Consider the following 72,089-nt stretch of genomic DNA (forward strand, 5'->3'; position numbering starts at 1 on the left):
ACTAGTTCAACGATTATGATGAATTACATAAAATGTTCTTGGAAAGATTCTAATAGGATAAGATAGTGGATAAATATCCTAATAAAGGTTAAAAACGTTGAAGAGAAAGGGATGCTATTTCAAGACTTAGCTCAAAAATTTTTGAATTTAAAGAAGTGATTATCAAATATAGCCAAGCCTTCTTAGGAAATGGCTATGCCTTGTTTCCTTAATTGATAGCAATAAGTAAGATTTTGAGGGCCAAGAAGGTTTCCTCCTAGTAGCCTTAGAATAGGACACAAGCAATATGATATCCAAGGAGGACCATGTCATTATTGAGGAATAAAGGCCATTATAATGGACCAAGTTGTGAATTATAGGTGAAACATTGAGCTAAGAGGGGCATATTCATGATAAGAAACCGTAATGAGATAGGGATTGAAGGAGTATAGCAGTAGCAAACTATGCCACCTCCCATGGCAATTGTTTTGGTAGAACTATCCTCGAAGGAGCAAAAGCATGTGATGTGCATGTGACCTATTTCTTTACAACAAAAACACACCAAATGTCCTTTTTGGAATAACATCTATTGTCTTCTCTTTCCATATTCATCCCCCCTCATCCATTTTGGTACATTTATTCTCCTAAGCATCTTCCTAAGGTCTTCCTCTCACTGTTGCTATCCTCATGTGCATTCGTCTTTATATGCCCTCTCCCTCTTCTAGTGGTAGTCAAGGATCTTGTCTAGTCAACATGTAATAATAGTAGCCATTGACCTCAATTTTTAGTGCTCCAACCTCTTCTCTTGCTCTATGCTTCTTGGGGTTTTCCAAACACTCTCTCTTCTTTAGTTTTTCCATCTTTTTATCCTTCTCGATAGCTATAGTCACGACTTCTTTCGAAGGTGTTGGGTTCCTTGATATTCAATTTCATATGCACTTCTCCCTATACCTTATTTATAAGATGCTTGAGTTCAAGCATAGTAGGGATCCTCTCTCTATTTTCTAATGAAGCATTCCACCTATCCCAATATCTAGTAAAATCCAATGCAATTCAACAAATTGTCCCTCTTTTTGTTGGCATAATTCAATCTTTCTCCACAAGTCTCATGAGGTCTTAATTCGTCTAAACTTGCCAAGGAAAGCTTGCTTTGTTGCATGTATTCCAATGGAGTAAGAGGCCTTTGTTGGTTCAAAAAGTTTTCATAATTCTCTAACCACTTTCTACCTTAGTCAAGAAGTTGGTGCTTGGGAAATATGCAACTTAGGAGGGGGTCACTTACATGATGCATTTGGCATTAAAGCTCTAGCTTCTCTTTGCATAAAAAAATTGCAACTTAGTAGTGGTGTCACTTATACAATGTATTGGGCACTGAAGCTCTAGCTTCTCTTAGAATTGTTGTAAATCCTCACCCTTTGATTCATTAAGTTTTAGAAATGAGTTAGCCATCTTAGCAACTCAAGAGCTAGCTATCCTTAGCACTAAAGTCACTTTCAGTGCTCTTAAGCGGGGACACTAGAAAAGATGGCACATGCACGACAAATAGAGAAAAACCTCTCCACCACACATAATCCAAACACAAAGGAGGATTGATAAGTATTTCTTAGTTAGTACTCGGCTCAACTAGTTCATGCTTAGACATTGAACCGTGATCCTCTTTCAAAACAATGATCCTAAACTCAAAATAATGATTCCAAACTCAAAAAAATGATCTTCTTTCAACTCCTCTTAGCCTTTGTGGTCTTCTTTCTATGGTAGAGCTCCAATAGGTACCTCTCTTCTCTCTCAAATTCCTCCCCAACATTGATAAGACTTAAATAACAACCACATAGAGCCACAAGGACTCGCTCTCAAACTCATGTTAAGTAAATGATCAATGCTCCTCCTTTTAGGCAATGACTCTCTCTCTCTCTCTCTCTCTCTCTCTCTCTCTCTCTCTCTCTCTCTCTCTCTCTCTCTCTCTCTCTCTCTCTCTCTCTCTCTCTCTCTCTCTCTCTCTCTCTCTCTCTCTCTCTCTCTCTCATTTCTTCTCTCTCTCTCTTCTCTCTCTCCAACCGCAAAGTCTTGAAGGGTATCCCTCTATCCTTTTGATTGGTGTGTGTACGCTTTCTTGTAATTAACTTCCACAAGTCACAATAATTGACAACCTTAGTCCAAACTCACTCTTTTTTAATCACGAACAAGAAATTTACCTTGTAGTAAGGTCTATAGGTGCATTACACTAACAACTCACTAAGAACAAAAACTCATGAAAATAATAGCACAAAGTCCAATTACTAAAATAAAATCATCAAAATTAGTATTTATACTTTCAATGACTCAAATTATCAAAGCAATCACTCAAATCGTCACGAATAAATACTTATACTATCACTCAAATTTTCACTTAAAAAATACTTATGCATTCAATTTACTTGTCTAGACAAGTAAAAGGATGTAAACCCAATCAACAATTCAATAGCAACTTGAAGCTACACCCTTCCTAATTTCCAGGCTCACACGTCACCCAACCTAATCAAAAGAAATGCCAAGATTATACCCCCAAGATTCAAATGGTCGTACAACTTCTTCTTGCATTGAAAACATTGTAGCTACAAACAACAAGATAGAAAATCAAAGCATTTTATCTCAAGCCATACACAATCATGGGTATTACAAAAAAGGCTCACTATAGAGGACATACTTTTCTCATATGCTAGTAAGAGGTATCATGACTCTCAACTTCTTTTTTTAATAAAAAATAAGTTGAAATATGACATCCAATTATGCATGAAAGAGTCAAAGAAAGAGAACACAAGAAGTACAATCAACCTCATCAAGTTATCTCATCAACATGTTGTCAGTCATAATGGATTGCTTTAATAGACTTGACTAAAACAATCATGAGATCAATGTAAGGGGAGTAAGCACAAAGCTTTCCCAAAGCTTTGTAGAAAGCTTCAAATATCTCACAATACAAAGCCTTTGTGAAACTATCTGCAAGGTTGTCCTATATTGGCGCATCGATCAAGTTAATCTCTCTTGTAGAGCGTCTCTCCTTGGCAAAATGATAATGCACCTCAATGTGCTTATTACGTGCATGGAACATTGGATTCGATGCAATTGTCAATGCATCAACTTATTTCTCCATTTTTTGTTTTTCATCCTCTAAAGCAACACATATTGGCTTCCAAGGTTAAGTGTATCATGAAAATCGAAGCCAAAGTAGAGTTTACTCTAACCCTTGCCATAGATGTACCTAGGTGGATGACCTCTCAATAGGAGACCTCTAATCTTGAGGAAATTGGCAACATAGAGTGAGCATCATTGAGATAGATACAAAATCATTGGCTCAACTTGGTCATCTCCTACAAAAGTTCCCAAATAAGGAGAAGGAGCACAACTTCCTGCATGTTGACCCCTAAAGATCAATGGGGATTTCAAGTTATTTATTAAGGTTATTTCTCTTGGATAAATGGGGATTATTCAAGGTTATGGCTCTTGAATTGTCTTTACCCAAGGTTCACACACACACACACACACACACACACACACACACACACACACACACACACACACACTCTCTCTCTCTCTCTCTCTCTCTCTCTCTCTCTCTCTCTCTCTCTCTCTCTCTCTCTCTCTCTCTCTCTCTCTCTCTCTCTCTCTCTCTCTCTCTCTCTCTCTATTTGGGCAATGGTAAAGTGGATGTTAAGGGGATTTGATTCCAACATGTCTCTCAGTATGTGTGTGTGTGTGTGTGTGTGTGTGTGTGTGTGTGTGTGTGTGTGTGTGTGCGTGTGCGTGTGCGTGTGCGTGTGCGTGTGCGTGTGCGTGTGCGTGTGCGTGTGCGTGTGCGTGTGCGTGTGCGTGTGCGTGTGCGTGTGCGTGTGCGTGCGCGTGCACGCGTGCACGCGTGTGCGCATGCACATGCACGTGCGTGCATGCGTGTGCATGTGTGCGTGCCATTTTGACATTGATTCATGATTGTGAGACAAATGAATGTAGATTTGAATATTCAAAATTAAGAAGGTTGATGTCAAGTCTCAATAAACTTTCTTGACATTTTATTACCTATGTATGTACCAAAAGGTGGAATTTTTGTATAAGGGTTTTATGCATATATTGGACTTGAGGATGATGGTGATACCATTCTAGAAGAAGTGGTTGGTCTCTAGGATGCCCATCAAGATACTATAAAAAGCAAATAAGGATGATATGAGGCAAAGTTTGTGCATTCTTAGAATTGAACTAACCATTAGGAAGCACAAATTCCTTGCATTCAATGACTTCTCCTTTGAGACAAAGGTCCTTGACTTGGATGGTGAGTACATCTCTCTCCTTCAATGAAATGGTTTACAAGTTGAGAAAAGTGGGGGGATATTTTTTTCATGTTATATTCCTAGACAGTAGGAAAATAACTTTTATTATGTGATTCTTATATCCCTATTGTGTTTATCCTCCTTGCAAGATATACATGTTTTCTTAAGCCATTTCTAATTGTGTTTATGTGTGTGGTTAACATACAAGTCACAATACATGGTTAGCACTTTGAGAAGTATGCATCTTTCTTGAAAGTTTGCCAATGTCTAATGTACCCCTTACATGGATTAGCTTATCTCTATCATGTGCCCATTGGTACTTATATATCCCTTTTGGTCCCTATCTATTTTTTAAAGCATGACTAGTGTGTGTATATTTTTGAATTGGTCCCTATCGATCTCTTTTTAGGATGATATTGTGCACTTTTGAATTGGTACTCATGTCATATTCTTTTGTTGAGATATGTTGGTTTCTCATGGATGTACAAGTCATGTTCTTGCAAATATTTGCACATGATAAAAGAAGCACACATGAATATGTCTCAACTTTGAGTCATTATCTCCTAGCCTACCAAAAGCTTTTTTAATTGTTATGAAGTTACTGATAAATTATGCTAAAGAGAAGATGAACATCACAACATATTGATCATGTATATATTGCTATGTTTAAGCATGATTATCTTGTGCATGCAATTACTTACTTACATTTTGATGGTTATAACGATTTGAATGGTAGTTTATAGAGCGTCACATGTATTGTTTTGCTCACATATAAAATGTACATTCAATATATGCTCCATTATGTTGTAGCTTTAAGTGACTTAAAAGATTACATCATTTTGTGTGGCACGTGCTATTTGTAGTGGGTAAGGCAGACTATTTGATCGATTTTTATGAGCAAAGAAAAGCAACCCTACAATAGCATGGTTGCCTCCCTTTCCTCACAAAAACACAAAATGGACAAGGCATATCCTCGTTAGCTTTACAATGATGCCAATAGCATGAAGTGTAGTTAGCGGGCTTGGCTAACAACACCAACTAGGCTACTAATATATGTTGTATGACAACCATGTAGTCTCGTGAATTGCACTATCATATAAATCTTTTTTTATATTTTCCTTGGTTTTGCCAACCCATCTAATTGGTCATGCTTTTTTGTTTGTAGCAACTCCACTCAAAATGACATGTAATCAACATGATGGTTTCGACCGAGAGGATGGTGTATATGTAGCTTACACACTAGATGTTAATAATGCTAGTATCTATTTTCCATTAAGTAATAATAATCAATAAGTAATTTGTGTTATTGCCAAGCAAAAAGAGAGGATGAAGGAATTGTATGTAGTCAAGGAGAAATAAGTGCCAACACAAGCCTAGCTTGTGAGAATACTTAGGATTACCTCATATTTTTTATGATGATGTGTGGGGGGGGGGGGGGGGGGGGTACTAGTGTTTTTATGTAATAAGTGATAAGTCAGTGGCCATGTGTTTTGTGAAATGATTTAATTATTTATATTTTGTCATTTATATCAACATCATTCTCAACAACGTTAAGCAAGAAGTACTCAATCAGTTCAAGGAAGCCCAAACACTCTTTCATGTCTTTTCCTATTCTTGCAATTTTTTCTTTTGACTTAGCAACAATGCCTATCTAATTGCAAGGCATCTAACCAAGCCTAACTATGGAAGACTACTTTTTATTAGAAGGACAAAAGTAATTGTTAATCATCCAGGATTTTTTTAATGTTGGTGCCACATTTAACATGCTCATTGCTTTCAAGTGCTAACTTCTACATCTTACAAAACCAACATTCATTTTCATTATCAAAATACCATTCAAGAAAGTGTTTAAGTCAAATTTCCATCCAATTAGTCTATCTTCAACCTAAAGAACTTGTATATAGATCCCCATGTTGTACAAAGAGAAGCATTATTGGTGTGTTTCCATTACCTCTACTACTTTATATATTGAGCTTCCTAGCTTCTCTATAACAATATGGTTTGTTTTTTCTAAAAGAGAAATGCACAATCATGCATCTATGAACACAATACAATACAATATCATCATTATATCCATAGAGATATACACACATTGTATATGCCCATGCACATATAATTGCATGTATAACTCAATGTTAAATCCTTTCATGCCTTTGATGCTAACTTAACTTGATGATTTAGCTAAAATAAATAAATATATATGGTGGGAACAATCCCAAGATGCCTTCAAGGCAAGTCCCACAAATCCAAGACTTGAACCTTTGACTCAAACTTGAAATCTTTGAAACACTTCCATTCCCCCCCCCTCCCCTCCCCCCCCCCCCCCCCCCCCCGCCACACACACACACACACACACACACATATTAATATGGTAGGAACAATCCCAAGAGGCCTTCAAGGCATGTCCCACAAATCCAAAACTTGAACCTTGGTGGATTCAAACTTGAAATCTTTGAAACACTTCCATGAAACATTCTACCCCGAGAGAGAGAGAGAGAGAGAGAGAGAGAGAGAGAGAGAGAGAGAGAGAGAGAGAGAGAGAGAGAGAGAGAGAGAGAGAGAGAGAGAGAGAGAGAGAGAGAGAGAGAGAGAGAGAGAGAGAGAGAGAGAGAGAGAGAGAGAGAGAGAGAGAGAGAGAGAGAGAGAGAGAGAGAGAGAGAGAGAGAGAGAGAGAGAGAGAGAACATGGTAGGAACAATCCCAAGATGCCTTCAAGGCATATCCTACAAATCTAACACTTGAATCCTAGTGGACTCCTTTGTAGGCACTTTTCTTTGGCAAAGAGAGGTGGTCTAGGGATCAAATATGTGATTTTCCCAAAGTAGTGAATGATCTCATAGGTCTTCTTGGTTTTTTGGGCAAGAGGTTCAACTTGTTTAAGTTCCAAGATACAATTTTCAACAATGCCATTCATGCAAGCCTCATTTCACCATGATCTCAAATACTTCACTTTACATGTTTCACTTTTTCTTAGAACTTCCAAGCTCCTATGCTACTCAATCATTTTGAAAACATGCTAAAGATTTATATGCCCAAGTGCAGACATGCTAATATCACTCCTCATATATTTATCCTTTCTAATATCTTTTAGTGCAAATGGCAATTACTTTGTTGACTTCACTCATTGTTCATTTTCTCATGCCTTGTATATGTATTGTGATTCATGTAATGATGACATGAGCTTACCATTGAATAGTTCTTTCTTGGTGGTGACTCGTCTTATGCTTTTCACTCATAAAAGTTACTCCACAAACATGGGAGATTGTGACATGAAAAAGGTCATCTCAAGGTTTCTATGTGTCATCAAGTAGTGGCCACACCAATATATTGTTAGATTCACTTAGATGCTACCTTTCCTTATTTGATGCCTTGTCCCAGATGCAAAAGAAGTTTCTTCTTACTTTTTGCCTTCTTCAATGTAACACATATCATTCAATGAAAAAAATGAATGCTTTGGAAAGAATCAATCTAGAATATTATGATAGATGATTCCATGATAGCATCTTCAATCTATTACAAGTATTTAGAAGATTTGATCAAAATGGTATTTTCATTGTTTATTTGTGCTTTTTATGAGCTAACTACGCTTTTTCATAATGCATGTTCCATATTATGGAGTTGCAGTATGTTCACATTCTTCAAGATATATACACTTGGCTCACACTAAGCTTGAGATACTTTAAGCCAAAAGTACATCACAAAATGGGTTGAGTCCAGAGAGACATGGTATGCTAACTCACATGTTGAAGATGTCACACACACACACACACACACACACACACACACACACAAAATGGGTTGAGTCCATGACATTAAAGTAGGCATGAGCCCATGGTGGCTATGATGTGAAGTTCCCATTGGAAAAACTCTATTCATTCTTGAAAGAGAAAGTATTTTATAGCCCCAAAAGTACATACTTCTCTTTCTTGCTTTACTTCTTATTTGGATGACATTTCAAAAGCGTGCAATGTAGCATAATGCTTACATATAGAGTTTCCACAAAGGGAAATAAGAAACTCTACTAAATCAAATAGAGCTATTTTAGTTTTATGTACTGTGTGGATGAAGTTTCTTCTCACAAATCAACTATAGCTATTCTAGTTGATGTACTACACTCGACTATGACTCTAGGGCTAACCTTGTTAGGAATGCTTCAAATCTTTTAAATTTATGCTTTAAGCACACTTTTATGAAGAGTAATAGGGTGACCCCACATTGCACACATTTTTTGGTCATAGTTTTACAAATATGACTAGGTAGAAGAGAGTTTTGGAAAGTTTTTTCATTGATGTGTTAGTATCACAAATGTAATCAAAGGGACCTCATTTTAGCATGCTCAAATAATCTCAAAAAAAGTCTTGTAAATATGATGGCGCTTCCTAGCTATGGATTAAGAATAATAATGGATCAAATCGGCTTTGTTCATGTGACCGAATTGGCCCCCTTACACGGAGGCAATCTCCTTTATTGACACATTGTTATATTCTCAATGACATTTTTCCATACAGTTATGCAACTATGGATATTTATGATCCTCAACTAGCAGTTCCATGATATTGTAGAGATGAGTTTATATCATTCATGCTAACTAGGCAATGCTTAATTGGCTATAAAGTCAAGGAGAAAGTGAAAAGGTTGATTTGTCCTTTAGCTACACTGAAAAGCTACAAATACTTATTCAAGTAGTCTTTTCTTGGAAAAAGGACCCTTTTATATTCTTTAGCGAAACTCAAGTATTCCAAGTTTAAAGACCAGAGTGATAAGCTTTTATGACGAGATGGTCAAGGACATGATGTAAAGAGTGGATACAACAACTTAACTTGTACTAAGTGATAAGCTTGTACAAGTGTTAAGAGTGGATGCAACTTAAAGGTGTGACATATGCAAGTTGCACACCTTGTCAACCCTGCACATGCAAAAACTTGGAAGTTGGTAGACCAATCTCAAAATGAGAAAGAAAGCATGCTAAAGAAGGGAGAAGTGCTTGTACCAAGTGTGATTAAAGCACATCACGCTTAGTTGTTGTAGTAATGGGAGTACCCCTTTGTTCACTTTCACAAGTCGTGTTTTCTCCAAGGTTGAATTCTACCTTGCTTGTTTATATGTTGTTTGCAACCACCATGATGGCTTTATGACTCCATTATACCTATGTGTGGTTCTCAATTAAATTGTATGAAGTTCAAGCCATAAGCATTTACAAGAGATAACCAAGACTGATAACTTGTAAAAAGTAGCACACTCAAGGGGTTTAATTGTTTCTTTCATGTGATTGTGCTCAATGTTCTCCTTTTGTTGGGTTGAGAGAGAGAGAGAGAGAGAGAGAGAGAGAGAGAGAGAGAGAGAGAGAGAGAGAGAGAGAGAGAGAGAGAGAGAGAGAGAGAGAGAGAGAGAGAGAGAGAGAGAGAGAGAGAGAGAGAGATGTGATAAGGTTGTACATTCTATGTGTGCAACGATTTCTTTTAGGCATCTCTATTTAGTAGACTGGAGTTTTTAGGTTGACTTACAAAATGTTGTAATTAGTCATGTTGGATTTGAGAGAGAGAGAGAGAGAGAGAGAGAGGACAAGGTGGGTTCCATTCCACTAAAATTGAAGACTTTCTACAAAATGCATGTTCCTATCACAATTGAGCATTTTGAAACGATAGTTGTGATAAAGGGGGGCAATTCCATGAGAAATTAAAAAGGATAAGTGTTCCTTGATCTAACATAGGATGTACAATCTTTGTATCTTTAAGAAAGAAGATTGAGAGTATGTGCTACTATTGAGGAGTCTTCATTGAATAAGGCTTCCAAGCTCTTACTTTGCTTTCATGTTCTTTAACATGTCAATGCTTTGTTAACAAGTTGGTTGATAGGATGTCGTATGGTGTGACACTCCAAGTACTTCACAAACTAAATATCACTGTAATGGAGCATCTTGAAATGATAGTTGTGACAACAAATACAAAGAGGAGCAATTCTATGAGAGATGAAAAAGAATAAGCATTCTTTGATCTAGAACAAGATGTGCAATATTTGCATCATTAAGATAAGACATTGAGAGGATGTGCAATACTGGCATTTTTAAGGTAAAACACAAAGAGGTTGTGTTAGAGTTGAGGAATGTTTACTAAATAAACTTTGCAAACTCTTATTTTGCTATCATGTTCTTTAACATGTCAATGTTTCACTGACAAGTTAGTTGATAGAGCATTGTATGTTGTGAGTGTGTGACTGACCCCATGTACTTCACAAACTCTTGACCGTAGTAACATTTTTTTACAAGGTGTTCTGGTGATCTTGATAGTATTTGAGGGTAACACCCATCTTTTACCTGAAGATGTAGCTTGCAAAGCTGCACAACTGTGGGTTTAATACCTTTGACCCTCCATAGCCCATACGTACTCTTGGTTCTTGGCTGTTCTAGCAATTTTACAGAACTTGTAACACATACTTGGGCCCAGAAACTCCACAAAACTCTCTAATTGTAGTGGGGGCCATACATTGGTAATTGGCCCTAGTAGCACTCCAAAGCTCTCTAGCACTTCCTTGGCTAAACCTTACAAGGAGGGCTTAATGGATGGTTGCCTCTTGAGTGTGTGAGAGAGAGGTAGAGAGCGAGCTCTCTAGATTCAAAGCTCGGGCCTTAGGAGATGACGGGAAAGAATATACCGGGGAGGCAGACAAAAGGGGCGTCGGGCGGCAGGGCATGTTGGGTGCACAGGAGGCAAGGCTAACATATATGCAGGGGGGTAATTAGAACTTACATGCTGATGAGCTTCGACAATCCTAGATTTACTGCTGAGTGGGGAACACCGACGAGGTCTGTGGGCTCTCAGACAAAACCAACGGTAGCGAGTGTCCTGCACATGCATCATAATCACCACCACCACCATCTTAAAACAAAATGGGGCTAAAATGGCACCTTTTTATCAAAATATGAGCTCATGGTCCGCTCAGTGCTGCCCAGTGCCCACATCTGTAAAATTAACCTAGTCAATTCCTTTTTGTTTCTTCTTAATGAAAAGAGCGGCTCAATCTTATCACAATGGTTGTCTTTTGGTTTCTTCTCAATGAAAAATAGGCTCAATCTTATCACCATGGCTGATTTTTCTGGTTGGTTTCTTTCTAAATGAACAGAGGCTGAAGCTGATCACAGTGGGCTAATGGCAGTCTTTTATCAAAGCATGGGCTGATGTAATGGGTTTGCTTTCATGGCTGGCTGCCCTCTGATCATGGCCGTTTTTTTGTTTCCCCTTGAAAAATGGTATGCTGAGAGTGGTAACTCTGGGTTCTCAGAATTGCCTAATGGGGTAAAGATACCCCTGCTTAAATCTCTTTCTGTTTCTTGGGTAGTATTGTTAGGCCTTTTATTATTTGGGTTTTGCCTGCCCACATCTCACCTGCCACTGGGGGTGGGCTCCTGAGTCGTGCTTGCGAGTTGTTGCCCTCTCTCCCTTTCCCCTCCTCCCTCCCCCCTGCCCCTCTCTCTCCCCCCCCCCTCCCCCTCCCCCTCCCCCTCCCCCCCCGCCCCCAACCCCCTTTCTTCATAATCTCTCAATCTCATCATCCAATGTGGATGGATTGATTTTCCAGCTTGTCATGCATTATTTCACCTCCACCCCACCCTCTCTCCCTCTCTCTCCTATCAGTTTTCCGCATCATCACACCTGGTTGACCCCTCCACCCAACATTATATCTCTCCCTTAGGGGCCTGTGATACTCTTTCCCGATCGCCCAGAAGCAGGAGCGTAGCTTGCTTCCCATCTCCTTGGGGTCCTTTCCTGAGCTCCCCTGTTTTCTTTCTTTCTACTCCATGTAAAAACAATCCCTCCCTCTCTCTTGAAAACAGGGGTGCTGCTCCTAACACCATAACTCAATACTTCCCCGGATCAGTGTTCGGTTGTTATTGCAGCAGCTCTAGGAAAAAAGGCTCCTGAAGAAGATCCCCTGCTTCCGTCATGAGGGCAACCAAGATTGTGGCTGCTGCAGCTGCATTGGGCAATATGCTCAATGGTTGGGACAGTGCAACACTTGCCGGTAAGATCTATGCGCTTTATCTCCCCTTTCAACTCCATTTGTGCTGCCCCACGTGATGATTGAATGGCTTACGATGCGAATGGATTATTATGGCACGTGTGCTTGTGAAGAGCTTTACCATCATTCACAGTCTATAAGCGTGCTCGTGGATCTGTACTCATGGGCACTGCAAGGTTGGCATTATTAATGAATGCATCGGCAGATGCATCTAGACAGGGTGGACATATTTCCTTGGCATCTTTAATTTCCTGAAGTTGCATTTGTGTAAGTAGGTCTTTGTACTACTAAATGTGGACAGCTACCCTAAAGCCTATGTTTCCAATATCAAGGTGCTGGATCTGGGCTATGCCACTTACTTTTTGAAGCTTGTATGATGCTTGCATGCGCAAGTGCATTTCCTTCTCCTCTATCTGCCGAGAATGACTATTTCTGTCACTGCTCGCCTAGTAGTTGAAATACAATGTGTTATGAATCAATTTCCCATTTGTGGTTGATCCATGATTAGAATTTGGGGTTAACTAAAAGTGCAATGCTCCCTGTCTCCCTCACACTTGATGTGCCTTGGACTTGTGTTCTTCCAGCCTCAGTGGTGAAACCTTTGGAGATTATTCTAAAAGACAAAAATCCGGTAACACAAATAACTGTAGCCATCATTCAGGTGCTCTGGATGAAGTGTGAGGATTCCTCACAGTTGAGAGAGAAATGACAGAGACCAATTTACTACGATAAGCATACTTTTTGAGCATTACCAAGAGTACAAGGCACTGACAGATACAGAGAGAGGACCATACATTATACATTCAATAGCGTCTAAATAATGTTGGAGATCTGCAGTTCCACTCACAAGTTTGCCATTCTCTACTTCCTTCTCCTTTCAACTCTGCATCTTGTTTCACTATTTCTATTTCATTCCTCTTTTTCCTCATCTCTTCTCTTCTCCTTCTCTTATTGGTCCTCATAACTCAAATGGCCTTTAGGTTTTTTGCCATACATTCGTGGTGGCAGATTGAAAGGCCAGCTTCTTTCAAACATGATCTGTCAGATGCACAGAACGGGATCCCCACCTTTTCAGGTCCTTTCTGCAGCTGCCCTTTCTCTTTTGACAGCTCTGCTAACCATCCCATCAGACCAATGCTCTTTTCTGTAGGAAGCGGCTCAAGAACTCAAAGTATCATCCACCAGGAGGGCAACAAAGATGCTGCTGCAGCTCAGTGTGCACAGTTTGAATGTGTTGAGATTTTGCTGTTTATCACTGCCTGACTGTCTCTATCTTGAGCTTCTTGCATTACCATTGCCCATCCATGGACTGATTGTTTAACATCTCCCATCAAACAACTGTGTGTCTTTAGCTTGAGCTTCTTGCATCAGTCTGCAGATACATCTCAGCCTACCAAGATTCTGGTAGCATCTGGCCTTTACAGATCGGCTCTAATCTTGTCGATCCCACATTAATGGGCTTTTTTTGTGTTCTCTTATTGTTTCATGAAGAAGTTCCGCCTGCTTTTACGGCCAGGGGGAGATAGCTATAGTTGCAAGCTCTTTAGGTATCTGGTAATGTCTCATTGTCTGCTTCTACAAGGACTTTAGATGTTAACCCTATGTACTTGTTTTCTTTATTTTGTTCACAGGTGCTTTGCTTTACATAGAACCTGAATTCAGCTTGGATGCACAGCCTGTCCTTGAAGGCTCTGTTGCAGCTGCTTCGCTTGTTGGGGCCGCACTCAGTACTACATTTGCAGGGTCTGGTGCAGATTGGCTTGGTCGACGCAAGATGCTATGCTTCTCTGCCACTCTTTATTGTATCGGTGCTTTGCTGATGTTGTGGTCGCCAAATGTGTACATGCTCTTGGCAGCTCGATTAGTGGATGGTGTTGGTGTTGGACTGGCTGTGACAGTTGCTCCATTGTACATTTCAGAAGTTTCTCCAGCAGAGATACGAGGAGAATTGAACACCTTACCACAACTTTTGGGTACAAGTGGAATGTTTCTGGCATACTGTATAGTGTTTGGGCTTTCATTAACGAGTAGTCCTAGTTGGAGAATCATGCTAGGAATCATTCTTATACCTTCTGCCATCTACTTGACTCTTGGGCTTTTCTTCTTGCCTGAGTCTCCAAGGTGGCTAGTAAGCAAGGGAAGAACAAAAGAGGCAAAACAAGTTCTTCAACGGCTTCGCAACAAGGAAGATGTCTCAGGTACTTCTTTATTGATTGTTACTGTATTTATTGGACCTGACTCGGCTTTATAAACATAAAGAGGGCATAGTCTGCACTGTTCAGAGAACACAGGTCTTCTGCAGCTTTTATTCATTGCATCTCTTGCTCATTGAGGCAATCTAAATGTGGAATTTAAGAGATACAAAGCTAATTAAAGAAGTCCCTTTCTAGAGAACATTCAGCACTTCTCTTTATGCCTGCCTGCACTTGCTTGTCATATTTCCTGTGTGACAATAAATCATGTGACAGCCCCCATACAAATGCTTAGGTCAACTCCTATATCTCCTGTGTGTTGGATGGCATTTCCGGACAGGCTCCAAATTTGTGAGTGATAGTACATTTTGCATGGTCAATTCAGGTCATATGATGTTACCTGTGTTACTTAGAGATGGTTAAGGAAATATCTAATTAATATCCTCTTGGATTTTTGGGTATGAAGACCTGGGTCATAAAAGAAGAGAGCCAGACAAGAGAAAGATGAGGAGAGGATGCATGGTTTTTCAAACTTGAGATAGGAGTGCTTTGTTTTAGAGCTGTTTTATTGACTCCAGCACAATCTCCAAGAAGTTGAATGTTTTGGTGTTGGGTTGTCTTGTTTTGAGGTCCATTTTCAGTTGCATAAATAAGTCCCTTTTACTGAACTATCGGTAATTGAATTTTTATAATTAATAATGTTCTCTGTTCTTTGTGTCAGGGGAGATGGCTCTTCTCGTAGAAGGACTTGGTGTGGGAGAAGATGCTTCTCTAGAGGAGTACATCATTCAACCTGCTGATATCATTGGAGATCTCGATGACATAAATGAAGATGAGATGGATAGTGCGATCAAACTCTTCACCCCTGAGGATGGAACGGCATGGATTGCAAAGCCCATTTCCAGTTTGACTGGCTCACAAGGTTTCCTTTCAAGACCTGCAAGCATCATTGAGCAAGCTACTCCACGGCTTGCAAGTGTACCCCTTATGGATCCCATGGTTACTTTGATGGGGAGCCTCAAGGGGACTTTTGCCGATCACTTTCATGCATTTGGAAGTATGCAAAGCAACACACAAGGTCATCATTTTGAAGCTTTTAATGATGATAAACACGAAAATGGTGATGAAGAAAGTCAAGCAAGAGCACATGAAGCAAGTGGTTACCACTCCGAGGAGGGGATGGCTGGAGACATGGATGAAAGTCTGACAAGTCCTCTACTTTCAAGGCACAGTAGTGGACATTGGGAAGATTCAGAACTTCCTAGAGCTGATTCCGTTGCTGGGAAGCCGAGTCCTCGAAGTGGCTTACCAACCAGTATTGCTCCACATGGAAGTTTCCTTGGTTCAGTTGGAAGTGTGGGCATTGGGGGTGGCTGGCAACTGGCATATCAATGGACAGGTCCTGAAGGGACTGAGAGCAAGCCGGACCAGGGAAGCTATAAAAGAATATTTCTCCTACAGGAAGGTCCTGCAACTGATGCACCTCGTATCGGCTCAACATACTCTCTCCCTCGCTTTGGCAGCACAGTGGGGGAGGTAGAGTCAATACCAGCAGCTGCATTAATAAGCAGGCCCTCACAGTATGGGAAGGACATTACTTTGGAGAATCAAGTGGGTCCTGCACTCATCCATCCATCAGAAACTGCCACAAGAGGGCCAGCGTGGTCTGAACTTCTTGAAGGTGGAGTAAGACAGGCCCTTATTGTTGGTGTAGTTTTGCAAATTCTTGAGCAGGTAAATCCAAGTTACATCATCATTTTGTGTCATGAGCTGTTTTGGTCACTGTATGTATTCTGGTGTCCTGCTAACTTAAACATGTGCCTTTTTTCAGTTTGGTGGAATAAATGCTGTACTCAACTTCACCCCAGAGATACTCCAGGAGTCTGGCGCTGATGTGCTATTGTCTCGCATAGGCATTGGATCAGATTCAGCTTCAATTTTAGCCAGTGCATTGACACAGTTGGTTTCCATTCCATTCATCATGATAGCGATGCGCTACATGGATGTACTGGGAAGAAGGTATGGTTAAGCTCAGTTGGTTTACTTCCAGATGGGCAGCCTTAGCTTTTCATAAACTGAGATTGCTTGTTGTGGTTGGCCGCAGAACAATCCTGTTGACTACGCTTCCAGTCCTAGTTCTAGCCTTACTGTCTCTCATTATCATCAACATTGTGCCAGCAAGTGATGCGGTTTTCGCTACAGTATCAGTTCTGAGTGTTGCTGTTTATGTTATAACTTTTGTAACCGGATTTGGTCCTATTCCAAACATGCTCTGCGCTGAGATTTTTCCTACAAGAGTACGGGGAGTGTGCACAGGGATCTGCCAAGCAGCCATGTGGATAACAAACATTTTGGTTACTGAGTTGTTCCCTGTCCTAGATTCATCCCTTGGTATTGCCAGAACATTTGCATTTTTTGCAGTATTCTGCTTTATTGCATGGATATTTGTATTCATGAAAGTGCCAGAAACAAAGGGGATGCCTTTGGAAGTCATTGTGGAGTTCTTTGCACTGTCTGCTGCGGGCAAAAAGAAGACAGCGGTGGAGAATGAGGAGGGAAAAGAGGCCTTGGAAGTTTGATATACCATTTTTGCAGGGGGAATCTGACAGCTTTAACATGTTGAGGTGGCTTTTTTTTCTGGCATTTGGTCCATCTTGACATCATGAGGTGCCTGGGCAGTACACTTAACCTCGATGCGTGTTGGTGTTGGAAAAGGGGGACTGGACCATTCCACACGTCAATATATGAATGGCAATGAGCTCTGAGCAGAGAATAGAACTGCCACTATTTACAGACTCTGACAGTTAAATAACAGCTGCAAATAGTTTCTTCATCTTTGTTAAATCAGTTAGGATGGACTTTATGGAGGGACCCATCATTCACGTGCACTGAGAGAGTGAAGTTTTGCTGGTTGCTTAGAGAATAAAGCAGGGGCATTTTTTGACCATTGATGACAGATTGCTGCGGGCAGAGCGCATTTACTGTGGAGGCACTAATTAGTTTTGATTCTAACTCAATTATGTGAAGCCATTTATGTCAAATAGACCTCCACTTTGTATATTTTTTCAAGTTTTGAATGAAATGACATGATTTTATCAATCCCAAGTGGAGAGCAGAAATGTTCCCTCGTGTTGTTCTAGTTGGCCCAGGTAAAATCTTCATCGAGGCACATGTGTTAGGATTGAATCTGATTTTCAAATCTCTACACACTGCTTGTGCCAGTGTTTTCAAGAACCTTGCAGTTAATGTATTGCGGTAGTTATTCATATGACAAAAATGCAAACACCTATTTGCTTATGGGTTTGTGACTCATTGCCAAGTGCTGAACTCCCTTTGCAAAGTCTAGCGTGTAGGGCTCACAAAGATTATCTGCACATGCTGCAGATGTTGGTGGTATGCTTTCTCTTTGAACCCTTCCTTATTCATTAAGGACTACTGCCCCCATATCCACTAAATTTACTGTGGTAGAGCGAACGGCCAAAACAATTAACTTCCACAATCATAAAATATTTCAAATCACCAGCTTCTGACAGGATCTTAACCAATTATATGCCATGATTCACTCACTACATACACACAGCAAGCAATTTTGCGCTGTCGCAAGTGCTCTGTGTTTCTAATGGGGTTTCAGGCCGGCGATATGACGAGCGAGCGATTCGCGAATTGGATCAAAGCTGTGTGTGCTTGATTCGCTGTAAAGATCTTGTGTACTGGGCTATTAGTTTTTGCATGACTATGTCGACTTTGGCACGACATTATCTCCCACTGCCAGGCCTCAGTGAAACGCTACCACCATATCACTACACGGGAGTGAAGCAAATTCCCAGCGTCAGGAGACGGGAGTGAAGCGACAAGGGGGGGGGGGGGGGGGTTCTCAGTTGTGATAACTCGAAGTTTTTCGTGTGTCCCTTCAGAATGAAGCATGTAGTGCCCCTTATGCCTTGGAGCATTATCTATACTATTAGTTAAGGAAAGGTGAGGAGCGAGTGCCACTTGGCAGCCCCCCACCTCCCCCACAAAAAACAAAGAGAACACGGGGGCGGGTGCCACGCGTCCAGCAACCAACCCTCCCCCCCCAAAAAAATCACGCCCGCCCAGGCGCGAAGCGCCGGGGCGATCCTAGGCGCGGAGCGCCTAGTGATCATTGTTGGGGTGGATTGAGGTTATTGGTGGGCAAACTTGAGTTGTCGCTTAGGCAGCTTTTCGAGAATATACATGCCACAGTATTGTGGGGCATAAGTTAGGTGGTGATTAGAGCCCCCCCCAAGATGTGACATCACTTGAAGGAGCGAAAGGATTGATTGTTTGGGTCCCAACCAAGGCATCTGGCTAGCTCGGTGCCCCCTAAGATGTGACATCACTTGAAGGAGTGAAAGGATTGATTGTTTGGATCCAACCAAGGCAACTAGCTAGCTCGGTGCCTTGTCAACTACCTAGGATGTGGTGCGCAATCCTTTGGGGCGTACCTGGTGGGTGGGACTAAAAGGTTGAATCCTATTTTATTAGCAAAGTTCTTGTGGGCATGGACTTGACACTTCTATAAAGACAAGTATATTGACCAAAAATTCTTTTTTGTTAATTGAAATCAATTGTGCATTATCAATTGCTAAGGGAAGCGCTTTAAGGAACTCCTGCTCAAAATAGAAGCAAGGAACTTATGTGTTAATCATAGCATGATATTAGATAGAAAAGTATAGTGTAGTTGGTGAGTGGATAGAAAGTGAGAGGATAGAGGTCCTAACAACCTCATCCTATAGTTGAATGGCCATGATCCATTAAGTAACTTCCACTTTGAGATCTCATAGAGGTGTTAAATAGAAGCTAGAAGTGGAGCTTGTGATGCCTGCGCTTGCTATCTAACAAAAAAGCATCACTCCATGACCCAAATGTGGGATTGGTTTGTCAAGAAGGCATAGCTATTGGCCCCAAGGGTATAGCATAAATTTGATTGGACATTTGTAGCAATTGACCTTACATCCTCTCCATTCATGAGTTGACTATGTTAGAAGTATAGCATGGGAACCCTATGTAAGCAAGGGTGCATGAGGGAAGGTGAGGTGTGAATGGATTGAACGGCAAGGGAAACCCCTAGCCCTACCCTACAATGAGGCTATATAAATAGCCTAAAGGTCACTATGAGAGAGTTTACCTTAGTTGTACTTGAGCAACTTACTAAGCAAGATTCTTTTCTTGTACTCCAGCTCTCTTCTCCCTCTTATACACACATTTTTATGCTCTCACTCTAATGTTTCAATATGTGGTATCAGATCCATCTTTGATCCAACAAGCTTCCTCCAACTCCATCTTGACCTAAGTGCACACGAGTGTGGTTTCTCACTTGACCCTCTCAACCTCCATAGCCAAAACTAGAAGAACACTCGATGGAGGACTTGGTGAGGGCAAAGGAGGCCATTTCAAGCTACAAACCTCCATGACTCAGGATGCATCGACATGGCACCTAGAACCTCCACATTGTGTGCTCTAAAGCTCGACATAGGAGAAAACACAAAAACATGCGCAATTTGGGAAGCATGGACTTCAGTGATCGGGTGTGACTTGCAGACGGTGCAATCTTGGCGGGCTTCATGTGGCTTTGTTAACCCACTAACTCATTGAGGGGGGGAACACCTTACATGGTATGTATTCCAATCCCACCTTGGCATCGAGGGGGAGTGTTAGAAGTATAGCATGGAAACCTTGTGTAAGCAAGGGTGCATGAGGGAAGGTGAGGTATGAATGGATTGAAGGGCAGGGCAGTCGAAACCCTAACCCTTGCATATGAAGAATTGTTATGAGCATGATTTAAAACATGAACTTAATCTAGAAAACTTTAATTGGGCCTTAGAATTTTGAGTTGCTTTTGCCAAGTCAATAGTAAGTAACTTGCATTCTAGATTTCAAGATAATTTCATACTTAATTGTTTTAAAATACGTGTGCTTGTATAGCATCCAATATTGGCCTTTTAAAACTATGGAATCCAAGAGATAAATCAATTAACTTCATTTTATAGTTCACCTAAAAATCTAAATATAGAGTAATTACTCACAATGATAGAAGTTGATGAGTTTAAGAAAGAATTTAGAAATTTCAAGCATTAAGCTAGAGATTGGGTATGATTCACATTGCCAGAGATAACTTTCGCACTTGCTTGCAATAGTATGTGGAGGGATGCTTATCTAGATGTTCTTACTTTGTCAAGTAGCTCTTGTCCAATGTTTGAGCATTGCTATTTGTTGTGAGAGAGGTTTTAGTGCTCGAATTGTGATAAAGAGTGAGCTGTGTAATCGTTTGGAGATTAAGAGTTTAGATGCATTAATGAAAAACTTTTTTGAAGGGCCTTTTAAGTTTAGAGACAAGGGGTTCATTGAGAGTATGGACTTATGGGCTGAAAAAACACATTGATGTTTATACACAACACAATGAATTTTCTCATTGATTTTGCAATAAATTTGCATATTCATAAGACATTGATTTTGTTATGGCCTATGATGATGTTGAAGTCATTATGCATTATTTCCGCTGGCAGAATTTCTTTTCTTTGCATCCGTATTTATTGTATTCTTAAAAAGTAAAATTTGTGTATTTTTTCTCTATGTTTGACTCTTTTCAATGCTAAATTTATTTTTCCCTCGATTGCTTCTATCTTTTGAGTAGAAAGCTTTCACATTTGTTTTTAGATGATGGTTGCTTTCAATAAAGTGTGATTGACTTTAAAAAAATGTTTTTTATTTTTGGTTTATTTCATTATGTTCTCTTTCATGATAGTTTTGTTTTTTAATTTTTGTATCATAGTTGTTTTCAATAAAACGTGCTTAACTTTTTTAAAAGTTTTTTGTTTTGGTTGTATTTCATTATGTTCTATGTTTTTTTTTCCCCTTTTTGTTTTTTCTATGCACTATACTTCTTTAAGGCCATAGACCCATTAAGAGAGATAGAAACCACCTACATACATTTATTTTTTACTATTAAAATTTTAGATAAGTAGTGTAGATCAAGCTACTTAATGATAATAAGGATTTTTATTTCTAAGGTGTAAGAGATAAGTAATTGAACAAATTCCAAGGAAAACTTTGAAATATAGACCCTTTCAAATAATGTAAAAAAGGTGTTTATCCTTTCATTAGAGATGTAAAGGGGATCAGGCCGATTCAATCCATAGGATAAAGGGAATTGAGCTGGTTCAATTTGGAATGTAAAGGTTTTGGATGTTTCAAAATTTATGGAATTGCCATAGGCTAAGGGAAGTGCTTTGAGGAACTCATGCTCAAAATGGAACTAAGGAACTTGTGTGTTAATCATAGTATTAGTCTTAAAATTAAAGTACTATACTAGGTGAGTGGATACAAAGCGAGTGGAGAGAGGCCCTAATGACCTCATCCTATAGTAGAATGGACTTGATCAATTAAGTAACTATTCCACTTTGAGATCCCATAATAGAGGTTTTCAATAGGAGCTAGAAGTGGAGCCAATCCCATTTTAGGGGAACGGTGTGATGGTTGTGCTTGCTAGACAAAAAAAACACATCATTCTCTATGAGCCAAATGTTGGATTGGTTTGTCAAGAAGACATAGTCGTAGGCCCTAAGGGTATAATGTGAATCCGATCAGACAACTATAATAATTGACCTCACTTCCTCTACAAGGTAAAAATCCATTCTTGAGTTGGCTATAATCTCAAATCCAAATTGAGTTTATGAAAATGGTTGATTGGGATCCTTTTGATGGCTTAGTTGACCACCAAAAAGGTTGCTCAATGACTTTGCATCATTGCTTAATTGAACTATGATGCAATTCATATTATGGTGTGCATAAATAGCATGTGTTTATGCACAATAGACATGTCCATTAAAGTGGATAGGATGGTCTATGTGCAAGTGGTTGGATGTACTTTATTTGAGTAGTTTAAGCTAAAGCATAGGCTGGCTTTAGCGAAGGGTCTAAGTGACCTTGATAGTCAATGCCACTAATTAGTTTGGTGATGATCTTGGATTAAAGTGGGTTCCAAGGATAGTAGGATTTTTGGATATATATGACTTGGGTACAAAACTCCACTTGCATGTATTTCTTACTTATTTCAAGAGTGTTTTGGAGCTTAGCAGAGGAGGCTATTGTAGTATGCGAAGGCATTGAAAGATCAAAGAAGTGACAATCTATTCTTTGAGAGAGAGAGAGAGAGAGAGAGAGAGAGAGAGAGAGAGAGAGAGAGAGAGAGAGAGAGAGAGAGAGAGAGAGAGAGAGAGAGAGAGAGAGAGAGAGAGAGAGAGAGAGAGAGAGAGAGAGAGAGAGAGAGAGAGAGAGAGAGAGAGAGAGAGAGAGAGAGAGAGAGAGAGAGAGAGAGAGAGAGAGAGAGAGAGAGAGACCTAAATTTTGTCATTGTCATTCCAATATGGGATTTTGATTGTTGAGCAAATATTAGCCCTCTACTCAACTATAGGTTGCCAACAAACTGTGTAGATAGTTAAAAGTGATTTGTGTGCTTTTTTTCTTTTTGGCTTCTTAATTCAAGATTTCCTTCATCTTATGTCCATTAATACTAATGAAAAAAAACAAGCATATTTTGGCTATATTTAGCTTATTAGTCAGGTTGGTGATTTGAAGGAGTGAAAGTGGGCATATGAGACGTGGACTTTAATGCCCTATAGCATCTTATTCTCCCATTAGCAAACCATTAGAGGTGGTAGCCACCAATGCAAGCCCATGGATATTGCAAGTGAGGTCACAATGAGGTAGTGAAGAACTAGGAAGGGGAGAGCATTAGTTGGGCCCCAAAGACTGGAGACACGATGAAGCTTGACTTTTGTGTAGGCACTAAGCAGAGAAAGTGGATATGATGGAGGTTGAAAAGTCTATCCGGGGAAACACCATGGACTTTAATGAATAAATAAGAAATGCAATAAAGGAGGCCAATTCCAAGATACACAAAGCACTTGTTGCCCTATCACTTCAATGGATTAAGAGGAATGTTGACCTTTTTGTTTGTGGCATTTGTATTTATTCTATGCATTGCGCGCCCCAGGAGGATGAGTCCTTGAAGTGGTTTTATTAGACCTTTCATGCTAGAGCTTCCCTTATCCAATTTAAGTTCCTAGTGCAAATGGGTTTTTTCTAGTTTTGGTGGGAACTTAGCAAGAGAGGGACTAGATACCTGCCTTGGCAATGGGATACAAAGGGAACTTTATGTATTTCCAATCTTGGTCACCCCACATTTTAGAAAAAGCTAAACTATCCCATGAATGTCAAGTGTGGATCACATTCGGAGGCCTCCCTAACTAGGTCGATGGCTAGGTGCAAGCATTGTCGAACTCTTTGGAGGGGTTCTATATATCCCTTTAACACCACAAGGCATACTTAGACCTAGAAAAAAGGCTTGCATATTATGGGATGGAAGAAATGACATATGTGATTACATTAAGTTCATTGACTTTTATGGGATTGAGCTGGTGGTAGAAGTCAAAATTTCCCCTTTCCTCAATGTTGCTATCTATGTAAGAAGATAGGTCATTTTGTTGAGGATTGCCCTAGAAAAGAAGAGGAAAATGCACGAAATGATTCTAACATCCATGGGACAATAAAAATTGGAGAAACACAAGCCAAGCAACAAGAACAAGAACATCAGATAGAGAAAAAAGGCAAGCAACCGATCAATGAAACATCTCATAGATCAAAGGAAGGTTTCTTGGATATCCAAATGCCACTTAAAAAAGAAGTCCCAAAAGATAAAGGTGAGAAAGTATACAAAAATATACAAGAGTACAATAGGAAGGAGAATGCTAAAGGCAAGAAGAAGAATGCTAAAGGAAACATCACCCTCAAGAAGCAAGTTTGACTCCCACTGGTGGTGCATAAGAATATTTTTGCACCTCTCGAGGTGGACGATATGCTTTTTGACAATATTTATAGATTGGTCATCCAAGGAGTTGTCCATTCTCACAGGGGAACAACAAATCAATACTCCTTGCTCTACAAGATATTAAAATAATGGAAGAAGACCCAAGTGTGCAAGAATTCCCTAACTATGTATGGTCAATGCCACCTACGACTAAGGGGGTTGAGGTGGCATGATGATTGTAGTTAGGGAGGATTTGAGGCCCCTTTTACATTGGAAGGATGGTAATAGAGACGGAAGCTAGGTGGGAAGAGAATAATAAATTTATCAGTGTATGGCATGCTATCATCCCACTGGTAGAGTAGTACTATGACAAGAAATGGGTTTTCAACTAGGAAGGGATACCACAATATTAGTTGGGAACTAGAACATGACCATTGATGAGAGAAACACATTGCATGTGTGTAGCATCTTGCTAACAAATGAAAAGGAGGAGTGGGAAATCCTTTGTTTAAACCATGATTTAGTTGACATTGCATGCATGATGCTTCCCTGCATTCCATAGAAATTTATTTTGCATAATCACCATAAGGACAAATCATGGATGGCTGCATGTCTTGATAGAGTGTACAACAACAATGGAGGATGGTTGCTTCCCACACCCATTAGTGCAAATAATTGCATAGAACATGGAATCCGACTAGTCTTGTCTATAGGGATCACCCTTCAATCTTTTCTTTTGTCCATGCATGAAGCAAACCCCCCCCCCCCCCCCCCCCCCCCCCACACACACACACACACACACACAGAGAGTGATGCACAATGCGTGCGTAGCATGCAATTCCCAACTTTGCGTTCGTCACCCACGGTTCTCACCATGATCCCCCACGGTCTTTCCCATCTTTAGCTTACAAGAAGGCACTTTGCTTAGAAAGAAAGTAGATTGCAAGAAGACTTTGCGATTGCAAGAAATAACACTCGTGTTATGTTGGCGCATGGCCCGGGTGGAGGGGGAACACCCAGGCAATGCAAGAAGAAAATGTTGGTTACAATGGTTTGTGCTCTTATCCCCCCTCATACACACCCCCCCCATGAGAAAGCTCAATGTCCTCATTGAGAGGGAGTGGGACTGGTTGACTCAAAATCCGGGGGTCTTAATCCACTCCTAGTGAGTAGATCAGTGTCTAAACTCGCTAAATGCCTTATCCACTGACTCAATACAGATGTGAGATAAGGTCTTTGTTTATTTTGGAACATAAAAACATGCAATTCCTAGACCTAAGTTGCCTTGCCCACTGACTCGATTACAGATGTGGAGCTAAGGACTTTTTGAAGTAGGTTGAGTTCGATGTTCACTCCTGTGGTAATGGTGGATGATACAGATCTGGATTCTCTCGCTCATTATAGAATTGAAGTAGTAGATCACGAGCATGTTCGATGACTAGTGGTTCTGCTACCCAAGAGGCTTCTTTCATTGGTTGATTCTTCCACTTGATGTGAAACTCCGGGTGTTTGCCGATGAAGCGCGTCTCCAGAATAATCTCTGGCTCGAAAGGAAGCTGGGCGAGTTGTGCTGGAAGAGGTCGTTGTCGCCCAAATCTGGTATCTGCATGAAACCGCCGTAGTAGTTGAACATGGAAGGCGTCATGGATAAGGACATTCGCGGCGGTAGCTGGATCTTATATGTGACATCATTGAGCCTTGTGATGACTTTGTATGGCCCGTAGTACCTGTTGTTGAACTTGGGGGCGAGGTTTTTGGGTAAGTCAATGTTCTTGGAGCTGACCAGCACCAAATCTCCAGGGAAGAACTCCACATGCTTCTTCCTTTTTGCATTGTATCTTTTGGCAATGAGTATCTTGTTGTTGCGTAGGCTTTGCTGGGCCACCAGCATTCGTTGTTTCCACTTCAGCATGAATTCTTCGGCATCGAGATCTTCGACATACTGCTTACCTGCTGCCAAGGCCAGAGGCGTGATGACTTCTTTGCCTGTTGCTACCTCGAAAGGGGTGAAACCTGTAGAACTGTGCAGGGTCGCATCGTAATGAAACTCCAGGATGTCGAGGTATTGAGCCCAATCCTTTTGATCGGCTCGGACATAGTTGCGGATGTAATCTTCGATGCCTTGGTTGAGTCTTTCGGTTTGCCCTTCTGTCTACGGATGAAAAGCCGATGAGAAGCGGAGCTGAGTATCCATCAATTTGAAAAGCTCCCGCCACATGTTGCTGAGGAATCGGGGATCTCGATCAGACACGATGGCTAGAGGCAACCCATGATACTTGAAGACCCTGGAAAAGAATAATTTTGCCACTTTCGAGCAGTGATTGGCGGCTCGGTGGCAATGAAGTGAGCTTGTTTGGAGAGGTAGTCCACCACCACAAAGATGGCCATGCAGCCATGCGACTTGGGCAAGTCGGTGATGAAGTCCATACTTACCACATCCCAGGGTCGGGATGGAATCGGCATCTGTTGCAGCTCTCCTGCGGGCTTCATCCTTTGAGCCTTCACCATTTGACATGTCGGGCAGGTGCGTACATACTCGGTGACGTCCTCCCGCATCTTTGGCCAGTAGAAAAATCTTTTCAGGCGATCAAAAGTCCTTATCTGACCCGAGTGCCCCCCAATGGGACTATCATGGCACTCCCATAGGATCTGATTCCTGAGTTCATCATTCTTGGGTACATACATGGCTCCTTGGTAGTAGATGATCCCATTTCTGACTTCATACATTCCACATGGAGTGGAGCCTGCTTCAATGTCCTTCAGAAGTTGCTGTGCTTCTTCATTCCCATCCATCTTCTCCCGCACCTGGGCCCCAAATCTACCTTCGGCGACGATGATAGCTTGTAATTCAGCTTGTCGACTCAAAGCATCCGGCATTTTATTGGAAGAGCGGGGCTTGTGGATAATCTCTATGTCAAATTCTGCCAAAAAATCCTGCCATCGGGCCTGCTTTGGTGATAGCTTTGGTTGAGTTTGGAAATACTTGAGGGAAATATTATCTGTATAGACCTTCGTTGGCTTGTCCTGCACATAATGCCGCCGCTTCCTCAAGCAATGCACTACTGGATACATCTCTTTCTCATGAGTAGCCCACCTTCTCTCCGTTGGGTCCAGCTTCTTTGATTCATAACATACTGGATGACCGTCCTGCATGAGCACACCACCTATGGCATAACTTGACGCATCAGTATGGACCTCAAAAGGGCGTGAGAAATCTGCCATCTTTAAAACTGGGGCCTGGATCATCATGCTCTTTAGCTGCTCAAAGGCTTGCTGCTCCCGATCCGTCCACTGAAAAGTAGTTGTGTTAGAGGTCAGATCTGTCAGCGGGGCAGTAATCTTACTATATCCTTGAATGAATCTTCGACAGAAGACTGTAAATCCCAAAAATTCCCGCACCTGACTTACCTTGCGGGGAGCCTCCTAATTCTTCACTGCATGGACCTTCTTTGGGTCTATAGCAATACCATTTTCTTTGACTAAATAGCCCAAAAATTCTATCTCTTGTATAACAAACTCACACTTTTCTGGCTTCACGAACAATTGATTCTCCCGGAGTCGGGTAAAGACCTTCTCCAGGTGCTGTACATGATCTTCTAGGGTTCTGCTGTAAATGAGCACATCATCAATATAGATGATCACAAAATCATCAAGATAGTTGATGAAGATCTTGTCCATGAGCTCACAAAAGGTAGCTGGTGCGTTAATGAGCCCTTCTGGCATGACCAACCATTCATAGCTCCCGTATCGGCTTCTGAAAGCCGTCTTCACCTCGTCCCCTTCTGCTATTCTAATTTGGTGATACCCTGACCTCAAGTCGATTCTGCTGAAGTAGCGTGCTCCTTGCAGCCGATCCCATAGTTCATCTACCACTGGCATAGGGTACCTGTTCCTCACTGTAGCTTTATTGAGAGCTCTATAGTCTGTACACAGACGAAGAGACCCATCCTTTTTCTTGACAAATAGGACTGGAGCTCCATAGGGTGATCTACTAGGCTGAATGTGGCCTGACGCCTCCATTTCTCCTAGTTGTTTCTTCAATTCCACTAGCTCCGTTCCCGTCATCCTGTAAGCTGGCCTGGCTGGCAGTTGCACTCTTGGTAAGAGCTCGATTCGGTGATCAACACTCCTGCGAGGCGGCAACCCGGTAGGCAGCTTGTCGGGCATGACATCTTGGAACTTGTCCAGAACTTCCCTGACCCTTTTGTCACCTATTGTCCATATGATTTGTTGAATCACTGGTTCTTCTTCAATGAGCCTCATCATACATAGCCTCAACTGCCCCCCATGCTTCAGTTCTTTTTCTAGCTACTTGGCAGTAATCTCCATAAGTCCGGGGGCTCCCACTTGTGTTCCTTGACTCTTTTCTGTGGCCTGTTCCGCCACTGTTTCCATTCCCTTTATTCTCTCCGATTGTATTTCTTCTGGTTGCTCCTTTGTTGATGCTTTTTGTACCCACACCTTTGCAGGACTCTCTTTCTCTGAGCTGTTCACATTCTGCACCTTCGTCACCACCAATCTAGCGTCCATTGCGTTGCCAGCCGGTGACTTGTTGTGACTCTTGCTTTTAGTGCGAAAGTATGGCACCTAGACCACCGACTGCGGTGCTTGCAAGTAAATTTTATTCTTTTTCATGCCCAGTATTTGCACGACATGGTTGTCTATCCAATCCATGCCTAAGATACCTTCAAAGTCGTCCATAGGCACCAATATAAAATCCAGATTTGCCTGCCATTGCCCAATTTGAATTGGGACGCCTTTGGCTAACTCGCAGTACTTGTATTTTCCTTGCACAAATGATACCTCAAGACCTTCAGCTCTTACTGGCTTCACACCTAGCCGGGATGCTACTTGAGGAGATATGAAGTTATGAGTGGCCCCTATGTCCACCATCATCACCTGGGGATGGTTCCCCAACTCAGCCTGAACAAACATGTTGCAGATGCTAGGAATAAAGGTTGGCATAGTTGCTGGAGGCTTGGCCCCCACTGCTCCTGCCTTTGCCTTAGATTCCCACTCCTTCTCTTCATCTTCTATCTCAGTTATCTGGACTGTCGATCTTGATCCTTCTGCTTCCGCTTGAGCATATGCAAATCTGGAGCCACTTGAAGAAGCTGCTCCCCTCGGACAATCCCTTGCGAAGTGAGGACCTCCGCAATTATGACAAGCTAAAGGGCCTCCTCTTCCTTGCCCCATTCTACCTCCTCCTCCATATCCTCCTCTATTTGACTTGTTCCCTCGGCCGACCCCAGACGTGGTTGGTCTAGAACTAGCAGAACTATTGGCTGGGGTTGTCTCCGACTGAGTCTCCGTGTACTCCAGTCGGAGGGGTTGCTTGCCACTCCATCCACGGTTCCCTTGCGTGTTGTTCTGGTAAGATCCCTGGTTTTGCCTATTTCCCCATGTCGAGTTGGACTGAGCGGTGTTGCCTCCTTGCGAAGCCCCACGCCCTGTCCCTCCTTGTCTGCCGTCGAAATCAGTGAGTCTTTTAGCCATTGTCATAGCCTCTAGCACACTTCCCGGTTCCTGCTTTTCTATTTCTCTTCTAGCCCATGGTTGCATTCCATACAGAGAACCATGCAGTTTGGTGGTTACATCCATGTTGGGTAGCTGCAGCATTAGAGACCTATATTTTTGCACATAGTCTCTCATTCGGCCCGCATTCTGCCTCAAGTTCCTCCATTCATCTCTGACTTTGAATGGTTCATTCTTTGGCACGAAGTATTCTTTCATGCTTCTTTGCAACTCCTCCCATGTTAGCTTCCTGCCAAACTGCTCTTCCTCATACATCAGCCACTTCGAGGCATCACCCTCTAGTAACTGTGCTGCCACCAATCCTCTTCTTTTGCTTGACACCTTGAGTAACTTCATGTAGCCGTCCACCTCTCTTATCCATTGGTTTAGGCTGACTGAGTCCCTCTCACCTTTATATTTCTCTGGTGCTTGAGGCTTGTACTTTCCCATATCATCGGATGAAGAGTCATCCCGTTCCTTCTTTTCTTTCCTTCTGCGTCTCCGATGAATCTCGCCATCATTGTCCGTCTCGGCTTGAGCCTTCCCTAGTGCTTTGGGTAGCATGGTAGCCAGCAAGTCCTTCATCATTTCTCGCATGGCATCCATTGGGTCAGGTTCGTGCCGTGGCTCCTCTTCTTCGTGCATAGCAGCATCTATTTCATTCTCATGCTCGGTTGCGTATCCTTCCCCAATCACTAGTTGAGGTCTGCTTGCTCCGATTCCAAGGGCCATCGAGATTTCATCTCGGTCATCTCGAATTCCACTCTTGTTCTTGTTGCGTCCACCCATGTTGATGAACCGCAACTTTGCTAGCTTTCCAAAATCGCCCTCATGCCTGTTGAAGGACTAGCCCTCGTGTGAGTTGAGCTGTGATACCAAGTGTGATGCACAATGCGTGCGTAGCATGCAATTCCCAACTTTGCATTCGTCACCCATGGTTCTCACCGTGATCCCCCGCGGTCTTTCCCACCTTTAGCTTACAAGAAGGCACTTTTCTTAGAAAGAAAGTAGATTGCAAGAAGACTTTGCGATTGCAAGAAATAACACTCGTGTTATGTTGGCGCATGGCCCGGGTGGAGGGGGAACACCCAGGCAATGCGAGAAGAAAATGTTGGTTACAATGGTTTGTGCGCTTATCCCCCCTCATACACACACACACACAACGGTAGAGTAGTACTATGGAAAGAATTGGGTTTTCAACTAGGAAGGGATAACACAATCTTAGTTGGGAACTAGAACATGACCACTGATGGGAGAAACACATTGCATGCATGATACTTGCATGGATTCCATAGGATTTTATTTTGCATAATCATCGCAAGGACTAGTCATGGATGGTTGCATGGCTTGATAGAGTTTACAACAACAATGGAGGATGGTGGCTTCCCACACCCATTAGTGCAAATCATTGCAAAGAACATGGAATCTGAGTAGTCTTGTCTATAGGGATCACCCTTCAATATTTTGTTTTGTCTATGCATGAAGCACCTCCCCCCCACCTTTATATTTAACACTACTTTCCTTAATGACCTTGGATTTGTGTAGACACATTTGGAGGCCTTCCTAACTAGGTCGATGGCTAGGTGCAAGCACTATCGGACTCTTTGGAGGGGTGATATATATCCCTTTAACACCACAAGGCTTACTTAGACCTAGCAATAAGGCTTGCATATTATGGGATGGAAGAAATGACATATGCGATCACATTGAGTTCATTGACTTACATGGGATTGACCTGGTGCTAGAAGTCAAAATTTCCCCTTTACTCAATGTAGCTATCTATGTAAGAAGATAGGTCATTTTGTTGAGGATTTCCCTAGCAAAGAAGAGGAAAATGCATGAAATGATTCTAACATTCATGGGACAATATAAATTGGAGAAACACAAGCCAAGCAACAAGAACAAGAACATCAGATGATAGAGAAAAAAGGCAAGCAATCGATCAAGGAAACATCTCATAGATCAAATGAAGGTTTCTTGGATATCCAAATGCCACTTGAAAAAAACTCCCAAAAGATAAAGGTGAAAATGTATACACAAACATAGAAGAGTACAATGGGAAGGATAATGCTAAAGGCAAGAAGAAGAATGCCAAAGGAAACATCACCCTTAAGAAGCAAGCTTGACTCCCACTAGTGGTGGATGAGAATATTTTCGCACCTTTCAAGGTGGACGATATGCTTTTTGACAATGTTTATAGATAGGCAATCCAAGGAGTTGTCCATTCTCGCAGGGGAAGAAAAAACTAATACTCCTTGCTTTGCAAGATATTAAAATAATGGAAGAAGACCCAAGTGTGCAAGAATTCCCTAACTATGTATGGTCAATGTCACCTAGGACTAAGGGTTTGAGGTGGCATGATGATTGTAGTTAGGGAGGAATTGAGGCCCCTTTTACATTGGAAGGATGGTAATGGAGATGCAATTGCAATGGTGGTGAAGCTAGGGTAGGAGAGAACAATAAACTTATCAATGTATGGCATGCTATCATCCCATTGGTAGAGTAGTACTATGGCAAGAATCGGGTTTTCAACTAGGAAGGGATAACAGAATCTTAGTTAGGAACTAGAACATGACCAGTGATGGAAGAAACACATTGCAGGCATGTAGCATCTTGCTAACAAATGAAAAGGAGGAGTGGGAAATCCTTTGTTTAAACCACGATTTAGTTGACATTGCATTCATGATGCTTGCATGCACTCCATAATAATTTATTTTGTATAATCACCGCCTCAAGGACCATTCATGGATGGTTGCATGGCTTGATAGAGTGTACAACAACAATGGAGGATGGTGGCTTCCCACACCCATTAGGGCAAATCATTGCACAGAACATGGAATTCAACTAGTCTTGTCTATAGGGATCACCCTTCAATCTTTTGTTTTGTCCATGCATGAAGTGCCTCCCCCCACCTTTATATTTAACACTGCTTTCCTTAATGACCTTGGATTTGTGTAGACACATTCAGAAGCCTTCCTAACTAGATCGATGGCTAGGTGCAAGCACTTTCAGACTCTTTGGAGGGGTGATATATATCCCTTTAACACCACAAGGCTTACTTAGACCTAGCAATAAGACTTGATATTATGGGATGGAAGAAATGACATATGCGATTACATTCCCTAGCAAAGAAGAAGAAAATGCACGAAATGATTCTAACATTCATGGGAACAATATAAATTGGAGAACCAAAAGCCAATCAACAAGAACAAGAACATCAGATGATAGAGAGAAAAGGCTAGCAACCGATCAAGGAAACATCTCATAGATCAAATGAAGTTTTCTTGGATATCCAAATGCCACTTGAAAAAGAACTCCCAAAAGATAAAGGTAAGAAATCATACACAAATAAAGAAGAGTACAATGGGAAGGAGAATGCTAAAGGCAAGAGGAAGAATTCCAAACGAAACATCACCCTTAAGAAGCAAGTTTGACTCCCACTAGTGGTGGATGAGAATATTTTTGAACCTTTCAAGGTTGATGATATGCTTTTTGACAATGTTTATAGATTGGTCATCCAAGGAGTTGTCCATTCTAACAAGGGAACAAAAAACCAATACTCATTGCTCTGCAAGAGATTAAAATAATGGAAGAAGAGCCAAGTGTGCAAGAATTCCCTAACTATGTATGGTTAATGTCACCTAGGACTAAGGGGTTGAGGTGGCATGATGATTGTAGTTAGGGAGAAATTGAGGCCCCTTTTACATTGGAAGGATGGTAATGGAGATGCAATTGCAGTGGTGGTGAAGTTAGGGGGGAGAGAATAATAACTATATAAGTGTATGGCATGCTATCATCCCACTCATACAGTAGTACTATGGCAAGAATTGGGTTGTTAGCTAGGAAGGGATAACACAATCTTAGTTGGGAACTAGAACATGACCGCGTTGATGGGAGAAACACATTGCATGCATGTAGCATCTTGTTAACAAATGAAAAGGAGGAGTGGGAAATCCTTTGTTTAAACCATGCTTTAGTTGACATTGCATGCATGATGCTTGCATGGATTCCATAGGAATTTGTTTTGCATAATCACCATAAGGACCAGTCATGGATGGTTGCATGGCTTGATAGAGTGTACAACAACAATGAAGGATGGTGGCTTCCCACACCCATTAGTGCAAATCATTACACAGGACATGGAATCTGACTAGTCTTATCTATAGGGATCACCCTTCAATCTTTTGTTTTGTCCATGGATGAAGCGTCTCCCCCACGCCCCTCCTCCACCTTTATATTTTACACTATTTTCCTTAATGACCTTGGATTTGTAGACATTGAAACACGATTGGACGAAGGCAAGGCAAGGCATTGATGTGCCGATTGATAGAGTGCTAGCGTGTATAGGGGCTATCACAAAAAAATGTTGAGAACCATGGCGATACTCAATCTAGATGTAGAAAAATGTTCGCTAAGCTTGCAAGTAAATGTTGATGGAGCCTCATGACTGCTATTCCTATTGATCTTTGCACAGTGGAGAATGGTGGCTTCCCACACCCATTAGTGCAAATCATTGCACTAAACATGGAATGCGACTAGTCTTGTTTCTGGGGATCACCCTTCAATCTTTTGTTTTGTCCATGCATGAAGTGCGCCCCCCCTTTATATTTAACACTGCTTTCTTTAATGACCTTGGATTTGTGTAGACACATTCGGAGGCCTTCCTAACTAGATTGATGGCTAGGTGCAAGCACTTTCAGACTCTTTGGAGGGGTGATATATATCCACACCACAAAGCTTACTTAGACCTAGCAACAAGGCTTGCATATTATGGGATGGAAGAAATGACATATGCGATTACATTGAGTTGATTCACTTACATGGGATTGAGCTTGTGCTAGAAGTCAAAATTTCCCCTTTCCTCAATGTTGATATCTATGTAAGACGCTAGGTCATTTTGTTAGGAATTCCCTAGCAAAGAAGAGGAAAATGCACAAAATGATTCTAACATTCATGGGAAAATATAATTTGGAGAAACACAAGCAAAGAAATAAGAAGAAGAACATTAGATATGATAGAGAAAAAGGCAAGAAACTGATCAAGGAAACATCTCATTGATCAAAGGAAGTTTTCTTGGATATCCAAACACCACTTGAAAAAGAACTCCCAAAGATAAAGGTAAGAAAGCATAGAAAAATATACAAGAGTACAATGGGAAGGAGAATGCTAAAGGCAAGAAGAAGAATGCCAAAGGAAACATCACCCTTAAGAAGGAAGTTTGTCTCCCATTGGTGGTGGATAAGAATATTTTCGCACCTTTCGAGGTGGACGATATACTTTTTGACAATGTTATAAATAGGTAATCGAAGGAGTTGTCCATTCTCACAGGGGAACAAAAAACCAATACTCCTTGCTCTACAAGAGATTAAAATAATGGAAGAAGAGCCAAGTGTGCAAGAATTCCCTAACTATGTATGGTCAATGTCACCTACGACTAAGGGGTTGAGGTGGCATGGTGGTTGTACTTAGGGAGGAATTGAGGTCCCTTTTACATTGGAAGGATGGTAATGGAGATGCAATTGCAGTGGTGGTGAAGTTAGGGGGAGAGAATAGTAAATATATCAGTGTATGGCATACTATCATCCCACTCGTAGAGTAGTACTATGGCAAGAATCGGGTTGTTAGCTAGGAAGGGATAACACAATCTTAGTTGGGAACTAGAACATGACCGCTGATGGGAGAAACACATTGCATGCATGTAGCATCTTGCTAACAAATGAAAAGGAGGAGTGGGAAATCCTTTGTTTAATCCATGATTTAGTTGACATTGCATGCATGATGCTTGCATGGATTCCATAGGAATTTGTTTCGCATAATCACCGTAAGGACCAATCATGGATGGTTGCATGGCTTGATACAATGTACAACAACAATGAAGGATGGTGACTTCCCACACCCATTAGTGCAAATCATTATACAAGACATGGAATCTAGCTAGTCTTATCTATAGGGATCACCCTTCAATCTTTTTGTCCATGGATGAAGCGTCTCCCCCATGCCCCTCCTCCACCTTTATATTTTACACTATTTTCCTTAATGACCTTGGATTTGTAGACATTGAAACACGATTGGACGAAGGCAAGGCAAGACATTGAGGTGCCGATTGATAGAGCGCTAGCGCGTTTAGGGGCTATCACAAAAAAATGTTGGGAACCATGACCATACTCAATCTAGATGTAGAAAAATGTTCGCTAAGCTTGGAAGTAAATGTTGATGGAGCCTCATGACTGCTATTCCTATTGATCCTATGTAATGTACCCATCCCTAGAGCTTAGCCAAGGGAGAGGATGTTTGTTTGGTAGTTGCTTGGATGCTTATCCTAAGTAGCACCATCTAGACCCCTTAGGATTTACGAACTTAGCTAATTAAGCGACTTTCAAGTCTACCTTACAACAAAACATATGGCCTCAACCCATGAGGATCAATGTGAGGGACATAGGACCTAATAGTTTCTATTGGAAATCTAGCACCCAATAGGGGAGATGTGCTTGATCTCATTTCCCATAAGGCATAATCTTAGCTTTAGTCCCCTAAAATGGTGCTAACTAGGTTTTTGTGACACTATCATTTGGCCCTGCTTCTAATTCCTTCTTCCAAAAAGCACCCAACTAATCAAGTCTACCCATCCATTGGACAATGTCATCATGAGATGATATCATCTACTTGCTTTCCATGCATACACCCAATTTTCTTTAGCTATCTAATTAAAGCCTACCATACTATGATACATATACACACAACTTTCTTAATTAGTCCCATTACAATGAGTTCATTGAATGTCTTTAGTTCACATACACAAAAATAATGGAATCAGTATAAAGGAAAAAGGCAATCAACTTCAAGTCTGAGACTACTAGGACTCTTCAGCCTATTTCCTCCTTTCTCTTGGTATCCTACCATTGGATACCCTAACCCTAAACCAAGTTGATCTTACCCTTTTGACCCCTCTCTTCGAGTCGGAGTCCCTTTTGTGTCCATCACCATGAATCGTACCTATCAAGGATTTCATCTGTATCATAAGAACAGTCACAAGAATTACCTAAATGACTAGAGCCCCAAGGGTTCTCATACCACTATAAAAGGGAACCTTCCTCGTACATTTGACCTCTAGCCTAGGAGGCAGTACACTTTAGATGTCAATTAATTGGTAGGGTGGAAGCTATGAGGACAACACTTGGGGGAGAATGCATGTTGACATCAACATTGCATTCCATCATGATATATTTTCAATCACAACCACAATCAATCATATCTAACTAGAGGTGTTTGAAATAGGAGCATTTCATCTTTTAAAACAATTGGCCATATTCATGAACAAGTGTTTTCTACCACACAATATCTCAATAACTTCTATTAATAGTCTTGCAATCAACTCTTGTCTTGAGTTTAATCTATATACATGTATACACACATATTTAAATATTAAGGTGTTCCAACTAATTTTTAGTTTATTGAAAAATAAAAAAAGAAAAGCAATCAATTTACTTATTGTATTTGGATAAATTTTGAGAAATGTAATCAAAACACATATAACTCATAAAGGATTTTCTCTTTTAATAAAATTTAGGTTAATGTTGTAAAGAAAGAAAAATAACTAATATTTATTGATTATTTTTAATGATAGTTTGAGAAAAAAATATTTCTAATCTAATAGCTCAAAAGATAACTTTTTAAACATTTTTGGAAAAAATTATAAAGTTAAAATCTATTTTTATTTATTTCATGTTCAACACTAGGTATAGGGAATCACACGTAGAGTGGAAACCAAGCAGGGCTTAGAGTCACTACTACTCCTCATATAAGTGTTTCCTTACACTCACCCTCACACAATGGATTATTGTCCTCAACAATCTAAGGGTGATTTTTATTAACTCATTCCGGTTCTTAACATAGCTCACTCTATCAAGCTGGCTAGTGTCTACCGATTTAGGACTGGGACTTGTCAGCTGGGTCTTAACACAACCTTTTCTATCAAGCTCATCAATGTTTGCCGCACTATGACTTTGGGGTCTTAGTATCACTTTTCCTATCAAGATGGCAAGTGTTTGCCCACTAAAATATTTGTTTTTACTGGTTTTTGTTCTCGTCCACCCTTGACTCAATTACGGTTGAGGAGTGGAGGATTCAAAGTTGTATGATAATCTAAGTAATGGCTTAAGGTACATGGGAAGTATTGTTGGAGTTCTCCTTGAGCTAAGTAGTGAAGGCCACTTTGATGCTTTTGCAAGCCACCGCTTCCAAAATCCAAATGGCTTCTTTGAGAGGGTGCCCTTTCCACTTGGCAAGGAACTTGTGGTAACCCTTGTGCTCCATGTGGTGAAGGATTACTTTTACTTTGAAGGGGCCATTGGAATGAAGTAGTTGACTGTGTTGCCCCCATTGGGTATCTAGGTGGAACCTATGCAAGTGGCATGTGTGGGCATGGTGTACACAAATGCTTTATGGGGCACCATGTCATGGTTAAACATGGGGCTCATATTCTTTGGTAAGGACATATGCTTGGAGTTGACAAGGACTTTGCATTTCTTATTGGCTTGCTCAGTCATGGTGATTTCACTCTCTTCCAAACTTTGCTTGGTTGTTGCATTCTCTCTCTACTTTTCCTTAAGAAGACTTTTGTATCCTAATCTTCTACTTTTGCAGGCTATGATGACTTCTTTTCCTATGGCTAACTCAAAGGGGATGCAATCTATTGCTAAATGGATTGAACTATTGTTGTGGGACTCAACCACATCAAGATACAAGGCACAATCTTTTTGGTCCACTTAGGCATAGCTTTTGAGATAGTCTTCAATTCCTTGGTTCACTCGCTCCATTTGCCCATCTGTTTTTGGGCAGAAGGATGAGGAGAATTTGAGTTGTGTTTTCAAAGTCTTGAAGAGTTCCTTCCACATGTCGCTCATGAAGTGACCATCCCAAGTCAATACAATGGCTAAGGGTAGCCCATGTAACTTGAAGACATGAGTGATGAAGAGACGGGCTACTGGCTTGGTGGGTATGAAGTATGCTTGCTTGGAAAAATAGTCTACCATTATAGGAATATATAGCCACGGGATTTTGGGAGTTCCACAATGAAATCCATGTTGATGACATCCCATGGGTGGTTGGGCACTGGCATTGTCAGCTTGGTGCATGGAGCTTTCACTAGTTGGCAATTAGGGCATATCTTGACATAGTCTCTAACCTCCTCCTTCATGTTTGGTCAAAAAATTTGTTTTCTTAAGGCCTCTAGGGTCTTGCTTTGACCTTTTTGTTCCCTTAGTTTTCTACCATGTACCTCATGTAAGACTATCTTCTTTAACTCCACACTATTAGGGATGTACAGTTTGTTTCTCAGAAAAAAGGATTCCTTCTTCTAGAGTATACATGCCATGAGGTGTTTTCTCATCTTTCACTTCTTCTATTAGGTTATGCATCTCCTGGTCATGCTCTAGGACCTTCTTCACTAATTGTAGAAATTTGCTATTGGCTATGCTCACTGCTTTCAAGTTTGATTTTCAACGTAGCATATCTGCTATCTTGTTTGTAGAGCTTGGATTATGATTGATCTCCATATCGAATTCTGGCAGGAAGTCTAATCATCTTGCTTATTTAGTAGACAACTTGAGTTGTGATTGGAAGGTTTTGAGAGAGATGTCTGTGAAGATGATTGTGTGCTCATCTTGTACATAATGCTTCCACATTCTAAGGCAATGTATTATTGCTAGCATCTCCTTTTCATGTGTACTCCACCTACTTTCTATGTTTGTGAATTTCTTGGATTCATAGGCTACAAGGGGATCCTCTTGCATCAACATGCCCTCGATGCCATAATTAGATATATCTCTAGAGATCTCAAAGGGATTAGTGAAGTCTAGTACTTTGAGTATGGGCACTTGGCTCATACAATCCTTCATTAAGTCAAAGGAGGATGCTTGTTGATCACACCCCAATGTGAAATCACCTTCTCCTTTGGTGAGTTGCGATAGTGGGGCCATGACCATACAATAATCCTTTACAAAACCAGCTATTGAATACAATGAAGCCTAGAAACTCTCTAGCTTCCTAGACTATTTTTAGGACTCACATCATTGCTTTGAATTTCTTGGGTCTACTTTGATTCCATCTAGCTCTACGATAAACCATAGGAAATCTAGCTCTCTTATTGCAAACTCATATTTTTCTAGATTTGCATATAGTTTTGCTATCGCAACTTCTTGAATATTAACTTTAAGTGTTCCTTACGCTCTTCTAAAGTTTTGTTATAAACTAACATATCATCTATGTATATGATGATGAACACATCTATCTCTGGCTTGAACACTCCATGTATTAGCCCACAAAAAGTTCATGGCTCCTTAATAAGTCCAAATTCTAGGACTAGCCACTCGAAGCTTCCATATCTAGTTTGAAAGGCTATCTTTGGGATATCTTCTTTAACTATTCCGATTTGGTGGTAGCCAAACCTAAAATCTATTTGTCTCCATGGAGTCTATCTAACAAGTCATCAACTAATGGCATGGGGTATTTGTTCTTGATGGTGATCTTGGTGAGTGCCTTATAGTCTATGCACAATTCGAGTCCTCCATCCTTATTCTTTACGAACAACACTAGGGCTCCAAATGGAGACTTACTTGGTTAGATGAAGCCTTGCTCTTCCAATTCATGGAGTTGCTTCTTCAATTCCATCAATTTAGTGTGATTCATTTGGTATGGGGCCCTAGTTGGTGGGACTACATTTGGGATCAACTCCATCTTGTAGTTTACATCTCTTTTGTGGGGTAATCCTTTGGGTAGTTCTACATCTACATATTCCTTAAGCATTTATTTAACTTCTTTGTTGTGAAGTTGTAGTTTTGGACCCTTGGTGGTCTCCTCCTCCATGAGTCTTAGCATGCATAAGTACACCATGTCCCCCTACTTCACTAATTTCTCCACCTCTTTGGCACTATAGTTCATGATGTGAGATCTTATGTTTATGACACATTATTGTGTTGAATGAACTAGAGCTCTTGGGGTGGTAGGTCTTGGCTTTATGGCTTGGCAAGAGACTCATGGTTTGTTATCCTTTATTTGCACTTTGATTGGTGTTCAACTTGGGAGTTGCATTCTTTCACATTGTACTTGTACATCTTCTCCTTGCATGTCTAGCAACATTTCATTGACTCCTTTGCCAAACATTGTGATCATGTACTTGTCATAGAACTCAAGACCCAAAATGACTTCAAAGTCATCCATAGGTATCACTAGAAAATTGAGCACGGCCTTCCATTTCCATAATTTCCATGCTTCCATGTGCACTACAAACACTTGTTTTACTTCCTTAGCTTCTCCTTGCACAAAAGTCAATGTTAATCTGTCTGGGGCCTTGGATAATCTCATCCCAGAGAGGGATTTTGTCTTATTCAAGCGGGGGGAGTTTTCTCTGTATTCTTTTATATATTTACATATAGATATATGTTTATAATATTTAACTAAGTATTTTTAATTAAAAATATTTATATAAATCAAAATTTAATTTAAAAAAGGAATTTAAAATCTAACTAATAACTAAGATAAATTATACAAAATTTGTAATAATTTTTTTTCTTAAAGTAAATTAATTAATCAAGAATTAAAATATAAAAGAAATCTACTATTGATTTTAAAAAATATAAATCTAATTAAGTTAAAATGTAATAATAAATTAGGATAAATAATAAAAATTATTATATATTTAAAAATTAATAATAGACTAAGGAAAATTGAAATGGAGGATGGAATAAAATAAATTAGTTTAAGCATGCATGTGAGTATTTGAACAATATATATAAGTGAGAAATTTAGTGGTTCATATCAAAGGAGGTGAAAATATAGCATGGTGGTGCATGTAACTAGAAAAATTTGGGTATGTTACATCTTAGCAATCCTATACTTGTCTAGTGTATTGAAGAGGGCAAGGAAGTGGGTCAAAGCTATTAACTTAAGGGAGAAAGAGGGTTGGTTGGTGGATGGTGATCCTCGACGACCTCCTTCTACAATGTTGTGCAAATGAAGTAGCAAAGGGAGATGATAGTGCAAATTGAAGATAAAGATGGATGCATGCACAAAGATAACATGTCTAGTGCCAAGGTGTTTGGGGAACACCTTTCTACAATCGTAGGTGACAATACAGCTAGCCCTAGACTTAGGTATCAAAGGGATGTGCAATAATTATTGGATCCAATTATAATTTAGGATGTTGCCTTCTCCTAAAGAGGGAAAAAAGTGCCTTTGGCAATCCTAAATGCATTCACACATATCACTACCAAAATAAAGTAACAAATCTCCCATGAGAGTGTCCACGGAACTCAATAAGTTGAGGGCTGTCCCAATAGAGGGAACCTGATCATAAAGACAATCATTTGCAAGTACATTAGTGGTAGAAGCATGCTGCAAAGGCTCATGAAACCTCAACGGATGGGAGGACATAAAGGGATCAACCAAGGATGCAAAACTCCCACATGAAGAAGAGTCGTGGCCATTTGCATCACATAACCAACCATAGTATGCTAAAGCATAAGACATCTATCATAGGAGCATACGGTATTCATCCATGAAATCAGCCCATAACCATATGCATATGCATAGCTCTGTAGTACATCATGCCACCTAGGGACATGCAAGTCAAGTAAAGACTGCTGATAAGTGGCAAAGCATCCTGCAAGAGTCAAGCTCTAGGAGAAGCCCATATATCTATACAATAAAATCCAAATAAGCGGCTCTGTAAGGTACAAGACAATAGATAAAGTGCATAACTGGGTAAGCATGCATAGCATTTGCTCTCTAACATACACGAGCAACAAGAGTCCAACTAGCATAGAGGCTAGGCAACAAAGAAGCAAAAAAGCCATAACTGCATCCAAGCACTGTAAATTCCACTAATCGATGAAACAACCCACAATTAATAAATCCAAGCACCAATGAGCATACAAAGCTCAATAAAACTCTACCAAGACAATGAAGCAACTGCTCAATACATGCCTGAATCAACCAAACATCCAGGGATCCATAATATTGGAGCATAAGGCCAAGTAGCATCCAAGGTCATAATGGAAACTACCAAATCAATGTCCAAATGCTCCACAAAAGTACTCAAATGCAAGTCTTGTCAAGCCCAAACATCTACCATATTGCAACTGACGAACCCAAAAGCATCCATAAGACATAAACCCACATGGGTAGCCTAGGCATAAGCAGTCATAAGTGGAATACCAGCTACAAATAAAAAGTGACAGTGAACCATAAAATTGAGCTTTAATTCTTGCTCAAAAGTATTCCGAGAGAAAAAAGAACCATGTGGCATCATCCAAATACATCAGTACATAACCCCAAATAGATGAGAGTACCCCGTGACCAATAGGCATAACCCAACTGCAACATAAATAGCTTTAGACCTAAAGTTTCTAGTAGTAAATAGATGTCCAAAACTAAGTAAACAATGGCTCAATCCAAGCTCAAAACCATAGGCATACTTTCCCATATGTATAGGCACCAATCGGGCATAATTGAGCATCAAATGACCAAGTAACATAAGCATAAAATGTAATGACAGGGGACTGCCCTGTTTTGGGCTGCTTGTAGACTGTGTAAAAATAGTCAATGGCTGAGAAAATTCAACCCCAAAAGCATCTCACATCATAGGTATACATTTCCTGATATATGTAGGCACCATCTGGGCATGATCGAGTAGCAAATGATATGGGTAAATAAGCATAAGCATGAAATGTTAGTTGCTGACTTGTTCTAGACAGATCTTGGGACTATTACATAGTCCATGACTGAAGCAAAATCAGCTCAAATGCAAATTCCAAGTACAAATACAAGTGCCATGTCTTCAAGCCAAGTGCTCGGGGCTTCAATATGCCATGATTAAGTGCCTTGTTGAAGGGGGGAGCTGGAGGGTTGCTGCCATGGAGGACACATGCTATCTAGAGGCTTGCTCTAAACTACGTAAACTGTGCCTACTATCTGAAGGGTGTGGTGGGGTTGATTCAATTCTGTGCCAAGGTTGCGGGGGTCACGAGAGCCCAAAGAAGGTTGCCAACAGGCTCAACCAAGTAGGGAAGCTTCAAGCCTCAAGGGGGGAGCTCAACAATGGTTGCCCTCTCTTCCAAACATTGATGTGAATGAAGAGTGGATGAAATGAAGATCTCATACCTCATATGAATGTTGAGAAAGACCCAGAAGTGCTCGCGAAGGACCCGCTCTGATACCGGTTGAAGGGGATGCAATGGCAATGGAGAAGGAGAAGAGGAAGATGCGAGAGAGAAGAGCACACACAATGTAGGTGCTATCAAGAATGATATTGATAGCCTTATTGCACTATCATATATATATGAATAAAGAATATGAGTGGTCACTGTACACGGGCAAGCCCAAGGGACTTTTACCCCAACAACAAGGTGTATGTTTCTATTGCTAAATATGGACTTGGATAAATAATATAATAACCTCTTATGGGAAATTTTTGAAGCAATCTTGAAGAAAATGGGATTTGGTTACCAGTTCTACAACATGGTTTTGGTGCTTTTCTCCAATGCTTTAGCTAGAGTTGGGGTGAATATTGTAGTGGGTTTTGGGCAAGGGGATTCAATCCCCAATGAGTGAGTAGACAAGAAGGCAAAGAGATGCAAAGAAGAAAGAGACAATTAATCTTGCATTATTTGCAAATGATTACACAACAACATATGGAAATTTATTTGTGGTCTTTGGTATCCCTTTATCATGACTCCTCATATTTACAAGCTTGTATCCCTTAGCATCTCCCCTCCCCCCAATAACACATGGTATGCATAGAGGTCAAACCTACAATTCACCTTAGGCAGAAAAGTTACAGTGCAATATCCTAAAGTGTGCAAAATAATTTTAATGAGATATAGTGCAACTACCTTGGCACACGCCAAGATGGGAACCATGAAATTATGATAACTTTGAATAAAATTTAGGTAGAATCTCAAGCATTTGAATCTCGAACACAAAAATAGAAACCGTGCACTAATTATACTAATGAGCAAGTTGTTGGGTTGAGGTCACCCCTATTTGCCTCTTTTTGGTCGATTGACCTTTTGTCTCCATGTATACCCTTTGTTGCCATCAATTTTTCAATTGGTGGCATCATAGAACTTGCAACACTTTTGCATCTTTGATCATGTGCCCATAACTTGACAATGGTGAGACATTGAAATGGGAAAGGGTCCACTAGTGTTGTGCCCAAAAGGTAGGGTGGGGGTTGAGGAGAAACCATGAGAGGAAATGTAAAGGGGGGGGAAAAAAGGAACACATGCATTTTATTAATTTAGATATGTATGGAAAGAGAGAGTAGGAATGCACATGTCATTGAGGAGTTGTTAAAGGTAAGAAGGTATACAAGAGAGATAAAGGTAGGAATAATGTATTTTGATTAGCACCACATTTGACATGCTGTGTGGAACATCTAGCTCAGTACATGTTGGCATCCCTAGGTATCTAGTTGTTGCTATGGATGATGGCGCCTAGAAAGGGTGTATGGGAGGGTATCAGAGTAGTCTAGTTCTTGACTATATGGTCTGGATTCTACTTTCATCATTAGTTTTGGATCCATTCATTTGCATAATGCCAAAAGGCACACGACAAAGGTTCACCATTAGAATAGAATGGGGCAAATAGAATGGAAGAGAGAAAGATATTCAAAGAGAGAAGAGACAATTGATCTTGCACTACTTGTGAATGATTACAAAACAATATATAGAAATATTTTGCAACCTTTGGTATCCCCTGATCACGATTCCATGTATTTACAAGTTTGTAACCCTTAACATCACCCACTAACAAATAGCTACATGTCCTAACCCTTTTTACCCAATATATTAGTTCGACATGGATGCTCCTTATCTCCACTTTTATTAACCATTGCTAGTGAACCCACTATTGAGGATGATCTCATAGAAGATTCAACATGGAACCATCAAAGCCCTAAAGCTCCCAAATGGAAGTCATATGTGTACTTAGCATTTTGCAGCGAGAATTTGAATCTATTGGAAGCAAAAGAGGAGAATTCAAAAGTCCTATTGTAGGTGTATGAGAAGTTCTTGCAAGTATCTACAAGTGTATGACCATGTCTCACTAATATATAGCTCTTTGGTAAGTATCATGGATTTTCAATTATTGGCTTTGATGAGGTGTTGGAGTGGGTGAAGGGCTTCAAATTGATCAAGATGGGCCAAGTCTTTAGGTACTAGGGTTCTCTCCTTAGCCTTGGGATCTTAGTCAAGCAAAAAGAACAATGATTGGGAGAGAAGCTTGAATCCAAAATAAGGAAATTTTCTAGTCTTCCTACAAGGTTGCTAGGTGGGATGATCAAAGTGGATAAAATTCTAGCCCTAATGACTATGTTTGTGGGTGCTATTTCTCATTTCAACAAGAGACAATAGGATGATTTGGAAAGGAATTCACATTATTTTATGTGGTAGCAAGATGGAAGCAAAAGGTGGCATTTGGTTGGGTGGAACCTCATCACGACACCCAAAGAAAATGGTGGTACATGTCTAGAATTGTTGGAAAGAAAGGCATCACAATTGGCATTCAAGTTGATGGTCTTGATAAAAATGAGCCTTGGATGATCATTTCTAAAGCTACCTTGATGTAGGCACCTATGAAGAATAGGTAATGGCAATGACTGGCATGGGTTAATAAGATTCTAGCTATGCCCATGAAGCTATAGATCAAGAATACCCTAGTTCTGAAAGGCTTGTTAGAGATGTGGAGGCACTCCTTGAAAGGCTTGAAATGGATATGAACCCAATCCACAAAGGAGACCATGCACTGCTATAGGTCATATGGTGCTTCCTTGCAGCATATGCAAATGGTAGCTCCCAGCTAATGAGAAACCAAACCTAAGAAATAGCCCCTTCCAAGAAAGGGGTGTGCCATTGGAGGGACCTATGTGACAATAGATAATTGCTATTAGTAGCACTAGCCCCTACCAAGAAAGGGGTGTGTTGTTGGAGAGACTTATGTGTCCATATAGATCAAGAAAATGTGTGGAGGTCTTTATTTAATCATAAAGGCAAACCTACTTGCAAAATGAAGATAAATATACTCAAATCCACTCGCTACCCATCTTGTCTTGAACAATGCAACTTGCCAATCAAGGTCTTGTTTCTCCTTCCCTAAAAATCTTTGTTGCTCAGACTTTGGGGCTATGCAATTAGGTGTGTTTGCTTCCTTCCCTTTAATAGTGGCAAAGGATTAAGACTCTCCCTTTGATGATAGGTTCCTAAATGACCCAAAAGTGTTGTTACCCCCATAGTATTAGGCTTTGAAGCCTTCTCTGTGATTCAAGAGGTGTAGTATTCATAAAGAACAAAGGGCTATAGGTGGCTATGATATCCTCTTCTTCACTTAAATCTCATGTAAACAAGACTTATTTGAACAGCAACTTTGAGATCTAGGATCATAATGAAAATTTTCAATGATTTTGTGAAAAAAATCATTCTAAAATTACTAACATACTCTCTCCTCCTATTCTCACAATGATCTTGCTTTGGCTCTAGTCAATGCTCCAACATTGAATATTTGAGCGCTATGGTGCTTGATTACAAATCTAATTGCCATGCTATACTATGCTTACATGGAAAAGGACACCTTCTCTCACCAAGAAATCACAAGAACTACCTTAAATGTATGGTTATCGCAAGAGAAGCATGCAGGATTGTGAGGCATAATTGCCTATTTTAAGGCACAAAAAACACTACACAAAAAGACATCACATGTTGGAAAATACATGTGCTTGAAATGCTGATGCACACATGTCAATAATATTCTCTCACACTTTAATAACAAAATAATGGAGAGACACCATGTTTTTGACATGAATCCAATAATACATCATATCTTCTTCATTTCTTCAAAAGACATCTACATAGGAAGCACAATTCTTGAACCAAAAAGGTGCAATTGTTGGAACATATAAACTTAAGAGAGTGATGTGTACTAATGCGCGAGAGTGTTATGTGAATGGGTGTGTGTGTGTATTTATGAATGGGTGTGAATGGGTGATATGTGTGCTAGCGTAGATGTGCTCGTATATGAGTATAACTATGTCATGTGCGAGATTTGCTTATTCTACAAGTGCCATGTGTTGAGCATGTGCTTGAGCATTTGAACGTGTCATATGCCCAAGTGTTGATTTGTGAAAACATCCAAGCATTAATATTGACGCCCCAACCATGTGATTGCGTACTAATTGGTTCAACTGCATGAGTGTTGTTGTGATTGAGTGATATGCATGAAAATGGTGTATTGAGAACAAGTGACAAGGACATGTGTGTGAGAGTATGTGGATGTGACATGTCTCAATGGTGTTGTCAAGTGTTTTTTTGAAAACTAAAAACCCTTAGAAAATTTGTAGCTAGGTTGGATTTTTGCTAACCTAGTTGTTTGTGTGACTATTTGTTTTGTGATCTGTAGCTAGATTTTTTAAAAAGGATGATTAGCTTAGGAATTGTTTTTGTTATTTTGTTTGATTTTTTAGTGTGGAAACTTGATAGCCTTGGTCAAGTTTGGTATTTTTTGAGACAGGTTGGAGCTAGAGTTCGCTAATTGTTGTGGAGGATTGCAGAACAGGTTTGGTTTCTTGTTGAGACTCTTGCACAACATGGGGATTATGGGTTCACAAGCACTTCACATTGCACTTGTCTGATGCACTGCACTTGCGGGTCGTCTCTTGATCTTATCAAATACTTCCATGCCATAGGTTGGGTTGATGCACATTTTGCACCATCGTTGAGAACTAGCATAGCATGAGGCCCACCACAACTATATGCAGTAAGTCTCAGTCCTTCATTGAGCATGCACTGTTTTCTTGTATCCACGAGCATTGGAATTTTCATTACCGAGTTAGGAACCTCTAGTTGAGTGGGTAAGGTGGTTGGGTGAGTTTGAGGGTCATGAAGGACGCCGCCAATTGTGAGATGGGTTGTTTTCTTGGTGGCTATCATTTTTCTTGAGTGATGGTGACACCAAAAGAAGCATAAAAACAAGGCACAAAGATGTCTATACATACATCACATTTCTAGTTTTTGCAAAGGGAATAATATTCATTTGCTCTCTCTTTTGTGTATAATTGCTAAAGCTATGGATGAAGATGACGAATTTGTTCATTATTAAGAGAGAGATTTATGGTTTCTTTTTAGTTTTGAGATCAATGGCAGAGCCATAGACATAGATCTTGTGTGTTAATTCCTCGGTTTTGTGGTTGTTTCTATTCATGGGAGGGTTGCTTTCATTTTGGTGCACAGCCGAGGAAATAAGCTGATCTCAACAAAGTGCAACCTAAGGGAGATTATATGGTGACAAGAAGAAAAAGAAGGATAGACAATAGAAGGAGAAAGAAGATGAAGAAGAAGAAGCATCTACCACATCAAGGATTGACAGCATGTGATGAAGACGAAAAAAAAAAAAAAACGTTCTTCTTGCTGTAATATTAGCAACAACAGTGGTGGATGGCCTTGCTCCTACAGCCCACACCTACATATTCCCCATCATCTTCCTATTTAGGTGGTAATATAGATAACCTGTAAAATTGATTAAGGTACAACAACAATAGCACAAAATGTTGGCTGCACGATCATCCATTGCAGCATTTAACTACAAAAAAACAAAATTGAAGATAAAGAGGAGGAGGAGGAGGTGAAAGGAGGCACATGAGAATGGCCAAATCTGAAACAACGACCTCATCTCTATCGACTATCCCTAGTGATTCTTGTGTCTTCTTCCATAGCCTTGTTCTCCCAACTTCTTGGTCATCAAGACCACAGGCTCTTCCAAATCAATCTTAAGAAATAGAAAGAGGTAGCACAAAGGAAAGAGGGAATGATTGAGAGAGAGAGAGAGAGAGAGAGAGAGAGAGAGAGAGAGAGAGAGAGAGAGAGAGAGAGAGAGAGAGAGAGAGAGAGAGAGAGAGAGAGAGAGAGAGAGAGAGAGAGAGAGAGAGAGAGAGAGAGAGAGAGAGAGAGAGAGAGAGAGAGAGAGAGAGTCATGTAATGCTAGATCAATGGACCTCCATTGAAGCCGCACATTCAATTCATGAAGCGTGTGTTGCATCACTGCATCTTTCTTGTGCACGCAATGAGAAGAAAGAGCATTGTTCATTAATCAATGCAGACAACCACGATGAGGTCATATACATATGCATCTCCTACAAGTATTAGTATCCGCTCCATACGCAGTCTTGAACATAGCAGAAGGAGGGGGGAGAAGAGAGGGTATTTTGTCACTCTGTAACTGGCAAACACGTGGGAAATTGGGCAGTCTTCCCTTCTAAGCTTAACAAGAGCCTTAAATCCTAGGGTCTCCACTCTCTCAGGCATGATGTGGCTATCTTGTATCCTCCTTGCAATAATCCCCCTTGCATGTAGTATCTCCATCATGTTGATGATGTTGCTACCCATGATGATGATGATGGTATTTATCACCCCCGTTGATCCCATCCTCGCACCCAAACTCAAATACGGTCGCCTGCCCCCCTTGAATCTCCTTGACAAGGAGATCCCCTTCAAAAACTGTTGCATGCTTGATTGAGACAATCCCCCATCGAGTTCCAGTTCAATGAGAGTGCTTAGTACAATCTTCGGGTCCAGCCTGCTGCCCATACCCCCCGAGGGGTCCACTAGGGTTTATTGTATGGTACCACATGAGTGTAAGGGAGGGGGGTTATTTATGGCAAGGAAGGTACATTTTATAAGGTGAGGTCCCATAAATAGGGGGTATTTTCATATATTTCTTGCACGCATGTGATGTCTCCTTATTACTACTAGTGAATCCCCTATGCCATACCCTCATGGACAAGTATGTCGCTATCGCAGCACGTAGGGTTGAAGGTCATCATAGGGGTTTGGCAAGAGAAGAATATATGGGGGTTCAAGAGCTTATACTTTGGAGATGGTAGAGATAAGCGAAGGGTTGAAGGTTTCAAGTCAAGTTCTTGAAGATAAGGGACAACAGGGTGTAGGTAGATTCAAGGAGAGGAGTAGACGGAAGAGAAGGGGTTCGAAGAGATTGAAGATGTAGAAGAATACTCTAAAAAAGAATTAGAAAATATAGAAGAATACTAACAGAGATGAAGCCTGTCAGTTTCTTTCAGCATTATGAGAAAATATAACTCTAATAGATAAAAACGTATACAAAATAATACCTTCCTCTATGCTGCTCAGATCGCCAATCTGATGCTTCCAATGGCTCCGAAAAGGGGGTTAAATACCAGAACACCTGGCCAGAATCCTGCAGATCACTTCTTCTTCATCTCTCACTTTTGGAGTGCTGTTCACTGCCTAAAAACAGTGATCACGCGTCACGCGATTTCGTAATCTCTTTTTTTACATAAAATTCTCTCAATTTGGCTGAAAGCTACATGCTTTCTTGTCCTCCTAATCTAGAAGTTATCTATAGTTTTATGGATTTTTACAAGAGATAATATCTAGAATATCAAAATTTGACTAAAAACTTGTCCAAAAAAATCTAATATTTTGAACCATGGACACTAATACTAATGTCTAAAGTGGCATTGGCTCTCTAAATCTAAAAGGAAGCCACACTCTAGATTTTTTTACATGGTGTGCGTGTAGCGGCATGATATTCACCCCCTCCTAACCTGCATATCCTCTGGCATGTGCCAAAGTCTTACGGATTTGTAGTGTTAGAAGAAGTATCTTCTGCCATGTCAATGTCTTCATCTTCTGCCTCTTCTTCTTCCTCTATGTCTTCATGCTCTTGAATTATATTCAAGTCTTCTAGCTCATATGTTGAACTTTCTCTTCGTTTGAAGAGCTTGATTCTTTTTCCAGCTATGGTTATCTTCATGCTTGTTCCATCCAATTCAGCCAATGAATATGTGGCATTGTCATGAACGACCTTTACCACATATGGGCCAAACCAATGCTTTACCATCTTCCTAGAAGCACTGTATTGATTGTCTAGCTGCTGTCATAGACAAGCACCCAGTATGTCGCTTATCAAATCTTCTTTTGTTCTTTAGTCTTGCTATCTTTAGCTTCTCAATAGTTGCTTGAACATCTTCATGCCTTCTTTCTAGCTGCCATATGCGCAAAGTCAGCAACTCTTCTCTACTAGTGCCTTCCTCCCAAGGTAGAAGACTCTATGTGAGAATAGATTCTTCAATTGGCATAATTGGTTGTTGTCCATGCATAAGTTCAGCTGGCATATAGCCAGTCACTGAACTGTGAGTAGTCCGGTCAGCCCATAATGCAAAAGGTAGCATTTTAGGCCATTCTTTGATCTTTCCTCTACAAGACATTGCTAGAGCTTTGAGAATAGGTTGATGACCTCTCTCACTCTTTCCATTGCCTTCAGGGTTGTAGGATGAAGTTAAAGCCAACTTAATACCCAATTGAGCAAAGAAGTTGCGTGCCTCATCAGCATCCAACTCTCCTCTATCTGCAGTTACTTTACCCACACAACCATATCTACAAAACACTTCTTCAAGCAAAAAACGACAAACAACTTGAGTGGATTTGGTTGCTAAGGCTTTGCCTTCAACTTGATTAGTTAGATCCTCTCTTGCAAGCACTACATACCGCATATTCCATATTCCTGTAGGCATGGTTACAAGATCAATAACCCATCTATAATGTATAGACAAAGGATAAGTTGGTTGTAACCCATCTCGATGCTTGACCATAGAATACATTTGACACACATAACAGGTTTCAACAAAATGTGCTATGTCCCGATACATGTTTTGCCACCAATATTTTTCTTTGACTTTACTAAAGGTTCCCCATATGCCTCTATGGCCAGCCCACAGGCTTTCATGAAATTCCTTCATTACCTGTTGTTACAATATTTTGTTACCTAAAACTCGGACATGCGCTCCTTTCTTCTTCTTTGTGTGCTTCCATAGATGTCCTTCTTTAAGAAAAAGCCATAAGCTTTCCTCTTGATATGTTTGAATTCTTCATCAGTCCAAGTCTCCTTCTTCTTCATTGTGCTCAAATATTGGCCGATCAATCTTCTTCATAATCTTCTTTAAGGAAATGAACTAGAACTTGAGCAATGCAATGAGCATGCTAGCTTTTAGTTGACCATCCTGTTGTTTTCAGCTTTGGACCAGTATATGCAGTAAAATTGAAAAGGTATTTTCATCAACCATGGAATGAAATTCAGCAAGTATAGATTCTTCAGCTTCATCTTCTTCCATCAGCTCTTCTTCATTGTCATATCTTGCACGTGATAGCGTGTCAGCAACTGGATTCGCCTTTCCTGCAATATGCTTTAATTCGGGGTTGGCTGACTTAATATATGCAATCCATCTTAGTATAGCAATGTCGAGTGTAGAGCAGTTGGCAATCATGCCCAAGAGTGGAAGACAATCAGTTTCTACCACTACGGAAGCACCTATAAAGTATTCACGATCACACTTTAATGCTATCACAACTCCCCACAATTCCCTTTTTACTTGTGAATACCTTCTTTGACGTTCATTGAGAACTTTTACTCCAAAATGAATTGTATACCTGTTACCTTCAAGATCCTCTTGGCCAACAGCCCATCCTATCCCAATGGGACTTGTATCCACAGTAAGGATGATGGGTTGACCATTTGAATAGTCAGCCCTTTTGAGAGTGGGGGCTGAAATTAATAGCTTCTTTAATTTACGCATAGTGAGAGTATGCTCTTTATTCCAAGAGAATCTTTGGCCTTTTCTTAATAATTGATAAAGATTTTTGACTACATGAGAAAATGTGGTATCCATATGAGATAGAATACATATGCGCCAAGAAATCTTCTCACCTCTGAAACATTTGTGCATTTTTCTTGCATTCTGCTGATGGCATGTATCTTGATTGGAGAAGGTTTGTGTCCATAGGGGCCACATAGATGACCGACCACTAGGACTTCTTCTACTCCAAAAATCGACTTAGCTCCAGAAAGGGTAAGATATACCTCTTCTAGCCTTGTCAAAATCCTGTCACAATCTTGAATATGGCTAACTACAAATGTCATGCAACCATCTTTGTCAAGCTCCTCATTCTTTTAATTGACTTCACATCCCTTGATAGGTACATCATCAAGAAATAGAAGAGTAAGTTGTGGAATAAAGTCCCTTAAGACTTTGTGCATGGCATTCATCATATGGGCTATGGAGTTTGTTGCACCTTGTGGTAGAGTGCACATGTGGACCAATCCAAGAGGTGTCTTCATTGTGGTAATGTCTCGGCTTTCTAATGAAAGCTGAAATTGGTTATATCCTGAATATAGGTCTCCCATAGAATAAATTGCTCTACCTGCAAAAGCTTTAGCAAACTTATCAACAATTGGACCCGAACCAACATTTCGGATTGTGACACAATTATAGGTTGTAGATCTTAAATGAATCGTAAAGATCCATTTTTCTTAGGCATAGTAAACCATCGGTTTGAGTAAGGTGCTGAAGAAGATTCTAAAATCTTCATTCTGATCTTCTCATTTAGAAGTTCCAATAATTTGGGCAGATGCACCCTTGGAACATGAATGGGCTTGAGGTTCCAAGGCACATGTGGGACCGTAAAAATGACCATAGGAGCCACAATATTTGGATCCACACAGCCTATTTCACTTGGTTGAAAAGCAAAAACTTTTTCATATTTCATTAGCGTTTGCATAAAAGAGTGTTTTTTAGCCGGTGAAAGGAAAGAATTTTCACCTATTTTGAGCTCTTTTATACTTTTAGATGTGAACTTGTGACCAATTTTGGAAGGATCACGAAGACTTGACTGATTTGCTACCCTATCAGTGAGCCCTTCACTTTTAGGAGGCAGTGGGACTGCCATAGGTTTGACTTTCTTATCTACTGTCTTGTATTTTGTCTCCACTTGTGCTTCAGTCTTGTTGAGTAAACCATTGTCTTCCTGTTCAAAAAATTCTTGAATTTTTTGATAAAAATCCGATGTACATACTTCTATGGACTGATTTTCAGCCTGATTTTCTACATGAGCAGTTGCATATATTTCAGCCAATGTGTCAGTAGTAATCAGTAAAAAAAAAAGGCCCGAAATATCTTCATTTTCAGCCATCATATCATAAGTTTTCAGCTCCCTTTTTAAATGACATAAATATTTTCTTTCAACCTTAGTCATGGCCGGAAGAGACTTATAACATCCCATACTATTACCTGTACATACATATAAATTTGCTAGAGACACAGTTTCTGTTGCATGAGGAGGTTCAATCTGTTTACATGACACACTACCATAGCCTCCCTTTATAGTAGTGCAGCCCGAAAACCCTTGAATTCTCGGGCATTAGGAGGCACAGGATAATTAAGCAGTCGATCTCTGTTTCGATGATGGTTAACACAAACAGTAAGAAATTGGACAGCTCGTTCATTATCCTTGCTTCGGATTCAAGCATAGGAAGAACCATCATCAAGAGCTTTTGTTTCCAAGCGGGCTTCAGAAATGTAAGGTTGCCCAAGAATGATAGGGTACTTACAAGAGTCTTGAACAAAAAAGTGAAAATGATCTTTTATGTCTCCAATAGTTACCTGCACATTAGGACATGCAACATATAACTCTCCAGAAGAGTTGTTTACAGCTCTCATTCGCCAACCTGGATCAACATCTATGGGCCATCTGCCACTTTCATAGAGACTCCTTGCCATGACGTTTATCTCTAAGCCATGGTCTAAGAGTGCAATACATGGTGTTTCTCTTTCTCCAATTTTAACGACTGTCTCCGTTGTTGCTCTTGCACAATGCGTATGGGAGTAGTGACTACTTGGAATGAACCGAGCCTCTTCTTCCTCATGCATGTGCTGTAGACGGCCTTCTTTTTGAGAGATGGGATGCCCAACTGGTTTGGACCAGTCGACCATTACATTTTCAGCTTTCACTTCTTTAATTTTTGCATTCATGTTTTCTTTATCTTCAGCTTCAATTGCTGCAATTAATTCTTTAACTGCTTCAAGTGAAGTCAGCTTCTCTTCATCCTGCACAAAAACTCGAAGAACTTGCAAAAAAGCATGCACTATTTCTTCATCACCAACATATTGTCTTTTCCTTTTGATTACATTAATAATTACATCATGGAATTCACGTTTGGCAATTCCAAGAATTTCGCCTAAGGTGAATTCAATTTTGCTTCCTAGAATTCGTTCTTCTAGGACTCGTTTGAGATCGGTTGCAGATTCTATGTCAGACTACAATTTGTAGCCTGGTTGCTTGCCTTTCTTCTTTTCTTCAGTCTTCTTTGTTTGTGGCACATCTTCCATCTCTTGATCTGGGGTTATATTTTCAGCAAGCTTTGGTTCTTCAGGTGTTCTTCTAGTTATCTGTTTTGGAGGGCCAGAAGAGGAAGGCCTTGGTTAATCTTCTCTTCTTCTCTTTTCTTCAATCAAGACTTCTTTATGATTGACGTTAGCCAAATGTGCAAAACTAAGAATCTACCAGTTTTTTCCAACTAGTTATTCCTCGAATATACTGACTGGCATTAGCCAAATCTTCTTTGGCTGCTTTACCACGTTCCATTTGATCTAGTGTCTGCATCCATACTTTAGATTGCACATTAGTTTTACATGCTTTCAAACTTGATTTAATTGGCTCAATTTGCAGCCCATGGGTAGCTGCATCAATTGTTGCATAGGCATTCTTTACAACTAAATCTTCTAATCTTTTCTTCATTCCACCATTGCCAAAATTTGGCTCCAATGGAAGACCAGTTTTAGCCGCATGAATTTTTATGTCTTTCCAAAAGATGAGCTTTTGTGCTTCAGCCTCACAGAAGGCAGAACACTCCCTCTTGTCATGTTGTTGGTTGTCACACCAAACACAGCACCTCTTAAAGCCTTCTCTCACGGGTCTTTGAGTTGATGCTCGTCCTCGCTCTTTGACTTTGACATCCAGCTTCTCTACTTTGGAACTAATTTCTATAAGATTCAGATGAAGGTCACGCATGATTTTAATAAGTTCATCCATTACATAATTTTTAGAAGGAATAGGAGAAGAAAGAGCTGGTTGATTAGTTAAAGGAATAGGGGATTTTGAAGGTGGAACAAGCTCCATCAATGGAGTTGTTGAAGTTGAAGTAGAGCCCAATCTTAGTCGCATCCGCTCCCTTCGAACAATCATGTTAACTGCATCAGTAACATTTGTCCATGCAGTCTTGACTCCTGATTCGGAGGTAGCATCTTCTAGGCGATCAGCAAGCTTCTCTTGCAGAATGGGATCTGCAGCCTTAAGGAATAATTCAATCTTCTGGCCTTCCATACTTTGTTGGTCTTCAGCATCAAGTTGTCTAAATTTACTTTCAAACTCATGGTATAGAGCTGTTGCAGCTAAACCTTTGTTGGGTTTTTCAACCCATTCAGTGAAACTTGTCTTCATCACTAGGCCAGAGTCTTCTAAGAAGAATTCTTCGCGTAGGGCTTTTTTGAATGCAGCCCAATCTGATCTTGTTGAAAAAGACCATGGATTCTCTCTTGAAGACCATGCTTGGCTAGTTGGCAAAATAACGGCTCCATGCATGTTGTGGTACACCAAAGAAAAGCATTTTTTCAACATATAAGCGAATAAAAACAAAGACATTTTGACCATTAAATTGTTTTAATTCATGCCCAACTTCCTCTAGGACCTTGATAGCTGTGGAATCAATCTTCTCTTCGTCTTGCCTTTGTTATTGTTGTTGTAACATTTGGATTTGTTGTTGCCGAGTCTGCTGCAGTATATGCGCACCAATTGTTGTAGAGTATCTCCTGAAGAATCCCCCATCTTGGAGTTCTCTTACACCGACCTTCACGTCGGGTTCACTAATGTCGCAGCACGTAGGGTTGAAGGTCACCACAGGGGTTTGGCAAGAGAAGAATGTATGGGGGTTCAAGAGCTTAGACTTCAGAGATGGTAGAGATAAGAGAAGGGTTGAAGGTTTCAAGTCAAGTTCTTGAAGATAAGGGACAACAGGGTGTAGGTAGATTCAAGGAGAGGAGTAGACGGAAGAGAAGGGGTTCGAAGAGATTGAAGATGTAGAAGAATACTCTAAAAAAGAATTAGAAAATATAGAAGAATACAACAGAGATGAAGCCTATCAGTTTCTTTTAGCATTATGAGAAAATATAACTCTAATAAATAAAAACGTGTACAAAATAATACCTTCCTCTATGCTGCTCAGATCGCCAATCTGATGCTTCCAATGGCTCCAAAAGGGGGGTTAAATAGGAGGACACCTGGCTAGAATCCTGCCAGATCACTCCTTCTTCATCTCCCACTTTCGGAGTGCTGTTCACTGCCTGAAAACAGCGATCGCGCGTCACGCGATTTCTCTAATCTCTTTTTTTACATAAAATTCTCTCAAATTGTCTGAAAGCTATATGCTTTCTTTTATATGTCCTCCTAATCTAGAAGTTATCTATAGTTTTATGGATTTTTACGAGAAATAATATCTAGAATATCAAAAATTGACTAAAAACTTGTCCAAAAAAATCTAATATTTTGAACCATGGACACTAATACTAATGTCTAAAGTGGCATTGGCTCTCTAAATCTAAAAGGAAGCCACACTCTAGATTTTTTTACACGGTGTGTGCGTAGCGGCACGACATTGCAAAAGTGGACAAGCCCAATGGTCTCATGAAGGACCTTCCTGCAACCAACATCTAAAGAGCAGATTGGCAAGAAAGACATGGACACCCTCTATGCTGCTGGAAGAGATCCAATCTTCTATACATATCATGCTAATATCGACCGATTGTGGGAAGTTTGGAAGAGCTTTCCAGAAGTGGAGAACTTGTGGGTGAACTGGAATCTGTTAAGGGGACAAATCCAATGTTCTGGTGGGGGAGGGCTACTTAGAAGAAGAAGAAGAAGGAAGATCACAATAATAACAAGGCAAGCTCTTTTTGTGAAAAAAATGAAGAACAACACATACAAGTTTTTGACCAAAAAAATAGGAACTGAAGGCGCACTACTTTTCTGCAAAAGAAGAAGAAGAAGAAGAAGAAGAAGAAGAAGAAGAAGAAGAAGAAGAAGAAGAAGAAGAAGAAGAAGAAGAAGAAGAAGAAGAAGCCCAAATTGAAAAGTAGGTAGAGAAAACGATGAGTAGATCATGGATTCTTGTTGGCACCTACTCCCATATCAACATAAGAAGAAGAAGAAGCAAAGGCAAAACAAAATGGCAACAATAGAGCGGTTCTTCCCCTTCATTCATTCTTCCTTCTCCTCATCCACAATCTCTTCTTCTCTGCTTACAACATGGCCTCCTTCCTCTCCAAGATGGCCTTCTTATCCCTTCCATACATAGACATACCATAGCAACTTTCAAGCAGCTATGTAGAGCAAGGGAGAGAACAAGAGAATGAATAGAAAGAAGAAGTGAGGCCTTTTGCATCTCTATTTGCCTATTCCTATGCAAAGTACACGACCAGATGCAATGACTATGGCTACTCTTTGTTGAGTTGATATGGTATAATAATTAGAGATCTCTTTCTCTCAAGAAGACAGAAGAATCCAAGGATGAAGGAGGGAGGAAATGCGAGATGAAGTAGAGGAAGAAGGAGAAAATGCAACAAATGATTGTTTTTGTGAGCGCCTTTCAAATCCACAAAGAGATATCATTTACTTCTTCTTTGCTTATGCGGGATTCACAAATCCCTTAACCTAAGCTGGAAAATAACAATGTTAAGCTACACATTAAAATTAACCCTTTCTATAACAAGGTGTTCCTATGCTTTCCTTATTTTTCTTTCTAATAAATTTCTCTATGTACATCATTTTTGTTCACCACACAAGCCCCTTCCAATGCTACCCCCTCAAGAACTCCTTCATCTCCCACCCTTTGCCTCAATACATTCTATCCTCCATGAGACACATATCCTTTAAAGTTAAACCCTTTCTTGCATAGCCCAAGCCAAGATAGATAAGCCTTTGAAACCCTTTTAAAAGGGCATATTCTTATGTTCTACTTTGGTTATACAACATAATGATAGCTTCATGTGGCTAACCTTTGTTAGTCTTGCCTCCTCCTTAACTACCCCTCCCATAGACCTCAAGTACTCAACATCACCATTTCCTCAACACAACTTCAACCACTCTTTCCCTTCTTGATCTTTATGTCCACATGGTCAACCCTCAATGCCCTTTTAAAGACAAAAATAATGACACAAATTTAAAGTGATACATAACACTATCAAAGAAACAAAAAGCTAAAAATATCAAATCTAAGCACATGTTCTAAAATTCTAAAACACACCCTTGTGATACCTATCACTAGCAATCACAATGCAAACCCTTTTGCAAGGGGATAGCTAGCTACAACAATTTTATCCTCATAGATAACAATGCTAACAGAATTTCAAGTGTGTTGAGAGCTACATGATGGGATCATCTTTCTTTCCCTATTGGACCAAGGAGTTGTGCTCATGATCCCTTATTGAATATAGAACCCTATCTTCCAGAGACTATACAAGTTTTTCAGTGTGGGAGTCTGATGAAGGTAGGAGTTCCCTTACTCTGGTGGTCATGGATTTGGAGTCCTATACCCTACCATGGTTAGGCCTTTTGAACAAAGTTGTTTTACTAACAATTTTGGAAGTGTTTTGTGTTAGATAGTGGTTCTTCTTTCATAAGGTTTGTGAGGACGCTTCACATTTTAGAGTGGGAGGAAATGATGACACCAAAAAGAAGCATAAAAACAAGGCACAAATATGTCTATACATACATCACATTTCTAGTTTTTGCAAAGGGAATAATATTCATTTTGTTGGCAGCCGGGGAAACTGCCATCAATAAGCATCAGAAGAGGTTGAAAATGAAGGAAATGGGATTGCGAAGAAGAGAAGAATTCAATAGATGATTGAAAAGTTCCTTCTACCACTAAAGAATTGGAGATTCTAATTGCCAAAGCCACTTTCCACAAGAATTTCATCCCACAGTGGTAGAAACATATTACCATCATGGCACAGGTTCTATGTGGTGGAATATTTCCTCTTTTTGTTGAAGCACTAGAGACGTGCATCTTGGTGGCAAATTGTTTGGAAGTGCATAAACACAGAGAATGGCCATCCATGGAAGATCTGGCATTCATTGAGAAGTTTCTAGACATCATCAAGTGGGAGATCATGAAGAAGCTTCAGGAGTCGTGGTCAGTGGAGGTTCCAAAAAACAAGAAAGAAAAGAGTTGGCATTTGTTCGTGGATACTCAATAGCAGGACACGTGGAATGCATGTGCACTGACAGTCTCCTGTTTGTCTAATTAGCAACCCACTAGACGTTGGTGGATAGAGTATTCTTCACAACATACACTATTGAACTATCAAAAGCTGGCATTATGACGGCACAACAACAATCCTCAGAAGAATGAATTTTGATACCTTCAGAATGGAATACCTTCCTCTCTGTAGTGGTTTGAAAGCTGAATTCAAAGATGTAGAAAAGAAGGAAGTAGAAGAAATGTTGGCTAGAGAATCCCACCGAGACTGAAACCCCCTTTGATTCTATTCTATTGAGTACAAACCCAATTGGTTGGAGCCAACCCCCTAATGAATGATGCAATTAAGAGGCAAACACTAGAATGAGTCCAGAGGTACGTGAGAAGAGAGAAGGCAAAAATCAAGGTTGAGAATGAGCTTGCAACAAAAGCCTCCTTTGACGCCGTAACAACACTCTTTATAGAAGTCCCCATGGCGACTCAAGGTCCCCTTCCTAGTCAAATCCATCCTGGAAATATTGATGAGACAGGCCATCAAATGTAGTCCCATTTCCCATTTTTAAGGGAGATTACAATGAAGATCTTGATCTTCATGTAGTAGAGTTTATGGTAGCATGTGTGGTTAACAATGCCAAAACCTATCATTTGAGGCACTATCGTCTGCAGCCACTCACAAAAGGCAGAGATGAGAAAGAAGTTCATGAAGCCTCAGAAGCAAAAGATCCCTTTCTGTTTGACAAAATGACTATGGTATCCTTTGCACTGATTAATGAGTCACGTCATAAGCAAAGCCTTTATAAGAAATGGATTAAGAAGAATAGGCCTTCCTTCAGCAGTGGCTCTTGTCGCCCAAAGTTACCCTTCCTCAGAGAAGATGATGACAATGCACCTTGCCAACAACCCCCCAGCCTGCAATTTAAACGGAATGCAGAAGGTTCGTGTTATGTGACGTTCTTGGATGCATCTTTAGAGGACGAGTCCTCAAGCCAAGAAGTAACTTATCCCTAACCCAAACCCAAAACCTGAGTGATACCCTTTCAACTTCCCAAAGAGTGAGCTAAGTCTCCATTAAAAGAGGACAATAGTTCCAATGCATCATCGAAAGAGGAGACCACTCCCTTGAAGAAGTTGGATCTCTACCCAGAAGCAGTCTGTGGGACATTTATCCGTGAAGTGGAAGGTGAAAGGCAATTGACATTCGTGAATGCTAAAGGTACTGAACGTCACCTGAAGGTGGGTCTAAATCTTCCAGAAGAAGAATTATTGGTCTTGTGAGACCTACTAAAGGAGAACTTAGACATGTTTGCAGGGTCGTACAAAGATCTAAAGGGGATTGATCCCACAGTATGCCAACCCCATATAGACCTAGAGCCTGATGCCAAACCTGTGAGGCAAAGACAAAGGTGCATGAATCCAAATTATTTGGCCGAAATATTGAAGCTCCTTGAAGCTGAGTTCATTTATCCAATGGCTAATAGTGAATGTGTTTCGGCCATTGTGGTAGTATCCAAGAAGAATAGAAAACTGTGAATACGTGTGGACTTCCGAAAGCTAAATTCCAAGACGAACAAGGATAATTTCCCTATCCCTTTCATAGACCAGCTGTTGGACACAGTGGTGGCAGGCCATGAGCTCTATTCCCTCTTGGATGGATTCAACAGATACAATCAAGTCCAAATTGCAGAGGAAGATCAATCCAAAACAAGCTTCACAACAGAATGGGGAACCTATGCTTACAGAGTAATGTTGTTTGGGCTCTGTAACGCTCTTGCTACTTTCCAACGAGTGATGATGGCTGCCTTCCAGAACCATCTATATGATTTCATTGAGGCATATCTCGATGACTGCTGTGTCTCTGGCCTAATCCATGAGTACTAGGGACACCTCAAGCAATGCTTTGATAGATGTCAAGAGTATGGGATTTCTCTTAATCCCGACAAATGTATCTTTGGCATCTCATTTGAAGTTCTTCTAGGCCACATTGTCTCTACACAAGGGATAGCAACACATCCTGCTAAGATTGAGAAGATTGTCGCCTTGATAGCCCTAACAAACCTTAAACAATTGAGGGGATTCCTTGGCCATGTGGGCTACTATAGAAGATTCATTGCACACTTTCCGACAAAGGCAACCCCTTTGCATAAACTCCTACGAAAAGATGCCGAGTTTAGATGGAACACTGATTGTGACGAGGCGTTCAATACCTTGAAGCAGTGTTTGATTAAAGCACCCATCTTGTAGCCTCCTAATTGGACGAAGGAGTTCCATGTGCATACTGATGCATTAGTTGAAGGCCTAGGGGCAGTCTTATGCCAAAAGGGCCCCTCTAAGTTAGATAAACTAATCTATTATTCAAGTTAACTGACAGAGAGTAGAACTACATAGTGACAGAGCTTGAGTGTCTAGCAATGGTATTTGCCTTAGAGAAATTCTGACACTGTCTATTGTCGATGCATTTCAAATTCTACGTGGACCATGAAGCCCTGTCCTTCTTGATGAATAAGGCTGATGTGAAGGGAAGAATGATAAGATAGGTCCTTTTTTTTAAGAGTTTGACTTTGAAGTGGTTACCAAACCCGGTCGCTCTCATGTCCTGGCTGATCATTTGTCGTGAATCCCTCAAAGTGAGAGGAAAGAAGAGTAAGATGATCTAGACCTTCTTGATGCTTTCTTATTTCTAATTGAAATAGTTACCCCATGGTATGCAAATATAGCCAACATCTTTGCAACCCAACAGTATCCTCCCTTGGGTATCACGAGCTGTGAGAAGAAGAAGCTTCTATTGGAATCAGCCCCCTACACCCTGTTAGGTGGTGCTTTGTACAAGAAAGGCAAGGATGAATTCTTGCGAAGATGTGTTGCAAGAGAAGAGATTGGTATAGTATTGAAAGCATGCCATGACAAGCCCTGTGGTGGACACTTCGCAGGAGAGGCGATAGCCAGAAAGGCCTTACTTGCAGGATATTGGTGGCCAATCCTCCACAAGGATGCCTATGATTACTACAAATATTGTGATGCCTATCAGTGAATGGGAAAGCCTACCAAATCCAGTGCCATGCCCCTGCAACCTATTCTTCCCCTAAAGCCATTTAAGAAGTGGGGATTTGATTTCCTGGGCCACATTGATCCGCCAACCAGAAGGAAACAAAATAGATGCATATTGGTCTGTATAGACTACATAACCAAGTGGTGTGAAGTTAAAGCCCTAAAGCGCGATGATGGCAACAACATGGCCTTGTTCTTGTACGAGAACATCATCACATGTCTTGATAGTCCCCTAGAGCTTGTCCTCATCAGTGACCGAGGTATCCACTTCCTCAACAAGATCATGGAAGAGTTGACAAAACTGTACAAAATCTCTCATCATAAGTCCACACCCTATTACCCTAGAGTCAACTACCAAGTTGAAGTTACCAATCATATCCTCTACTCGATTCTGATAAGAATTATTGCTGCACATCGTCATGATTGGGATGATCGACTTATAGAGGCCCTCTGGGCATATAAAACCTCCCATAAGGTGACTACATGACAAACTCCTTTCGAGTTGGTTTATGGAACAGAAGCCATCTTTTTTCTTGAATTCGAGCTACCCTCTTTGTGTGTGGCCCCATCAAAGAACACTTGGGAGATGACGAGTCCCTGCAACGATGTCTCTTGCACTTAGAGTGTCTCAATGAGATTCGTAGGATGGCCCTATAGTGCATGAAAGCCACGCAAGCTCGCAGAAAAGTCTATCATGAAAGCTTTATCAAGCAGAAGGAGTTGAAGGAAGGCAACTTAGTCCTCGCTTATGATTCCTGATTTGGCAAGTTTCTAGGCAAGCTTCAACAATGCTGGATGGACACTTATAAGGTACTTGTTGTCAATCCTAATGGCTCAGTTTGAGTCCAGATAGTCGATGCTTCAGATGATCCCTTCCTTACAAGGCTATCGCGTCAAGAAGTATGTAATATTTCCACACAGTAAAAGTTAGTTGGTTAGTTCGAAAGTTAGTTAGTCAAATAATAAGTTAGTAAGATTACTAACTAAAGACTAACTAAGGTAAGAACTAACTAATATTAATAACTAATAATTTTTATTTAATTAAAAATATTTTATTTAGAAAAATCAAGAGTCGTAAATATGATATTTTTCTCGGATTGACAAGGACCGTAGCCACCCTTCATGTAAGTTACAACGTGAATGAGACTTCTGAGCTATATTAATCACTAGTATTAATGTGTATAGTTTGGGATGGTTCAAAAATGTTAGATTTTGGACAAAACTAGTATATTTTAGATATTTTAGATATTATCCAAAAAAAGATATGGAGATTTCTAGAACTGGATGTCATTTAAAAGAAAAGACAAGTGATGTTTTAGTTAGTTTGGAGATTTTATAAAAAGAAAAAAATAAAGAGAGGATTTGCAAAATCGCGCGTGCCGCGATCGCAGTCTACAGCAATAGGCAGCACTTCGAGCAAAGAAAAAAAGGAGTGAACTAAGAGCCTTCTAACCAAGTGTCTTGGCATTTTACCCCCCTTTCGGAGCCGATGGAACCATCAGATTTATGATCTGAGCATCAGATCACTAATCTTTCCAAGATCCCCCTCCATAAAGAGCTCGCTTCTCAACCACAAGCCCTCTCCTCTAATTCACTATAAATATGAGGCACGGGAGAGACACAAGAAAGCAGAAGGAGACCCCGAGAGGCTATGAAAAAGAGGTAGAGAGAAGGATACCCTCCAAGAGATTGTCAGAGAGCTCTTGAGAGAGAGAGAGAGAGAGAGAGAGAGAGAGAGAGAGAGAGAGAGAAGAGTCACCCCGAGAGGCTGCACAATTCCCTCTATTTCAATCCTCGACTTAACCATCTTCTCTTATGCTCTCCCATCTTGAATCTATTCCACCTTCTTAATCCCTTGAGTCTACTTGCGGACGATGGCCCTTAAGCAAAGAATGTCACGTGCGGATGGCAATTCCATAACCAACAACGAAGCTTTGGGCGAAGGCATCACTATCAATCCAATTACTGTTCCGGTTGTAAGTAATGTATTTCTAAATTTATAGATGCTTATTTTAATTCTCATATGAGATACATTAGGCCGTCATTTCATCTCACATATTTATAAGATGGAGCTTACGAAGTGCATATATCAAGGAAAGTTAATTGCACCTAGTTGCATATGGCTTATTCGTTGATAGAGCAATTACAAGGAAGAATTGGTCAAGGGTTATGAATGGCATAATCATGCCATTAAAAATTGTGCATACAAGTGTTAAGTAAATTTTATATAGAATCGCTCGTTGATCCCAAGGGGGGGGAGAGTAGATATGCGATGGAAATGTTATCGCGACTATTCTTTCATTGTTTGGGAAGAATGCAATTGGTTTTGTTGGTTGATCGAATAACATCCTAAATGCTTTTACATTCAACTACTTGTTAGTTGTTGTTTGGATGATTATTCCAAGTGCTTGTGACTTATGGTAGATGCATGGCAAGGGTCTGTGATGACAAGTCACCATAGGAATAAATGAATATTTTCTTGAAAAATGATATTAGGGCTAAATGCCTTATTTGTACTTGATTCTTAAAGGATTTAATCAAGGAAGGATATTTTGCACGGGTGGATCACCTCCATGATGGCACCATAGATTAACCCAAAGAGGGCACTACTCGATTCATGGGCCGAAGGTCGAGTGGTGAAAAGGCCAACCACGGGAATGATGTTTCGCTCCTAGATAGCTTGCAGGTCAGTTGGAGCTCTGGACACCCCTTGCTAGGTCTAGAATGGAGTTGAAGACCTTCGCGGCCCCCAACGTCTAGGTATGTTGGGAGATCCTATTCTAGATAAGGGATTGAGTTTGTGGTGCCATGAGATTTGGACCAGTTACTTCTGTAGGGCAGAAGAGATACTTCTGTTGGATAGAAGGGATACATAATTTCTCATGTATGGGCCGGAGACAAAGATTAACTTGAAGATAAGTTAAGGAAATTGTTTGAACTTGTTTGTCAATAGATTGCTTTGCTCTGTTTTCGTGTCTATGCTATAAGTTATGCGAACGAACCCTGTTCCCTAAAAGGCTTAATTAATGAAGCTGACTTTAAGTGTAACACATAAATGTGGTAGGACCTAATTAGAAAACTAAAGCTATTAAGGGAAGCGGGTGGGCGGAACCCCCGACAGGTCCGTTCTATGGCAAGGTGGTCCCAGACAACTGGGAGGCTTCTCACAAGGTTTACCATCTTCGACCTTAGAAATTGTTAGGATAGAACCTCGATTCATGCCATTTTAGGAGACCGAAATGGGACTATGACCTACAGGCAGAGAGGTTGAGTAGCGTATTCCTCTCATTTCCCATTCTCTTTGAACCAAGTGCGGCATGGGTCTGCTTCGGATTGGGTATCTCTGCATAAAGTAGGATGTCCAAAACCCGACGCTAGAATGCTATCAGGAGACCTTGACAACTAGGAACCCGAATTTCAGGTTGATCTTAGTGGGTTCGACCGTGAATGTTCCGTTGCGAGGCGGATTCGGGAAACCCTAGGCGACAAAACTCGAAACATTCCATGGGAGTGCCGAGCAACGACACTTAGATTTGTTTCTCCATAAACCGCTAAAAGCGTGCCTAGACAGCTGATGGACGGGCACCTTACAAAGTATTACCCCCCCTCGGGATCCTGACAATCACTGTTGATAGCCTCCTTATTCCTTGCATAATGGTTGAGACGATTTTACCTAATGCTCTTGATAACCCTCTTGCTACCCTTTATGATGTGGTTTCGTTCTGATAACTCCTCGCAGCCTTCTCCTCCTCCTTGGCTTCCCTTCCATCTGATGCAGTAGAGGCGATGAGGATGGTTCTGATACATGACATTCTTGCCCTCCTACGCTCCAAATACAATTTTAAAAAAAGAGAAAAGAGAAAAATATATATATATTGGTCATGGAAGAAAAGGACTTTGGTCCCTATCATGACGACCTATCCTTCGAGCAAAGGTGGAAACACCCTTGGGAGTAGGGGAAAAGAAAAGAAAGAAAAGAAAACAAAAAAAACAATCAAACATAAAAATCAAACTGTTATGGGAGAAAATGAAGCAATTCCCTATCATAACAGGCCTCATTCCAAGAAAAGGTGGCACACACCCTTGGACGGGGAGCTGGCTATGGAAAAGGTGGTAACACCCCGCAGTCCAAGATCGCCAAATCTCTAGCCGAACTTTTGCACAAGAAGTTTTCGAGCTGTCTTCCTTGGTGCACTGAATCTTGTAACCTCATCAACACTTCTGATTCCTATAGTAGACTAAGTTTCCAATATGTAATCCTAGTACCGATCTTGTTGGCTACCTCCCTGGGTAGGGCTCTTCATCAATCAATCCACGTTGCCACCATCAACTAGATGAAGTTGATCCTCATCGACAAATCTAGAGCATTGTGAGCTTTCATCCTAACTGGATGGGGATGCGAATATGGGTTGCCCTCTGTATTCATCAACAAAGTGTGAGATAGAGGGTGGGGTGAGTGACTAGTCCTTGCCCTTGATACTCAATAGAGAGGTAAGTTATGTGAATAGCGAGTTGCAAACACGGGATGGGCCTCTCAATGCACAAAGAACAAACTTGTTCTTGTGCACGACACTATAAGGCTCCCTGACTTTTCTTCTTACACTGTATGCTGATACATGGCAGGATGCATAGTTGCAAGATCAATTGTGCACAAGGCATGCACCAGTGACTATGAGGATTACATCAATGGGTTTCAAGAATGGGTTGCCCTCTTGTATCTATCAACAGAGTGTGAGATAGAGAGGGGGTTGAGCGTGACTGGTGTTTCCTCAATCAATTATCGAGAGGTGAGGATTGAGGGACATTACGACACTTGGAGTCAAGTACGTTCCCATTTTCTTATGCACACACAGGATGGGTTTCTCCCATCACCACATGACACGTCACCCTATTTTGTACATTGCACAACAAGGCTCCCTGGCCCCTTCTTGCTTGCACCTATGCCAAACGGGATTAGATGCACTAACACACCATCAACTATGCACATTGGCATACTCTCCTTCTATACCCTCTCCTGTCGATTTTTAAATCGGGTGTGAGACTAGGTTTCCATCATTTTTCAATTGAGTGATGTCCATTGTGGGGCGAGTGACTGTTCTTTCATTCCATTTGAGTGGCTGTGAGTCAAATGCACTATCCTTCGCCATTGATGATTTCCCATGATTCCCTCAGCAAAGCTACCTCCTTGGGTGCTTCTCTGTGGTCCCTGCCCCACTGGACGTGTGTTGTAAAGACACCTTGGTACCTCCTGAGCCGATAACGACACAGGACGCGACACCGATAATTAACTTCACTTCTCGGCAACATGGGCCAAGTTTTTCTAACCCTACACCTTCTGTTTATTCGTGACAGTCATCTTTTAAGTGTGGGGACATCAATGATTGGTCTAATGTGGGGTCCTAGGTCCCTATTGCTCAGTTCACCCTTCCGGTTAAGCTCTTAAGTGTGGGGACACATCCCTACGCGTCTACAATGCATATCCTCATGCATATCCCGATTTTGATCATGCATCTATTCCATGACCTACTTTTACCCTAATGGGTCTCTTCCCCACCCACCCGTCCCTTTCCCCCTACTCCCGAGGACTTTCCTTCTCCGTTTCCCTTTATCCCTTAATTTAACAATGTTTCATGTGAATGTGCTCTACATTTACCAAAACCCACATCCAACCTTATCATCATGTTTGTCCCTTCGAATGACCTACTTTTTCTTTTTACTGCTCCCTATTCCGATCACCAATTCAAAAGTTATTAATTTTTGAAGAATTTTATGTAACCTTGACGTGTTCCCATGTGAATGCACATTTTTTGCTTCAAAAGAGCCAATGGATGTGATTGTCTTGACCTATGCCTTCCATTGGATATTTTTCCTTTTTAACACCAGTCATTTTGAGGTACGATTTGTCCGTTATTAATTTTTGCGGGTTTTCTTGTCTTTTTTATACATCTTTTCGTCATTTTTCCATGCAAACCTGCCCTATTCTCTTTGCCCCTTTATTCTAAATTGATTGCCTTGTCCAACCCACCTTCTGCCCATTATTCCTTTTTACTCCGCCCTATTTCAACCTTAAAAATTTTCATGATTAATTTTTATATGTGTTTTCGCGCTTTGTTTTATTATTTTTTCAATTTGCACGCCTCCTCATGTCCCTAGAAATGCATCCTGACCTAATTGCCTTGTCACCCACACTTGTGCTGACATTTTTCATTTTATTGTCTTTTGTTTCGGTGTACAACTCTCCCACAATTAATTTCTGAGTCTTGTTGCTTGTGCATTTTGATTGTTTTTCCCATGCGAATGCACTTTACTTTCCTTGGAACCGCATTTTCCCTTATTCATCCCATCGCACACCATGCTGTGGACCTTTTTCCCTTTCATCTTGTTGGGTTTCGACCTATGTATCCCTCCATATTAAATTTTACGTCCCGTTTCGAATGCATTTTTGTGGGTTTTTCCATGTGAACGGGTCCTATCCCTTTCAAAACCGCATTTTAAAGTGATAGGCCTATTCACAGCATGTCCTACATAATTTTTCTTTTTTTTGTAATTTATTTTGACGGACGGATTTTTTGAAATTAATTTTCATTTAATATTGCACCTTGATGTCACGCGAGTTTGCGTGCAAACACTCCTTTTTCGTTTTTTAACGTGCATGTAGCATCTGTTCTACCATCCTCGGTCCCTACCCGTGATCGTGGCCTCTTTCGTTCCCAGCAACACAAATTTTTTACCCTCACCTCTGCTAGCACAGAGGATGGGAGGGCCGCTTGTCTTTTCTTCTTTGGTTTTTAAAAAAAAAACAATCATCCTAATTTTAACAAAACACACACAACTAATTTTTTTAAAACCAAACAAAAAAAAAACCAACTTTTAATTCTTTACATTAACCAACCATTTTTTTTCACAAAAAAAACCCATCCCCCATAACCACCCGAGTCCCCCAGCCCCATTTTCCCTCCTCTCTCTTCTTCTTTTCTTTCTTTCTCTCTCTCTCTCTCTTTCTCTTCTTCTTTCCCCACCGTTTTGCTGGCTGCACCTGCCGCCCAGGCGACGATGACGCTACCAGCGCTGCTCCGTGCTGCCCAGAAGATGACGACGCCGCTAGCGTTGCTCGCCGCCGCCTTGTCCCTCCTCCACGCTAATATGCTGAGAAGCAGCCGACGCCTGATGTCCACGCTGCCGTAGCCCACCATTCCGCCACCACCCGACCACTCCCTCCACCACCCCCTCCACCACTTCTTCGACCGCCCCCCGCCCAAATAGATCCCGTTCCCACCACCCTTACCCCTCCTAAACGCCCTTTCCCACTCGAATTCCCCCCAACCCGCGAAAATAAAATACATTTTAAAAAAATTCCATAAAACCACCCCTGCAGGACCCCACTCCTGCATCTGTCCCACCCTTGCATCAAGTCCCCCTAGTTGGCCCTTTTTCACACGTAGGGTGCCCTCTTTATTGCAAATTTCTACGTATTTTGGTGATTGTAGGTGTTCGCATGCGTAGTGGGTGTGCTCGTGCCATGTCCGGGGGTTGTCTATAAATATTCACAAGTGAGGATGCGCGTCCGGCCTTGTTCGTGCGATGGTGCATGCTCAACCATTTCCATGCAGTCCCAGATACGTATTTTTAATATCAAAACGTGATAAAAACCCAAGAAAATACCTAAAAATTTCATAAAAATTCAATTAGAAAAATAACTTAAAAAATCTTTGACAAATTGAAAACTTTTCTGGATTATTTTCCTCGTTGAAATGCAAAAAATTAATTTCAAGAAATTAAAAATATTCAAAATCCCTTGAAAATTAAACAAAGTTCATTAAAAAATCAATAAAAATAAAAAATATAAAAAAAAACCACCAACTCATTTGAGTACTTTGGAATGTTCCATAAGCAAAAAATGCTTTTTCAAATGGTCAAACACTTATTTTAAGGTAAAATGCTAATTAAATATCCAAATTCATAAAAAAATCATTTTAATTTTTAAAAATAAGATAAAAAATACTAGATAAATTCAGAAACATTATTGAAACTTGATGGTTCACTTTTC

The 72,089-nt window shown here is 40.6% G+C and overlaps 1 protein-coding gene across 1 annotated transcript; it reads left to right on the forward strand.

Annotated features, from left to right (window-relative positions):
- The first annotated feature begins 11,777 nt into the window (after positions 1-11,777).
- Positions 11,778-17,589, forward strand: LOC148013728 (monosaccharide-sensing protein 2-like). The gene is made up of 5 exons (XM_087667592.1): positions 11,778-12,295; positions 13,924-14,490; positions 15,206-16,218; positions 16,316-16,503; positions 16,589-17,589. The coding sequence occupies exons 1-5, from the start codon at positions 12,217-12,219 to the stop codon at positions 17,061-17,063; spliced, it is 2,322 nt and encodes a 773-aa protein (XP_087523718.1). The 5' UTR covers positions 11,778-12,216; the 3' UTR covers positions 17,064-17,589.
- The last annotated feature ends 54,500 nt before the right edge of the window (positions 17,590-72,089 follow it).

This window comes from Lygodium microphyllum, chromosome 26 (genome assembly GCF_053477565.2).
Source record: "Lygodium microphyllum isolate KBCC chromosome 26, Lygodium_microphyllum_v1.1.10, whole genome shotgun sequence".
Lineage (NCBI taxonomy): Eukaryota > Viridiplantae > Streptophyta > Polypodiopsida > Schizaeales > Lygodiaceae > Lygodium > Lygodium microphyllum.

Bases quoted from the DNA above. Each gene is read 5' to 3' on its own strand.
- LOC148013728 (XM_087667592.1), top strand. From the start codon at position 12,217: ATGAGGGCAACCAAGATTGTGGCTGCTGCAGCTGCATTGGGCAATATG. The intron at 12,296-13,923 runs GTAAGATCTATG...TTTTGTTCACAG, and splicing joins GGACAGTGCAACACTTGCCG to GTGCTTTGCTTTACATAGAA. The intron at 16,504-16,588 runs GTATGGTTAAGC...GGTTGGCCGCAG, and splicing joins ATGGATGTACTGGGAAGAAG to AACAATCCTGTTGACTACGC.